Source organism: Schistocerca piceifrons, chromosome 7 (genome assembly GCF_021461385.2).
Source record: "Schistocerca piceifrons isolate TAMUIC-IGC-003096 chromosome 7, iqSchPice1.1, whole genome shotgun sequence".
NCBI lineage: Eukaryota > Metazoa > Arthropoda > Insecta > Orthoptera > Acrididae > Schistocerca > Schistocerca piceifrons.
This window is the reverse complement of record NC_060144.1, coordinates 60,921,227-60,993,315: the sequence shown is the minus strand read 5'-3', so window position 1 is coordinate 60,993,315 and position 72,089 is coordinate 60,921,227. Positions and strand designations below refer to the sequence as shown.

The following is a 72,089-nucleotide window of genomic DNA, read 5'->3' as shown; positions in this document are numbered from 1 at the left end:
GTGAAACAAGTGTGGCAGTGGAAGAAAGTCGTGGACTAGAGTAAGAGACAACATTATGGTCAAATCTTTCAACAATTGCAGCATAAGTAATGCTCTGGCAGGCAGTGAACACCATCTCTTATATGAAGAAGACGTTGGTCATGAAGGAGAAGAAGAAGTTAAATTTTCATATTCAGGGGTCTTTAGGTCATTTTCGTTTTATACATTAAGAATTTTTTTGTAGCCTGGCTTTACAATCTAATATTAAAAATTGTAAAAATGTTACTTTTTAAAAAGTGGTAAAAAAAATGAAAGTGTGCCTTATAGCTCGCAGCATCTTATAGTCTGCAAAATATACTGAGGGTCTCACTGAAGCCTTCACCGATTATAAGTATCCTCCCAATCTTGTACAAAAACAAATCTCTCTTGCTTTATCTTTCCAGTCTCCCATTGTCTGGCCACAGAGGAGCATTCCACATGTAACTCAGTACCACCCAGGACTGGAGCAGCTGAATTACATTCTCCACCAGGGTTTTGACTACCTCTTGTTGTGCCCTGAAGTGAGAGATGTTCTGCCCACTGTCCTTCCCACACCTCCCACAGTGGTATTCCACTATCCAAAAAGCTTCACAATCTACTTGTCCATCCCTACACAACCCCAGGTCCCAACCCCTTACCTCATGGCTCATACCCTTGCAATAGACCTAGATACGAGACCTGTCCCATACATCCTCCCACCACAATCACAAACATCACCTCTCCCACCAAAGACAGGGATACCTGTGAAACCAGTCATGTGATCTACAAGCTAAGCTGCAACCACTGTACTGCATTCTATGTGGGTGCGACAACCAAAAAGCCATCTCTTCGCATGAATGGTCACCGAGAAAAGTATGCCACCTGGTTGCTGAGAGTGCTGCCAAACATGACATCCTTCATTTCAATGACTGCTTCACAGTCTGTGCCATATGAATACTTCCCACTAACATCAGCTTTTCCGAATTGTGACGGTGGGAACTTTCCCTTCAATCATGTAACCCTCCTGGCCTCAACCTACATTAGTCATTGTCTTCACCCATCCAGCTTCCTGTTACATTCCAGCACCATACAGCCCTCATTCCACGATCACACCCAGTCTTTTTACTTCTCTCCTTTTCTGGTACCCCCCTCCCCACCTCTCCCCTGTGCACTACCTAACCACCTGATAGCACGTAGCTGCCCTACCCTCTTCCCACCTCAGCACGTAGCTGCCCTACCCTCTTTCCACCTCATCCTTGCATGCTCGCCAGCAGCACTGTACTGTATGTCACCACCACCGTACTATCCCTCCCCATCTGAGCCTCCTCACTAATGCTGTCCAGTCACCACTCCCACCATGCAAGTGGTGCTGCTGCTTACAGTGTGTGTACAGTTGCCTGAGACTGCAGTCGTGTGTGTGTGTGTGTGTGTTCTATTTTTGATGAAAGACTTATGGGCCAAAAGTTTCTTTTGTGACACTCTTTTTGTTGCGCCTATCTGTGTTTTAGCATCTCCGCAATATGGTGAGTCTCAATTTTGTTTCTCTCTGCTGGTCTGGGGGTTAGAATAGGCTTGAGGTGTCCCTGTCTGCTGTAAGAGCTGACTAAAAGGAGTCTCTCCCTTTTCAGACCTATAACATAAGGGACCCCGACCCCGACCCCGACCCCGACCCCGACCCCGACCCCGACCCCGACCCCGACCCCGACCCCGACGACTCCCAGCTCTAGGGAGATGTTCAAAAGGCTCAAGACTGGATACTGAACAGTGGCACCCAGTTCTCTTCAAAAACCCACACCACCAATGTGGAGACTGGTCGCCTTGCCTCGTACTTTCATCCTGTGAGTGGAAGGGTGGCTACTCCTCTGCATCTTCAGTAGGGTCCAAGCAGGCACACGGTGTGGAGGGGGGGGATTACTGGTTATCAGGAGCTCCAACACTAGGCGCGTTATGGGGCCCCTTAGGCGCAGAGGATTCAGGGCTGGAAAGAAAGCCAATGTGCAACCAATACATCTGTCGGTGGGCTTCATCCGAGATGTTGAGGCGGCCTTGCCTGTGGCTATCGAGCATGCAGGGTGCAGTCATCTGCAAGTTGTGCCTCATATTGGCACCAACAACGCCTTTCACTTGGGGCCTGAAGCCATCCTCAGCTCATTCCAGTGACTGGCAGAGGTAGTGAAGACTGCTGGCCTCGCGTGTGGGGTACAAGCAGAGGTCGCACTTTGCAGTATTGTTTCCAGAGTTGATCAGGATCCTTTGCTTTGCAGCCAACTGGGAGGTCTCAACCAGGTCTTGGTCGACTCTGTGATGGTCTTGGCTGCAGATTTGTAGACCTTCATTATCTTGTGAGGATTTGTAGAACTCCCCTTGATGGGTCAGGTGTGAACTATACAAAATAAGCAGCTACTCAGGTAGCAGATTACTTGTGGAGTGTGAATACACTAAGCAGATTCAGAAGGATGTAGGTTGCAGTAGGTACTGGGAGATGATGAAGCTTGCACAGGGTGGAGTAGAATGGAGAGCTGCATCAAACCAGTCTCAGGACTGAAGACCACAACAGCAACAGCAACAGCAACAGCAACAGCAACAGCAACAGCAACAGCAACAGCAACAGCAACAGCAACAGCAACAGCAACAGCAACAGCAACAGCAACAGCAACAGGGTATCTTTGCTGAAATGAATTTTGACTCCAGTATTGGGTGGGCAATGGTCAAGTTGTGTAATTAATTTTTCTATTGTTTGACCTCCTTAGACTCATTTGTATCATTCCATTTCTTTGTGGTATATTAGTTAAATTTATCTACACCAGAATAGTTGCTCAAATGAAATTCAACCTAAACCAACTTTATTGTTGGTTTATCATTATTTCGTTACCTTTAGCTTAGCTTGTTTTGCCTCTTGTTTAGCTGAAACTAGGCCTTGTCATCAATTACAAGGAATGACTGTTTCTGTCAGTTTTATCAAATTGAGACTATGAGTACTTACATCACCTTTTTGCACTTTGAAATCCTTTCCCTATGGTGAGTTGTGAAATTATGCTCAAACGCTAGCAATGTAGTCAGCCATTCAGTTGATAAATATGTGGAACCATTAGAAATCACAGTAATTCATTCTTCATTTGAGATTTCTTTGCAGGAGACAAACAATTTACTCTTTTACCACCCACTGAACTGTCAACCTTCTTGCATTTGAAGGCAAGGCCAGGTACTGTGTGCCACATCTTCACTGAGACATGACGAAGCATTGAAATCAATATTAAGGGCATAGTTCTCATTGCTCCTACTTTTGCAATTATTACTGATTAATTGGTGCCTAGTTTTACACATAACCTGAAGTAAAATATTTGTAATCTGCTTTGGACTTTCTGCTAAGAAACTTACATTAAGGGCAGTTTCTCCAATGTACACAATTGTTTGAGGAGACGGAAGTATCCTTGGCTCTGCCCTTTGCCTCAGCAACATGAGTGTAGTGAATGGAATGATCTTCATTAGAACTGGAGCACATTCATTTCAAACTTTCACTGAGGTATCTGTTCTTACTTTCAATAAATTGAATTTTTATAGTCAAATAAGCTACATTTGCTTACAAAATACTTTACTTGATGATTGCCCTCAGCTTAAGTGTGACAGAAAAGCACCCAGTATATTACAATAACTAGTAAGCTCTTAGGGAGTAATACGCACTTCGAAAAAAAGGTGTCACGAAATTTTAACCAAAAAGAACTAATGTTGTTTAGGTCAACAGTGCACCATTTATAAACTATGGAAACTTGCTGCCATGCACTTTGATTGATTGCGGGATTGCCCCGTTGCCGATGGTCTGGAGAATGCATAACTTTGAATGCTTTGCCTGCCAGAGATCACAACGTATCCAAGGCATCCCACACACTCGATGGTACTGTGCCAGCTTTCCATTCTGGGGGCCTCGGGGCAAATCCACCAAGGTCACGACACGTCCATTGCAGTTTCATGATAAGACGTTCTGGGAACAAACCCATCAACAGCTGTTATTTCAAGTACAGAAAGCCCTTTACAAATTGTGTCGGCACTGGAAAGAGCCTTTTTTGTAGCTAGGACACTGTTTACTAAAGCAGGTGCTCAAACTGGCGACCTTCTGAAGTGACACAAGCTTGTTAATGTCGAACGGTGTTTTGCCGAACTCTTTGAAAGATTCCTGGCATTGCCCTGATGTGATTGGTGGCATGCTGAATGTCATACATTAATTCCTCTTCATTTGTAGGTGGTTCACATCCAGGTGGGTGAAATAGAACCTTGAAGAATCCCCATAGGAAAAAGTCCGGTGGCGTGAGATCTGGTCGCCAGGGCCATATCCTACAAGCACCTCTGCCATTGAACTGGCCGTCGAAGAGTTCATTTAAATATATGCGCACAGCACAACTGTTATGTGCGGATGCCCCATCATGCTGCAACCACATGCATAGTCAGATGTCCAGGGGAACGTCTTCCAGCAGGCTGGGTAGAGTTTCTTACTAAAAATCAAGGCAATTGGCCCCAGTAAGTTGAGGAAGTAGATGGACCAGCCAAATCAGATGGTCGCCCACAATGACTACCTAAATGTTAAATGAAAATCGTTCCTGGCTTCCCTGCACGCATGTGACATGATGATTTCCCCTTGCCCAGTAATGAACGTTTTGAGTGTTGTAAAGGCCATCTTGACAGATGGTGCACTCGTTGGTAAACAACACAATGGGGGGAAGTCAGGACCTCGTGCAACACTTCACAGAAACCACCGGAAAAACCCTGGCCTGTGGTCATATTCCGCCACAGGATTTAGGTCTTTGACAGGGTGGCAACTAAATGGATGCTGGCCGTAGTTACTCAGAACCTCCCAGACTATCTGATGAGTGACCCCCAAGTTCTGTCCAACCACTCGAGGACTTGTCGTAGGTGATTCCTTGAACTGCTTGAGAACAGTCTCTTCAAATGCAGCACCCTATCATGTTCGACGTCTTCCAGCATAATCACGATATCCCACTAATGAGCATGTTTCACTAAGTTGCTGGTTAATTGCTGTAAACGTCTGGGGGTGTGGGTGGCATCTTGCTGCATACTGTTCCTCATACAACTGTCGAGCTTCATGCGCATTACCACTGGCTAGTCCATAGACAAAACTCGTATCTCATTGTTCCTCAAATCAATACTGTGCTGCCATGCTTACTGCATGACTAAATCACAGGTGATGTTTGTGTGCTCTGAAGCGAAGCTTATGTGTGAATGCCTCTGATGTGAGGTGGAGACAAACAAGCCAATTCGACGTGTGTGTATCACATAGTGGCACTGACGGGGCGAGGGATGTTTGTATGTGTGGACCGACAACCATAGCACTGCCCGTCAACCGATGAACAGCAACAGGGCAATCCCACAGCCAACTGGAGCACGTGGTGCGAAGTTTCCATAGTTTAAAAAGGGCATGTTGTCGACCTACACAACATTAGTAATTTTGGTTCCTATTGGCATCAGCTATCTAGGGTTAAAATTTTGTGACAATTTTTCTCCATCCTGCTGAAATTATCAAGAAACTGCTTACTAGACAATGGACTTATTTTGCGAGTCATGATCATGGCAAAGAAGTCAAAACAAGATCTGAGGGATCATCATATGGACCATCTTCTGGGAGAGTATGCCAAACAGTGAGAATAGCTGCATAGTTACTTTTACATGGCACTGTGAAATATATGCTGAAGAAAATGAAGGTTTTTTAGTGAACTAATGACGTACATTAAACTCAAGATATCCCAGAGATGAGAAGATTAACCTGAAATGTGTGTGCAGAATCATTTTGAAAACCAGGTTAATATTTTAAGAAGATTATATGCTAAAAAATCAAATTTTTCAGATGTAATATCAATATCAATGCTCCACCACCACCACCACCACCACCACCACCACCACCACCACCACCACCAATGTCTGAGGTGTATTTGTTGTTCTCATGACACCCGATTGCTTCTTATTTCCATACTATCATTGATTTTTGCCTCTTGACAATGTGTGTCCAAGTCAGCAATGCCATTATCTTCTTCACTATCACTAATAACATCAAACAAGCAAATCTGTAAAACTAAAACTCTTAACTGGTAACTAAGTCAGTTAAATGAGTTTAAAATGAACTAACACAACACAAAATCTGGCAGAAAAAGAAAGCAAGCTTTCTCAGAATCTACATAAAGATAACCACTAACCATATAGGTAAGGTACTGAATAGACAACATACACATACGAGACTGGAAATGTTGTTGTTGTTTTTGGACAATGTTCTTCTTAGCTTTCAATGTTCTCCTTCTAAGCTGATGAAAAAAACAGACCCACTGACTCAAAGATGCACAGCTACGTTGACCCAATTGATTACATAGCCCTAGGGCAGCAGCCCAATCGTGTGAGGAGTTCTGTTGGATGGAGAGTGTGAGAGGAGCAGTGAGGGTGAAAGGCAGTGGGAGGAAAAGGCAACAATGGAAAGAGATAGGTATGCAGAAACAGAAGACCCACCCATGAGCAGACGCGACAGGTTGTGCAATAACCAAGAAGTCAAGCCTGTTGTGCTCAGCAACATATTCTGCTACTGGATAGTCAATTTTGCTCTTTGTTGCAGTTTTAGATTGGTTATTACTCAAGTGTCAAGTTTACATAAAAATCTGTACCAAAGTCACAGCTGAGTTGGTATACAATATGACTGCTTTCACAGATGACCCTGTCTCTGGTAGGGTAGGATATGACTGTTGGGGTGGGATACTCTACAGCTACACTCTGTGGACCACTGTTAAGAGCACTGTACCATATATACATGAGCTTTTTCCTATTCCATTCCCACATGGAGCACAGGAAGAATGATTGTTCACAAGCATCTGTGTGTGCTGCAATAGGTTTAATCTTGTCATCACAAAACCTATGGAAGCAATCTGTAGGAGTTTGTAGTATATTTGAAAGAGTCAAAATTGATAGCAATTCTTGAAACTTTGTTAGAAGACTTTCTCAGGACTCTAAGGTTGCCAGTTCAGTTCTTTCAAAATCCATGACACTCTTCTGTGGATCGAACAAACCTGTGACCATTCATAAAACAAGCCAGTGACCATTCATACTGTATGCATTCAATATCCCCTACTAGTCCTAATTGGTAAGGGTCCCACACAAGCAACTCCGAGAGCAGCAAGGGGCGGGGGGAGAGGGCATGGGACTCCGACAGCAGCAAAGGGGGGGGCATGGGACTCCGAGAGCAGCAAGGGGGGGGATGGGACCCCGAGAGCAGCAAGGGGGGGGGGGGGGATGGGACTCCGAGCAGGAACGGGGGCGAAACCGAGACGCGTAATCGTGCACCCTGATCAGGGGAGACATTCCAGAAGATGGACGACTGACTGAGGGAATAGGAGATGATAATTGCGTTGCCCGGGAAAGATAGAAACGCATGTAGCATAAGCAGCCAGTAATCGTTGGCGCCAGAACCGCAATGGAGGGACATCTGCCTCCAAGAGTATGCTGTTGACAGGGCTTGTCCGGAAAGCTACAGTGGCGAGTCAGTTCCCGAGGTGTAGGATGGGGTCCAGCAACCGCAATGTGGAACTGGATGCCAAACTGTAAGCTAGGCTCCCATAATCAAGACATTATTGAATTAATGCCTGGTACAGCCATAGAAGGGTAGACCGATAGGCACCCCAGCTTGTGTGATTCAAGCAACAAATAGCGTTAAGATGCCACCAGCTCGTTTGTTTCATTTTCTTTTTTTTTGTGGTTTTAGGGCGCACAACTTCAATGGTCATTAGCGCCCTGACTACGTTAAGAATGCACCGCGAGGCACAAGTTTAAAAACAACTAAAAGGGAAAACACGATAAAAGACAGACTGACAGGCATAGGATTAAAAAACAGCATCATCAAATGTCCTTAGAGAGGTTTGTCAAATTGATAAAACGAAGAACACAAGCAGCCGCTCGTGGGTCATCCGCTAAAATGGCATCTAAAGTACATGGCAGGTTAAGATCTAGACGCAGTGTGTTAAAATCCGGACAGGACATTAAAATGTGGCGGACCATCAGCAATTGCCCACATGGGCAGAACGGCTCCGGCGCAGCCGTCAGCAGATGGCGATGGCTGAACCGGCAGTGTCCAATGCGTAACCGGGTCAAAACGACCTCCTCCCGCCGAGAAGGGCGGGAGGAGGACGTCCAAGCCGCGGGAAGAGGTTTCAAGGCCCGAAGCTTGTTGTCTGTAAGTGCAGCCCAATCGGCATGCCACAGCGATAAAATGCGCCGACAAATGACCCTGCTACAGTCTGATGAAGGGACACAACAAGAAGCTGTCCGAGGCTGGAGGACCGCAGCCTTGGCTGCGGCATCTGCAGCTTCGTTCCCAGGGATACCGACATGGCCAGGGACCCACATAAAACTAACCGGAGAACCGACGTCCACCAGCTGCTGAAGAGAGCGTTGGATCCGGTGCACGAAAGGGTGAACCGGATACGGATCACTGAGGCTCTGGATGGCGCTCAGGGAATCGGAGCAGATGACATAAGCAGAATGGCGGTGGCGGCAGATGTAAAGAACAGCCTGGTAGAGGGCAAAGAGCTCAGCTGTGAAGACCGAACAATGGCCATGGAGCCGGTATTTGAAACTTTGTGCCCCGACAATAAAAGAACACCCGACCCCGTCATTGGTCTTTGAGCCATCTGTATAAATGAAGGTCATATTGATGAACTTTGAACGAAGTTCAATAAAACGGGAGTGGTAGACCGAACCGGGGGTAACCTCTTTTGGGAGCGAGCTGAGGTCAAGGTGAACGCGGACCTGAGCCTGGAGCCAAGGTGGCGTGTGGCTCTCGCCCACTCGAAAGGTTGCAGGGAGTGAAAAATTAAGGTGTTGAAGGAGGCGACGAAAGCGAACTCCAGGGGGTAGCAGGGCAGAGACATACAACCCGTATTGACGGTCGAGAGAGTCGTCAAAAAAGGAACAATAAGACGGGTGGTCGGGCATTGACAGTAGCCGACAAGCATACCGACAAAGCAGTATATCGCGCCGGTAGGTGAGTGGCAATTCGCCAGCGTCAGCATGAAGACTCTCTACGGGACTAGTATAAAACGCTCCAATCGCAAGTCGTAAACCTCGATGTTGTATGGAGTTGAGGCGGCGTAAGATGGATGGCCGTGCAGAGGAGTATACGAAGCTCCCATAATCCAGCTTGGAGCGGACGATCGACCGATATAGACGAAGCAGGACGGTTCGATCCGCTCCCCACGACATACCACTGAGAACGCGGAGAACATTTAAAGAACGGGTACAACGGGCAGCCAAATATGACACATGTGGAGACCAGCTAAGTTTCCTGTCAAATGTAAGACCTAAAAATTTTGTTGTCTCCACGATTGGGAGAGCAACGGGACCGAGTCATAAGGACGGTGGGAGAAACTCTTTGTAGCGCCAGAAGTTAATGCAGACCGTCTTCTCGGCAGAAAAACGGAAACCATTGGCGACACTCCAGGAGTAAAGACGGTCAAGAGAACGCTGAAGACAGCGCTCCAGGACACGTGTACACTGCGCGCTGCAATAGATGGTAAAATCGTCCACGAAAACGGAGCCTGATGCATCAGCTGGGAGGCAATCCATTATTGGATTGATCGCTATGGCGAAGAGAGCGACGCTCAAAACTGAGCCCTGTGGCACCCCATTCTCCTGGCGAAAGGTGTCTGACAGGACAGAACCCACACGTACCCTGAACTGTCGATCCATTAAAAAAGAACGAATAAAAAGAGGGAGGCGACCGCGAAGGCCCCATGTATGCATGGTGCGGAGAATGCCCGCCCTCCAACAGGTGTCGTAAGCCTTCTCCAAATCGAAGAACACAGCCGCGGTCGGGCGCTTCCGCAAGAAGTTATTCATAATGAAGGTCGACAAGGTAACCAGATGGTCAACAGCAGAGCGGCGCCTACGAAATTCACATTGTACATTGGTAAGTAGGCGTCGAGACTCGAGCAGCCAAACCAAACGAGAGTTAACCATTCGCTCCATCACTTTACAGACACAGCTGGTAAGCGAGATGGGTCGATAACTGGAAGGCAAGTGCTTGTCCTTCCCCGGCTTAGGAATCGGGACAACAATAGACTCGCGCCAGCATGCGGGAACATGTCCCTCAATCCAGATGCGATTGTAAGTACGAAGAAGAAAACCTTTACCCGCAGGAGAAAGGTTCTTCAGCATCTGAATATGAATAGAATCAGGCCCTGGAGCGGAGGACCGTGATCGGCCAAGTGCGTTTTCGATTTCCCGCATGGTGAATGGGGCATTATAACTTTCTCGATTCGAGGAGCGGAAGTTAGGTGGCCTAGCCTCCTCTGCCTGTTTGCGGGGGAGGAAGGCAGGGTGGTAATGAGCGGAGCTCGAAACTTCGGCGAAAAAGCGGCCGAAGGCATTGGAGACATCCTCAGGGGCCACAAGGACGTCATTCGCGACCGTCAAGCCAGAAACTGGTGAGTGGACCTTAGTGCCAGATAGCCGGCGCAGGCTACCCCAGACAACAGAAGGAGTAAAACTGTTGAAGGTGCTTGTGAAAGCAGCCCAGCTTGCTTTCTTGCTTTCTTTAATAATACGACGACACTGTGCACGTAATCGTTTATAAGTGATACAATTCGCCACTGTAGGGTGGCGTTTAAAGGTGGGTAAAGCACGTTGACAAGCACGTAAAGCGTCTCTACATGCTGCGGTCCACCAGGGGACCGGTACGCGATGTGGAGAAGTAGGGTGAAGGATGGAAGGATGGAATATTCAGCAGCAGTGAGAATGACTTCCGTGAGGTGGGCGACCTGACGATCGCAGCTTGTGAAGGTTTGATCCTGAAAGGTCGCCCTGGAAGAGAAGAGCCCCCAGTCTGCTTTGGAGATGTTCCAACTAGATGAGCATGGGGAGGGGGTATGCTGCAGGAGATGGATAACACATGGGAAGTGGTCGCTCGAATATGTATCAGAAAGTGCAAACCACTCAAACCGGCGTGCAAGTTGGGTGGTACATATAGAGAGGTCTAAATGGGAATAAGTGTGAGATGTGTCCGAAAGAAAAGTAGGGGCGCCAGTATTGAGGCAGACAAGATTGAGCTGGTTGAAAAGGTCTGCTAACAGGGAGCCCCTCGGGCAGGATGCTGGAGAGCCCCAAAGGGGATGGTGGGTATTGAAGTCTCCAGTTAACAAAAATGGTGCAGGTAGCTGAGCAATAAGTTGCATCATGTCTGCCCTGGTAACGGCAGATGACGATGGAGTGTAAACGGTACAAATGGAAAATGTAAAAGTGGGGAGAGTAATGGAGATGGCAACTGCCTGCAGGCCGGTGTGCAACGTGATGGGATCGTAGTAAATATCATCCCGGACCAGCAACATAACCCCTCCATGAGCCGGGATACCTACCACAGCGGGTAGGTAAAAACGCACAGAGGTGTAGTGTGCCAAGGCAATTTGATCGCATGGGCGTAGCTTCGTTTCCTGGAGGGCTATGACGAGTGGACGGTGCAAGCGGAGCAGCAACTTCAAGTCCTCTCGGTTGGAGCGAATGCTGCGAATATTCCAGCGAATAAGTGCCATCGTAAGAAGAAAAGGAAGATGAAAGAAGGGGTCACCTCGAAGGCCGCTGAGGGCCTGGCTTCGAGCGAGCACTGCCGCCGCTATCAGTAGGCGGACAGTCATCGTCCATTGGGTCTATAGGTTGATCGGCCATCTTGGGAAGATGGCCGGGAGGGGGAGCTTCCTCCGCCGGTGAACGGCCAGATGTTCGGCTACCAGCGGTGCGGCCAGGCGAAACGGATGACGGCCTGGGGCGGCAACCGCTGGGTGGCGCAGGAGAAGAAATGCGCCGTGGCGGAGAAGGAGAACTGTGCTTCCTATGAGCCTTCTTGGAAGGACGTTTGGTGGAAGTACCGGTCGAAGGCTGGGAGGTCGAGGTACGTAGGAAGTCTGCACGGGACGGTTCCTTCTTGAAGGCCTGTGCATCTGACTTCTGGGTTTTCGTCTTGGCAGAAGCTGATGAAGGTGCTTGTGTCTGAGGGGTGACGGGAGGAAGAGGAGACGTCGACCGGGCGATCTTAGCACTGGCCGAACGGACGACCGTGGTGCTGAAGGTCAGATCGCATGTCTGGGTTGCCACCTCCCTGGTAGTCCGATGAGAGGCGAGGACAGTACTGTATTTCCCCGCTGGGAGCAGCGTGGGCTTCCTACTAGCCAATAGCTTGCGAGCAGCCGAGGTGGACACTTTCTCTTTGACCCGAATTTCTTGGATACAGCGTTCTTCCTTATAGACAGGACAGTCGCGGGAGGATGCGGCATGGTCACCCTGACAGTTCACACAATGAGGAGACGGAGGTGGACAGTCACCCTCATGGGCATCCCTGCCACAAGTGACACATTTAGCCGCATTGGAACAAGACTGTCGAGTGTGATTGAAACGCTGACACTGGTAGCAGCGCGTAGGGGTCGGGACATAGGGGCGTACAGAAATAACCTCGTAGCCCGCCTTGATGCGCGATGGCAGCTTAACACTATCGAAGGTCAAGAAAAGTGTCCGGGTCGGTACAAGGTCATTGTTGACCTTTTTCATGACCCTATGGACAGCCGTCACGCCCTGCTCAGCGAGGAATGATTGAATCTCCTCGTCAGTCAATCCGTCAAGGGAGCTAGTATAGACCACACCACGAGACGAATTCAAAGTTCGGTGAGCCTCCACCCGCACAGGGAACGTGTACAGGAGTGTGGCCCGAAGCAGTTTTTGCGCCTGAAAGGCGCTCTCAGTTTCTAGTAATAAGGTACCGTTACGCAACCTGGTACAAGATTTGACAGATGCGGCTATGGCATCTACACCCTTCTGGATAACGAAAGGGTTGACAGAGGAAAAATCCTTTCCGTCCTCAGATCGAGAAACGACGAGGAACTGTGGGGCAGGCGGTAGTACTTGTGTCACTGGTGGCTGGTCACGTTTCCGTTTTTGGGCAGAAGTCGAGACAGATGGAGTGAAATCCATTGCGGAGTAATCCCCCATGATTGCCAGCGTCTCCGATGGCGCGCTCCTTCCTTGTGGGGACCCTCTCAGAGGGCACTCCCGCCTTAGGTGAATGTTTACACCTCAGGTCACACCTCCCGAGAAACAGACGGAGGGACCAATCGGCATGGTCAGAAGGTATCAGCTCAGGCAATCACCCCTCCCTGGGCCTGGCCTTTACCAGGGGGTTCGTGCGTGCCTTACATGTCTACCCAGGGCGGGGAATTACGCGTTACCCCGTCACCGGCTACGCGTGCAAACGCGTGGGTCGGCCTTCAGGCACGCACAGGGAGGAAGGAAGAAGAGGAAAAAGAAGAGAGAGAGGGAGAGAGAGGACAGACTGTCTCAAACGCCGAGGCGGAGATCAGAGAAGGCAAGGAGAAGAAGGTAATGAGAAGGCAAGGAGAAGAAGGCAAGGAGAAGAAGGCAATGAGAAGAAGGCAATGAGAAGAAGGCAATGAGAAGAAGGCAATGAGAAGAAGGCAATGAGAAGAAGGCAATGAGAAGAAGGCAATGAGAAGAAGGCAATGAGAAGGCAAGGAGAAGAAGACAAGGGAAAGAGTAAGGAAGACAGTGAGGTGGAAAAGAGCAAAGAAAGGAACCAACCAAAGGAAGGAAGAAACGAGAAGTGAAAAAGCAAAATGACCGCAAATAGAGGTCATGGAACCGTCCGTCTCCGGACGCAGGTGCTAACGACCCCCTTGAGGAGGTGGGACTCCTTTTAGTCGCCTCTTACGACAGGCAGGAATACCTCGGGCCTATTCTAATCCCCGGACCCGCAGGGGGGTCGTTTGTTTCAGCTACCTAATATTACGGAGCCAAATCAACCGAGTATCAAAAACCAATCCCAAAAACCGATGCGTCTCCACCACAGCAAGAGGTTCACCATCAAGATAAAGCAGGGTGAACAGTGCATTGCTGGCAGAAATGCGTAACGCAGGTCTTGGCAGCCAAAAGCTGGATGCCATGTGCTACAGTCCAAAACTGTGCCTTTTGGATAGTGCACTGCAGCTGCCGTTCAGCAGCTGCAATGCCAGTGGAGCTATAGGCAGAAGTCGTTAGCATACAAGGAAGATGAGACAGACGTTCCCACCGCTGCAGCGAGTCCATTAATTGCAATCAATCAGAAAGAGGCAGACACTTAAGACAGATCCTTGTGGTACCCCATTCTCCTGAACTCGAGAGGAATTATGGGAGGCTGCAACTTACACACGGAAGGAACGAAGTGACAAAGTTTTGTATGAAAATAGGGAGCAGACCCCGAAGACCCCAACCATGAAGCTTAGAGGGGATGTGATGTCGCCATGTCATATCGTATGTCTTCCGCATGTTAAAAAAGACGGCGACCAGATGCTGACAGTGGGAAAAGGCTGTACGGATGGCAGACTCCAGGCACACCAGATTATCGGCGGCAGAGCGGCCCTTATGGAACCCACCCCGAGACAAGTACGAAACTCAACCTCTGACTCACCATGCGTTCGAGCAACTTGCATAGAACTTTGTTGAGGTTAATGGGGCGGTAGCTGTCCACCTCCAGTGGGTTCTTACCAGGTTTCAACACGGAGATTACGATACATTCCCGCCATTGCGACGGGAACTCACCCTCAACCCAGATATGGTTAAAGTCTAGGAGACGTCTCTGGCAGTCCACCAAGAGGTGTTTCAGCATCTGACAGTGGATACGATCTAGCCCGGAAACCATATCAGGGCAAGCAGCTGTGGCACTTCGGAATTCCTACTCACTGAATGGAACATTGTATGAGTCAGGGTGGATCGTGTGAAATGAAAGGCTCCGACGTTCAAACTGCTCTTTCAGGGAGCAGAAGGCCTGTGGGTAATTCGCAGAAGCTGAACTCTGAGAAAAATGCTCCACTAAGCGGTTTACAATTGTGTCCGTGTCAGTACAGACTGCTCCATTCACTGAAAGCGCAGATACACTAATGGGGGTCTGATAGCCATAGAGTAGCCTAATCTTGGCCAAAACCTGCAATGGAGATGTATGGGGGCCAATGGTGGTGACATACCTTTCCCAGTACTCCTGCTTGCATTGGCGAATGAGGTGGTGGACTGGCACGGAGCCATTTGAAGGCAATGAGAGATGCCACTTGTGATGCTGGAGTGCCCGTATGCGATCTTTAATCGCCTCAGCGATCTCGGGCGACCACCAAGGCACAGTCCTCCACCAAGGGGACCCATAAGAACTGGGAATGGCAGATTCTGCGGCAGTAACGATGCTGGTGGTGACCGAGTGAACCACCGCATGAATGGTGTCATTGGAAAGAGGCTCAATAGTGGCGATGGAGGTGAACAAGTCCCAGTCAGCCTTATTCATAGCCCATGTGCAGGGGACCCAGAAGAGTGACGCTGTGGCAGTGCGAAAAAGATTGGAAAGTGGTCACTAGCACACAAGTTGTCACGCACACTCCATTGGACAGATGGTAATAGGCTAGGGCTGCAGACCATAAAGCTGATGGCTGAGTACGCATCATGTGCCACACTTAAATGTGTGAAGGTACCATTATTTAAAACAGAAACGTCGAGCTGTGCCAATGCTTGCTCAACGATGCTGCCTTGGTCTGTTCCCACTGATCCACCCCACAGAGGGTTATGGGCGTTGAAGTCACCCAGTTAACAGAAAAGGTGGCGGCAATTGAGTTATCAGTGCAGCTAGGGCATGCTGCGGGACATCACCACCCAGTGGAAGATAGAACTGCAGACAGCAACAGCCTGAGGCGTCCACACCTGAATAGCGACAGCATCTAAAGGTGTTTGTAGAGGGACAGACACTCTGTAAAACGAATGAAGGACATAGATGCAGATGCCACCAGATACTCTCTCATAAGCTGCCCAGTTCCTATAACAACCGCAATAGCAATGTAGGGCGGGGGTTCGCATTGTCGGAAACCAAGTTTCCTGAAGAGCAATACAGAGGAAAGGGTGAAGGCTGAGAAGTTGTCAGAGCTCAGCAAGATGATGGAAAAAACCGCTGCAGTTCCATGAGAGGATGACATTGTCCATGGCGGAGAAAGGTGTGAATGGACCGAGGAGGCAGATTACGCCACAGGGTCGCCTGCTGCCACCGATTGAGCACCTGTGCGAGTGACATCCATTGTCTGTGACAGTCGAGCGAGATCTAGGTCCTCAGCGGAATGCAGAATCTCTACCTCGCCCTCAGATGCAGAGCTTGTAGGTTGTGGTGGGGTGGGTGCCAACACAAGTTCCTTCTTCTTAGAGGTCGTGTTCTTGGACTTTTCTCGCTGCTCCTTGGGTTTCACTGGCTGGGAGGGCTTCACTGATTCAGTCTCCGGGACGGGGGGATCGTGAAGCCCTACGACCAGCTGCTTGTGGGCACTTATGCCAGTGCCAGGCGTCATCCTTCCCACTTGTGGAAACCTGGGAAGGGAGGGACCCAAGGGCCCAAGGGACCCCTTGCAAGCGAGATGAGCCACATAAGATTGACGCTTCTCCGGCTTAGAAGCGGCGACAAATGTCTCCAAGGGGTGGGTTGGGGGGGGGGGGCTGCTTCCAAGGTAGGAGGCGCAGGAGCAACAGGGTGGTAGTGTCCCCATGGGCAAGGGGGCATGTGGAGTTGTATGACTGTGAGCCGACGAATTCACTGAACTGATGGGGCTATGACGCTTGTCGTAGCGGCGGCATGTGAGGAAGTGATTCACACAGGATGGAGTCTTTCATATTTCCTCTTAGCTTCCGTATAGGTCAGTAGGTCCAGGGTCTTATATTCCTGGATTTTCCGCTCTTTCTGTAAGATCCTGCAGTCTGGCAAGAAAGGTGAATGATGTAATTTCTTAGACTTTCCCGGCGATTTCGAAATCGGAGATAATATGTTTCCAACACCAACAACGAGCCTCAGACATCCGCACACTGCGGGCACGAACCAAGAAGGGACCACCAGGAAGCCTCAGCCGTAGTTGGAGACGGCCAGAGCGGGCGCGAACGGAATAGGGAACGTCCAGAGTGGCAGGGGAGCGCCACTCACGGGCGCGGACCGAGAAGGCAACACCAAGAGGCCACGACCGCACTTGGAGGCGGCTGGAGTGGGCGCGGACGGAATAGGAAACACCTAGAGCGACAGGATAGCGCGACTCGCGGGCGCGGACCGACTAGGGAACGGCAAACAGAACACCAGGCACCAGGCAGGCATAAATATGCGACCTGGTCCAGCAAGCAGCCAGTCTCAGGGAACACCTGATGGGCAGCATAGACAGCAAGTGGCCGCTGTACCAGGTAACACTCCCTGACATACCCCAAAACAAGAGGGAGGTTAAGATGGTCCGGGCAGTGCCTGTCACCACGGAGCCGCTGCGCCGTAAAAACAAGACGGTGCAGTGCTTCAGGTATCAGGGCCTGAACCACATTGCTGCACACTGCCAGTGAGATGCAGGAAGTGCGCCGAGGCCCACGACACTAGGACATGCACACTAAAACACACAGACCCACAAATAAGGTGCGCGCTGTGTGGCAAAAACCACACAGCGGGTTACAAAGGTTGTGAGGTCCACAAAAGACTCACAGCAGGCAAAGGGCGCAAAGGCCGCCCTAAACACACGTAAACAAAGCACGACAAACCCAAGCAGTCACACAAGAAAACAAAATACAACAACACACACAGACAAGGCCTGGGTAAAACTAAGACTGGACACACCCAGGGCAACATATGCAGAAGTGGTTTCTCCTCCGAGAAACCATGAAAGTGTGGCCCTGTCACCACAACACCAATCAGTCACAAGAACAACACCGGGAAACACACAAAGACGACCAGGTCCACCAAGTCAGAGGAACACCACACACAGTCTCCCCCCCCCCCCCCCCCCTACAGACCAATTGTTAGGCGTTATGGTGCAGACCATGCACCTCGTCATGGAAATGATGAAGGAATTCAGGGAAGCCCAGAAGCAGAACACACAGATCCTCGTTGCCCTTCAGGCAACAGTCCAGCAGTCGCTCCCCTCTGCGACTTCCTCAGTAGTTTCAAAACCCCATCATGGATAGACGACCAAACATCCAAGGCCTGACAATGTGCGTCTTTAACGCAGACGGCATTGTTAATCAAGAGGTAGAGTTCAGAGAACTCATGAAGGAGATCTCCATTGACATATGCATGATGGGGGAAACCCACCTAAATCCGGGAATAAAAGCGACAGTTCCCAACTACGTTAGCTACCGCAAAGACAGGCCAACCCAAGGCGGAGGAGTGGCCATACACATATAAAGAGGGATCCCCCACCACCAGGTATTCTTACCAGCTTCCAATAAAATCGAAGCAGTGGCGGTGGAAGTAGCCACTGCCACTGGACTCCTAACAATCGTTGCAATCTACCGACCCCCACAAGACCAGATAGAAGAGGGAGACATAGCTACTCTAGGGCAAATTGAAGGCAAACTCATAATAGGGGGCGACTTCAATGTCAAACATCCTGATTGGAATTCTAGAGTAACCTCCAGAGCAGGCGCCAGATTGCAACAACTAGCGCGCAACCACCATTTCGGAACATGGGGTCCAGTCGAGCCCACACATTTTCCAAAAAATGGAGGCAGGCCCGACGTGTTAGACATAGCTCTCACCAGGAGGATTACGGGATTTGTGACCGCGAGGACAATCAACGGAATGTCCTCCGACCACAACCCAGTGTTTCTAGAGGTCGACGTGGGAGAATGGGTAGCACTCCCACGGTACCAGACGTCTTACAAACGTACAAACTGGGAGCGATACCGAAAAAACTGTCGCCTCTGATATCGCTCGCGCTCCGTCACCTACTGCCGAAACAGTAGAACAACCGCTACAAGACCTAACAGGTACCATCCTGCAAGCAGCAGAAGAGGCCACCCCTCCACAAAGGGATGGCCCGCCGCCGCAAATACAGCTCCCGGAACACTTGATAGCTCAAATTCGACATAACAGAATGGCAAAAAGAGTTGAAGATAACCAGAAACCAGACCACAAGGAGGCTGCTCAATCGTCTACAGAGAGAATTGAAGGTAGCGCTCAATGAGCACAGAAACCAGCAATGGCAAAACCGCCTCACAACCCTCAAAGTAGACGATCACACACATTGGCAAGCAACCAAACAATTCACAAAAAGACGCTCTAGGATGCCGCCACTGCACGGCGAGCGGGGTCTGGCCTACAGCCATGCTGAAAAGGCCAACGCCCTCGCCGACACTTTCGAGAAGCAGTTCCAAGCGGCAGAACCCCAGGATGATGAGCATGAAAGAGTGGTCCGTCGTCAACTGGCTGTCTTCCTCAATGCTGAGGAGGACCCAGAAGACGAACCAACAGTTTTTGCCCCTGAAGATGTGGCAAAAGTAATTAGGTCTCTCCCCTCCAAAAAGGCGCCAGGACATAAATGTCACCAATCAGTTGGTCAAAAACCTTCCTCTCACGGCGATCGAACACCTCGCGAACGTCTTCAGCTTGCTGGAAACACGCGGAAGTGGTCGCAATACACAAACCAGGGAAAGATCCTCTATTCCCACAGCACTACAGGCCGATTAGCCTCTTGCCAACTCTCAGCATGATCTATGAGCGCCTCCTGCTAAGACCCATATGGGAACATACTACCAGAGAGCAACTTCTGCCGGATTTCCAATTCGGATTTCGGCAGAACCACTCTGCCCCACAACAGATCATGAGAGTGGTTGAAGCTTCAACCACAGAGGCTACTGCGGGATAGTGCTACTAGACGTAGCCAAAGCCTTTGACTCAGTATGGCATAGAGGGCTACTCTACAAGTTTTACACACAAGGGTTCCCCGGGAGCATAGTTAAGCAGATCAAAAGCTTTCTCTCGAACAGAACTTTCTCTGTCAAAGTAGAAACAGCCACCTCCACCAAGAGGCGTATTCGTGCTGGGGTGCCACAGGCATCGGTCCTGGGGCCCGTTTCGTACAGTCTGTACATTGCGGACACACCAATGGCCCCCCTGGTGCACACCACTCAGTACGCTGACGATACAGCCTTCTACACAAGAAACGCGAACAAGGACCTGGTCATCCGTAGGCTACAAAGGGTTTTAGATGACACAGAAACTTGGGCCCGTTGCTGGCGAATCACCATCAACTCCGAAAAGGCGCAGGCTATGCTGATTACCCGGAGACTCTGAAGGCGCGAACCTCCTCAATGCCCCCCCCCCCCCCCTCTCCACCTTCACCCAAACGGAACCCAACTCCCCTGGCGCAGAACCGCCAACTATCTTGGCGTAACCTTGGACTCTCGTCTTACATGGAAACCCCACATAGATAAGGTCCATAGGAAAGTCTGCGCCAGAATGTCCATCCTGTACCCAATCCTCAACTCATCCAGCTCCCTTCCCTGCTCAGTAGGAGTGAACGTATACCAGGCCCTGATCCGCCCAGTCATGGAATACGCGTGTCCTGTCTGGGGATATGTGGCGAAGCAGCACCTGGACAAACTCCAGAGGCTGCAGAACCGCGCCCTCAGGAGGGCACTGCTTTTACCTCTCGGATTCCCCATTGACGATTTGCATGCCGCTGCTGAAATCCCCCTACTGAGAGAGCGTTTTCAAGACCCGGCAAGGATCTTCTATGAAGGTTCTTCCAGATCGGGAAACGCCCTCATCCACTCCCTAGGTCGGTATGACATGTCCCGCGATAAGCACAATCGCCCCATGACGATCTTCGACGACTAAGAAGAAGAGAAAATCCCAATATCCATTCCCAAATCCTGCTCCTACCCAAATTACTACAATTATCTCGCCAAACCTCAGGCAAGTACCAGACACACACAGGACAATCCTCACATTTCACAGACACCAAAAAATACAGAAATAATCACACACCCAAGTACACAGGGGAGTAAAAGCCTAAAGGCTACGAACTCCCCCTCACACTTCCCCAAAGAGGGGAAAGTAATAGATGAGAGCAAGCAAGGGAACACCTGATTAAGACGTCAAGTAATGACGTCGAAATATCGTGTTTGGAAGACGCCGATATCCGGCAGAAAATCCGATTTCCACGAGATGTCATCAAATCGCTGGGAAAGTCTAAGAAATTAGATCACAAGGCTCTATGGGGAGGAAATGTGCTGCAATATGAAGACACTGGACAAGCTGCGACAACGCAAAGAGAGGATGGTGGGTTCATTCAACTTCCTCCTCGGGTACAGAGATGGAGATGTGGTGCCTGTATTCGCCAAAATCAAACATCATATTACGTCTAGGGCGGCCAACAGGATCAAGCACCGAGCCAGCATCGCTCTGGAGAGAGGAAGAGTCCGTGGCATCCGCCATAAAATTGATGTCACGTCCAGGGAGCTGTTACATCTACATCTATACATGGCTGCCAAACTAGCACAAGAGGATTGGGACAGAACTGATGGAGTGTCTTGGTCACTAGCAGCATGCATGAAGAACAATGCTACAGCCCGACAATTGGCAAAATTTGAATGCCTGAACAGCAGAGTGCAACAAAATCATGACATTCGCCAGGTTGTAAATTTGAGCGACAGAACACTGGATGTAGCTACCCTGAAGGTTCTTGGCAGGAGCCTAAATTTCGCTGTCACTCCTAGAGATCTATTGGTAGCCAATTTCAGCAGCTCTGTGAAACAAGTCATCAACACACTACCCTCAAGTATGGCTGAAATTCGGAGAGACATGCAGAGCCCTTACCAGAACCAGGCCGCCTAACATCTCAAGAGACGAGAGGATGGCCCTCAGGAGATTACGAGAAGATGACGACATAGTGGTATTACCAGCAGACAAAGGGAACTCCACAGTCATACTGCAGAAAGGTGACTGACCTGAAGATCCGGTGACTTCTGGAGGACCCGGCTTACAAGCCACTAGAGCAGGATCCAACTGACAGGGTGGACAGAAAAACCAAGTCTCTGCTGAAGGAAACTGGCTGGCCTGAGAAAGTTAACTGAAATCCAAGGCACCAGTACCACCCAGACTATGGACTACCTAAAACCCACAAAGAGGGTGTACCACTACGACCCATTGTGAGCAATATTGGGGCAGCCACCTACCCAGCTGCTACATATCTCAAGAAAATGTTGGCACCATATGTGGGGAAGTGTGCACACCACATCTGCAACTCACAGGACTTGGTGGAACGTCTTAAAAATCAACGTTTTCAGATACAGATTTAATGGTCAGTTTTGACATGGTGTCCCTGTTCAGCAGAGAGCCCATTAAGGACACACTTGACTTAATCAGTGAGAAGTTTGATGGAGCTGTGCTGGATCTGTTTAAGCATATTCTAACATCGACTTACTTCCTATGTGGAGGTCAATTCTATAAACAGACTGAAGAGGTGGTGATGGGTAGTCCCTTGTCACCAGTAGTGGCCAACCTGTTTATGGAGAAGTTCGAGGACGAGGCTCTTACAACTGCCACTTACCAGCCAACATGCTTCCCGAGATACGTTTATGACATTTGTCATTTGGCCTCACGGTCGCGAAAAACTAATACTTCCTGGACCACCTGAACGCAAGGCATCTGAATATTAAATTCACCCTGGAGCTAGAAAAGGACGGTCGGCTTCCGTTTCTGGATGTCCTGGTGAAAAAGAAGGCAGATGGCACCTTTAGCTACAGTGTGTACCGAAAGCCAACACACACAGACTTATACCTACAGACCGACAGCTGCCACCACCCAGCACAGAAGACCAGGGTGCTTAGAACACTCTTACACCGAGCCAAGACACTGACTGACAGCCTGGCAGGGGAACTTCAACATCAAAAAGTGTTTGTTAACAACGGATTCTCGTCCAGGGACATCCGCAGAGCTCTACATCCCACCAGACGTCAGGATACACTGGAGAACGAGCAAGAAGAAGAAATCAAGAAGCTGGCACTTTTACAGTATGCCGGGCCTGTTTCTGCCAAAATCAGCAGAATACTAATGAAACATATCAAGAGTGTTTTCTGCCCACCTAGCAAAATCAGGGCTTTACTTGAAACAGTCAAAGATGACCTGGGCTTAAGGAAGCCTGGCATTTACAATATCCCTTGTGAATGCAGTATGTCCTACATTGGCCAAACGACTAGAACGGTGGAAATCGGATGTAAGGAACACCAACGACATTCCAGGCTAAGGCAGGCCACAAAATCAGCAATAGCAGAACACTGCATAGAGTTGAAACATTCCATGGATTATGAGGTGGTCATGGTCCAGACCACCAGGTTCTGGGATAGTGTCATCACTGAATCTATAGAGATAAAGATGGCACAAAACCTGATAACCGGGAAGCAGGATACCAGCTAAGCACTGCATGGAACCTGGCATTTCAACTGCTGAAACAATACCGGAGAAAATATGTTTCCAAAACCAACAACGAGCCTCAGACATCCGCACACTTCGGGCACGAACCAAGAAGGGAACACCAGGAAGAATCAGCCGCAGTCGGAGGCGGCCAGAGCGGGCGCGGACGGAATAGGGAACGTCCAGAGGGGCAGGGGAGAGCCACTCGCGGGCGCGGACCGAGAAGGGAACACCAGGAGGCCACGACCGCAGTTGGAAGCTGCCAGAGCGGGCGCGAACGGAATAGGGAACGTCCAGAGCGGCAGAGGAGCGCCACTCACGGGCGCGGACCGAGAAGGGAACACCACGAGGCCACCACCGCAGTTGGAGGCGGCCGGAGTGGGCGCGGACGGAATAGGGAACACCTAGAGCGGCAGGATAGCGCGACTCACGGGCGCGGACCGACTAGGAAACGGCAAACAGAACACCAGGCACCGGGCAGTCATAAATATGCGACCTGGTCCAGCAAGCAGCCAGTCTCAGGGAACACCTGATGAAGACGTCAAGTAATGACATCGAAATATCGTGTTTGGAAGACGCTGATATCCGGCAGAAAACCCAATTTCCACAAGAAGGTGATTGATGCTCTCCACAGTTGACAGAGATGGGAGGCTTTTTTTGTGGGGTTTAAGGGCGCTCAACTACTGAGGTCATTAGCGCCCAGTCCTGTTGTTAGAGCACATGGAATCTAGTAAAACTCAACGGGATGGGGGGACACCAGAAAGACCTGAGAAAGATTCAGATAAAATAAGTAAAAAGGTTAGATGTCTTTGGACAAGCCAGTCAGAGTTATAAAACGCAGAACACTAGCAGCTGCTCGAGCGTCATCAGCTAAACTATCTGGTAAAGTAGATGGTAGGGACAGGACAACACGGGATTGACTAAAGCGGGGACACGACAATAAAACATGGCGCACTGTTAATGCCTGACCACAAGGGCACTGCGGGGCTGGGTCACCGGAGAGCAGGTAGCGGTGGCTAAACCGGCAATGCCCAATCCGCAACCTGGTCAGAAGGACCTCCTCTCGCCGAGATGGTCGGGAGGAGGTTGTCCAAGCTGTTGGGAGCAGTTTTACTGCCCGGAGCTTGTTTCCTTGGAGGGATGACCAAGCATCCCACCACAACGACACAAGCCTCTTACAAACATCCCCACGAACGTCAGATGACGGGACACAATGGGAGCCTGGCCGAGGCAGGAGGACTGCAGCCTTGGCTGCAGCATCTGCAGCCTAATTCCCAGGCACTCCTACATGTCCGGGAACTGACAGGAGAACCATTATCAGCGAAAGAATGGAGGGACTGCTGTATCCGTTGAGCCAAGGGATGGACCGGATAGGGAGCTCCAAGGCTCTGAAGAGCACTGAGTGAGTCGGAGCAGAGTACATACGATGAATGGCGGTGGCAGCGGGCATACTAAACGGCCTGATGGAGAGCAAAAAGCTCGGCCGTAAAGCTCAAACATTGGTCGAGGAGCCGGTATTTAAAGGTGGTGGCCCCGACGACAAAGGCACAGCCGACACCATCGTCAGTTTTGGAGCCATCGGTGTAAATAAAGGTGTGACCGGCAAGTCGAGCACGAAGTTCGACAAACCATGGGCAATATACTGCAGCCGGAGTACCCTCCTTCGGGAGTGAGCTGAGGTCGAGATAAATATGAACCGGAGTCTGGAGCCAAGGTGGTGTCGGGCTCTCACCCTCTCTGAAGGTGGTAGGGAGGGCAAAATCCAATTGTCGAAGCAGGCGACGGAAGTGGACTCCGGTGGGCAGCAGGGCAGACACATACAACCCGTACTGACGGTCGAGAGAATCGGCAAAGAAGGACTGGTAAGAGGGGTGCTCGGGCATAGACAACAGCCGGCAGGCATACCGACACAGCAGTATGTCGCGCCGGTAGGTCAATGGTAATTTGGCAGCTTCAGCATAAAGACTCTCGACAGGACTAGTGTAGAAGGCTCCGGTCGCAAGATGTAACCCCCGATGGTGGATGGAGTTGAGACGGCGTAAGAGGGATGGCCAAGCAGACGAGTAGACGAAGCTCCCATAATCCAGCTTCGATCGGACTTTGGACCGATACAAGTGAAGCAGGACAGTGCGATCTGCTCCCCAAGATGAACCACTAAGAACTCTGAGGACATTAAGGGAATGTGTACAACGGGCCGCCAAATAAGAGACATGCAGAGACCAACACAGTTTCCTGTCCAACGTGAGCCCTAGAAACTTAGTTGTTTCCACGAATGGGAGAACAACGGGACCGAGATGTATGGATGGCGGAAGGAACGCTTTATATCGCCAAAAGTTGATACAAACGTCTTCTCTTCAGAGAAACGGAAGCCATTTGCCACGCTCCATGAGTAGAGGCTGTCTAGACAACGCTGAAGGCAGCGCTCCAGGAGGCATGTTCTCTGGGCACTGCAGTAAATCGCGAAGTCATTGACAAAGGGAGAGCCTGAGACATTAGGTGGAATGCAATTCATAATTGGATTGATCGCGATGGCAAAAAGGGCTACGCTCAAGACGGAGCCCTGAGGCACTCCGTTCTCCTGGAGGAAGACGTCGGACAATACGGAACCCACACGTACCCTAAACTTTCGATCCGTTAAAAAGGAATCAATAAAAAGGGGCAGGCGACCGCATAGGCCCCACCTGTGCATAGTGTGGAGGATACCTCCTCTCCAACAGGTATCATAAGCCTTCTCCAAATCGAAGAACACGGCTACCGTTTGGCGCCTTCGCAAAAAGTTGTTCATGATGAATGTCGACAAGGTCACAAGGTGGTCAACAACGGAGCGATGGCGACGAAAGCCGCATTGGACATTGGTAAGTAGCCATCGAGATTCAAGAATCCAGACTAACCGAGCATTAACCATGCGCTCCATCACCTTACAGACACAGCTTGCAAGAGAAATGGGTTGGTAACTAGAAGGAAGGTGTCTAACCTTCCCTGGTTTGGATATAGGAACAACGACAGCGTCACGCCAACGCATGGGGACCTGACCTTCGGTCCAGACGCGATTGTAGGTATGAAGAAGGAAGCTTTTGCCCGCCAGAGAAAGGTGTGCCAGCATCTGAACGTGAATGGCATCTGGCCCCGGAGCAGAGGACCGGGACAGTGCAAGCGCACGTTCGAGTTCCTGCATAGTAAAGGGGGCATTTAAGTTTCCAGATTCAGCGAGTGGAAGGAAGGTCGCCGAGCCTCATCTGCCTCTTTCCTGGGAAGGAAGGCAGGGTGGTAATGGGCGGAGCTTGAAACCTCCGCGAAAAAGCGGCCAAAGGCGTTGGAGACAACCACAGGATCAACGAGGACCGCATTACCTGAGGTCAGGCCAGGTACCGAGGAGTGGGCCTTAATGCCCGACAGCCGGCGCAGGCCACCCCATACGACAGAAGAGGGAGTAAAACTGTTAAAGGAGCTGGTGAAAGAGGCCCAACAAGCTTTTTTGCTGTCTTTGATGACTCTACGGCATTGCGCTCGGAGTCGTTTGTATCCAATACAATTCGCCAACGTAGGATGGCGGCGAAAGGTGCGTAGAGCACGTCGTCGAGCACGGATAGCGTCCCTACAAGCCTCGTTCCACCAGGGGACGGAAACGCAACGTGAAGAAGAGGTAGTACGAGGAATGGAACGTTCGGCAGCATTGATGATAACAGCCATGAGGTATTCGACCTGACTGTCACAACTGAGAAAATCGTGGTCCGGAAAGGTCGCCAGGGAGGAGTAAAGTCCCTAGTCAGCTTTCGGTATGTTCCAGCTCTAAGGACGTGGGGATGGGGTGTGGTGCAGGAGACGAACGACACAGGGGAAGTGGTCGCTCGAATAGGTGTCAGAAAGGACATACCACTCGAACCGGTGGGCAAGAGTGGTAGAACAGATCGAGAGGTCCAAGTGGGAGTAGGTATGAGTAGAGTCCGAGAGGAAAGTTGGGGCGCCAGTATTGAGGCAGACAAGATTGAGATGGTTGAAGACATCCGCCAAGAGTGGACCTCTTTGACAGGATGCAGGAGAGCCCCAAAGGGGATGATGGGCATTGAAGTCGCCAAACAATAAAAACGGCGGGGGAAGCTGAACGATCAGGTTCATCATGTCAGCCCGACTAACAGCAGATGACGGAGTATAGATGGTACAAACTGAAAAAGTAAAAGCAGAAAGAGTAATACGGACAGCTATTGCTTGGAGTGGGGTGGTCAATGGGATGGGATGGTAATAGACATCGTCCTGAACGAGCAACATGACCCCACCATGAGCTGGGATACCGTCCATAGGGGTGAGGTCATACCGCTCCGAGGTATAGTGGGTAAAGCAATACGGTCAGTCGGGTGCAACTTGGTTTCCTGGAGACCAAGGACGAGCGGACAGTGCAGGCGGAGGAGCAGTTGTAATTCATCGCAATTAGATCGAATACCTCTTATGTTCCAATGTAACAAGGCCATCGCTAGTCAAAAAGGGGGGGGGGGGACGAGACGGGGGAAGAGCTGGTCACCTCGACGGCAACGGAGGGCCAGGTTGCGAGGGAACAACGCTACAACCGGCGGGAGGCGGATCCGGCTCCATCGAGTCATCGCCAGCTGCGGCCGCTGTCCCTGGTAGTGTAGGAGGGGCAGCATCATTTGCCGACGAGAGGCCAGCTGAGCGCCTGGCAGCAGAGCATCCCGGCGCAACTGAGGACGGCCAGGAGCAGCGACTCACGGATGAAGCGTCAGACGAAACGCGCCGGGGTGGAGAGGGGGATAGAGACTTCTTCTTGGAGGCCTTCTTGGAAGGCCGAGGAGGCACAGGGATGGTGGGCTGGACCCGAAGAAGGTCCTCACGCGCGGGGTCCGTTTTGGAACGCCGGACCTCTGAAGCTGGGGTCCGGAACGTTTCCCCGATGGACGCCTGAGAATAGGATCGCTTCCCAGGCGACGGGGGGGGGGGGAGGAGGAGGAGAGGAGGAAGGGTGGCCCCTGGGGCAGAGGGGGCGGGGGCCACGGGGGAGGAGGATTTGGAAGGGAGGGATTTGGGAGGCGGAGGCAGAGGCAGAGACCCTGGATGGGGGGAGGAGGCAGAGGGGGGACAGGATAGGGGTGAGGATACCGCAGAAGGAGTGGACACAACTGAGGGAAACGAAGTGGCCAACGGCACGGGATGGAGGCGGTCATACTTCTTCCTGGCCTCAGAATAAGAGAGCCGATCCAAAGTTTTGAGTTCTTGTATCTTCTGCTCCTTCTGATATGCGGGGCAGTCTGAGGATCTAGGCGAGTGGATGCCAGGACAATTAACACACCGAGGTGGTGGGGTGCATGTATGTTCCTCACAAAGAGGACGTCCACAATCGCCACAAAGGGGCTCAGCCTCACACCGTGACGACATGTGCCCAAAGCGCAAACACCGAAAACAGCACATAGGTGGCGGGACGTAAGGTCGCACGTCGCACCGGTAGCACATCACCTTTACCTTCTCCGGGAGAACATCCCCCTCAAAGGCGAGGATAAAGGCCCCGGTGTCGATGCGACAGTCCTTGGGGCCGCGCTGGACTCGCCGGACGAAATGCACGCCTCGGCGCTCCAGGTTGGCCCCGAGCTCCTCATCAGACTGCAGTAGGAGGTCCCGATAAAAAATAACCCCTGCATCCTATTTAGTGCCAGATGCGGGACAATGGACACTGGGATGTCCCCTAGGCGGTCGCACGCCTGGAGCGCCGCCGACTGTGTGGCGGAGGTGGTCTTTATAAGAACGGACCCCGAACGCATCTTACTGAGAGCCTCGATTTCCCCGAAGATGTCCTCAATGTGCTGAACAAAGAACATGGGCTTGGAGGTGGCGAACGTCCCCCCATCGGTTCGAGAACAGACCAAGTAGCGGGGGAAGTACTTCGCCCCAAGCCGGCGGGCCTGTCCCTCCTCCCAGGGAGTGGCCAAGGGGGAAAGGGCAGGAGAACCAGAACTAGAAACAGTACCTTTCCTTTTGAAAGACTCGGCCGCAGAGCGACCTGATACGTGTTGACGTTTCATCTGCGAAACGTCCGCCCCGATACCACCCATTCTGACCAGGGGCTCTCCCCACGGGCGCCACCCAGCCTCAGCAAGGGCCACCTGGCAGGATGACCGTTGCCGGGAGTCCTGATGCCCTAAGGAGACGGGCATCTACTCCTTGGCCGACGTGGGGAGTGTGCAGCTCAGGTATCGGCAGTACGATCCCTGACAACCTAGAGGGTACATGACGACCCCACCACAACGGGCTGGCTACCGTGCTGGATTTATGGTGCCATGGAAAGTCCATCATGATCGTAGGTGCAGATGGGGACGCACTATGGGCGTAACTTGTACAACCCATCAGGCGTTTAGGCCCAATTTGAGGTATAGTGGGTATGGTTACAACGCCGGTACAATGCTGAGTGCCAAGGTCTTAGTGCATTGAGGACCAGTGGTACACCACGTAAGGCGTCCTTCCCCAAAAGGCTCGTACTTCTGTAGAATTTTGAAAAATGGAGGTGAAACCCCAAGGGGGACCATCACATGGAAGGCCAAAACGGTTGAAACTCCTTTTAGTCGCCTCTTACGACAGGCAGGAATACCTCGGGCCTATTCTTACCCCGGACCCACAGGGCGGATGGGAGGCTGGGCACATGGAGTATTGGAATGTGATGGACGTCCACAATCTCGACATGTGAGGCTGGAAGTACAGCAGGAAGACATACAGCCAAACTTGCAGCACTTAAATCAGCACATCGGGAAGGATATAGGGCTTGACATCACAGTGGTAGACCATCTTGAGCTTCTCTGGTAATTTATCACCCTTGAAGGCCAAGATGAGTGCACTGGTAACAATCTGATTATCCTTTGGACCCCGTTCAATGCGCCGGACGAAATGAACATCTCGTTGCTCTGAATTGGCGCACAACTCGTCATCAGACTGCAAAAGAAGGTCCCTATGAAAAATAATACCCTGGACCATATTTTATGGGGTGTGATGGTAACTGAAACATCCCTAGTTTGTCAAAAACAAGTAACCTTCGTGACTGGGCAGAGGATGCCGTTTTTATCAATACTGACCCAGAGCACATTTTGAACCAGTCCTCCACCTCCCCTAACTTGTCCTCTAAATGCTCTACGAAGCATTGAGGCTTTGTTGACATGAAAGACTCCCCATCAGCTCTCATACAAACTAGGAACCGGGGCAAAGTAGTATCACTGCCATCCTGAGCTTTACGCTCCTCCCATGGTGTGGCCAGGGAGGGGAACGATTTGGGATCTCATTTCTGAGGGTTGAATTGAGCCCAAGAATGCTTAGAGACTGCTGGCGTCTGGCCACCAGCAAGAGATGATGTACCACACTTCATTATGGGTCATCCGCCCTGATGCCACCCACCATGACCGAGTGCCCTCCCCACGACTGCCACCTAGCCTCAGCAATGGCCATCTGGCGGGATGACCATTGCCTGGAGTCCTGACGCTCCAGGGAGATAGGCATCTACTCCTTGGCATATGTTAGGAGTTAACAGCGCAGTCATCAGTAGAGTGATCCCTGTGTTGTCAGGGGTTACAACCAACAGGGTACATGGCGACCCCACGACAATGGACTGGCTACCATGCTGGATAAAAATCAACACTGCACGGTGTAGGGTGGAAATCGCACCCAGGAATGTATCCTCGCTGAAGAGATGAAGAACGAGCGGGACGCCAATGCAATGATGAGAAAGCTGGCTAAAGGTCTCAATGGACGATGGACATAATGCACCATGTAAGGCGCCCTTCCGCAATTGGTTAGCTCTTCGGAAGAATTTGGAAATATGAAGGTCAAACCTGAGAGGGGACCATCACATATAGGCCGAAACGTAGCACAGGCAGGAATACCATGGGCCTATTCTTATCCCCGAACCCTCAGTGGAGGTTGCAGTGGGCGACCAGGTTTTTGTAAAACTTCCTGCTGAGTGATCTGAATACACACGGAGTTGTGCACCCATCTGCACCAACTTAAGGTGGGTAAACCTGGGGGGAGCTTTACCTTAAGGGGGAGGTGGTTGTGTGCATATCGACCTAGCAGTTATCGATCCCATCTGGCGTAAAGTCTGCCTATACAGCACGCACCTGAGAGGAGGCACGAGAAGAGAGAGTGAACACTGAGCCGCTAAGAAGCGTGAGTCCCCCATGCACTGTGTTTGGAAGCATGCTGGGCGGCATTGTAAGCTGGCGACGCATAGAACAGACTGTTGGTACTGGCGTTGATGATTCTGACGTTCACTGGTTGATGGGACTGAGTGGACAGTCTTGTTTGTGCTCACGATGGCATTGGAACCATGGATAGTGTTTTTGGGTGAGCAAAATTTCAGTCCATGAACTGTGGTAACTATGTGATTTAATGTATTGCTGCCTCTTGTTGCCGCATTCGAAATTCTCTCAGCTACTTCAATCTGTGCTATGGGTACTGCCAACTGCCAGTCCTGAACGATTTCCTTAGTAGTGAAATGCCCGTGTTTTGATGGTGTATCAAGTATGGTTAAATTATTTTATTTACTGGATCAAATTGGCCATAGCTTAATTTGTCATGACTGACTGGCCTATATTCCTTGAAGCACGTATTAACATGTTTTGAGGCTTGTTGAATTAACACCATCTGTTTGTGTGTTTATGAAGATTGTCTTGTTACTTTGCGTCCTGTGTGTGCAAAGACCTGCCTGAGGAGACAGTCGATCTGGGCCTGTTGATTGCTGGAGAGTAAAAGGGCTCATACCAAGAGTGGTAGTTCATGTGTAATGAAGGGAAAGCTGTGTAATCCTGCTTTGAGTATATGCCTCCAGTTATAACCATTATCTCTTGATGCATTTGTAGTTGTGTGAGTGGTGGCTTAATTTTAAAACTAAGAGTTTGTTTAATGATCCTGTGTTGAACTATTGCAGAAGTTAGCTCTGAAGTCCTTTACTTGTCAGCTTGACGGTTTTTGAGATTTCTGTAATTAGAGCAATGTTTTTGAGAAACTTTGTCCTAATTTTATGCCTTTTTTTAGTAAGTACCAAGGAATGAAACTTACTCAGAGAGTTATATTGTAATAAAGTCCATCATGTTTGAGAATTGTGGCCTAGTCTTTTCATTAACTGAACCTTTCCTGTGCTAGCATAAAGTTGCGCCACCAAATGAGCGTTTCCATACAGAAGGGTGCTGGCAGTGTCTCAATGTATCAGCTATCAAAAATATTCAGTCGATTTTTCTTCACTCTATTTCCTAGTGAGACAGAGCCATATTTATCAAAACCAATAGTACTACTACTAATGGTAGCTGAGACATCATACATCCAAACATCAGGGCTGGAACCGATGGAAAACCTCCCTCACCTGAACAGAGGGCAGACCTGTTAAAGAAGTGGGAATGGTTACTAGGGAGTTGAAAGATATTCAGATCAAAGACTTGTCTGGGGCTCAGAGAAGGAAACTTCCTAGAGAACAAAAGCTAAAGGAAAGAAAATAACAAAAGTGGAGGTAATTAAAAGAGCTCGATCCCAACACCGCTAAGAAAAGACTGCCCCAGGGTGAATGGGCGTAGAAACCCCTTCTACATCAAGGGCAGGAAGTAAGAGAACAAGGGAGAAATCAGACTCCCACTTCTCAGGATAAGCGTATCCAGAAAAAGCCGAGGCAAGAAATAGAGAAACATACCTATAGTACTGCAGTCTGCGTTTTTAGGATAGAGGTTACCCAGAAAGGCTATCCACTGGTCAAGATCACCTGAACGCAGGAGGAACTCATGCAGATGGCTCTCTGAGAAGACTGGGAGGGGGGGAGGGGGGGGGGGGCGTGGACAATGTTCCAGGACCCAAATTCAGGAGTGAGTATCTGGATCACATTCCTCTTATCTTTGTCAATAAGGGGATGGATGCAGTGGGCTGGCTTAAGGAAAAGGTGCCCCTAATCTCACCATAGGAGGATGTGAAGCTGCTGGTGAAGACAGCATCTGAGCTCTTCAAGACTGCAAAGGTATAATCTGGGTGCCAAAACTCCTTAAAGTTACCTCTCAAGAGACTCTGAGAAAATAGATTCTCAAGACCCAGAGGTCTCGACAGAGGATTGGAAAGTAATCAGCTGGAAGGTTGCACCAAATAGCCAAACCCTTTTGGTGGAAGTCTAAGAGAAGTCCGTGAAGGCAATGGAGGAACATGACTTAAGACTATTCATGGGGTTCTCACAGGTTGTCAGAGTAATCAAAGACATCAGAAGCGACAATGGTGGGAAGATGGAGACAATGAGCTGCAGATAAATGTGCAACACAGTTAAGGGGGCCACTGCTGCCCTGAGTCATCTTCTGGGCAGACAAGAAGTGGACATGGCCCTGATTCAGGAACCCATTTATATAGAGGGGGTATATCGGACCTTAGTGGCACTGGAGGTAAGCTGGTTTATGCAAGAAATTTAAGGAACTCCAGAACGTGCATTTATGTAAAAAATGGAATCCCGTTCATGCTAATGGCGGACTTTTGTTCTAGGGACCTAGTGACATCAGGATTCAGCAATATGAGGAAGGTATCACAAGGGAGTTTGTAATGGCCAGGGCATACCTTCCTTACAAGGACAGTGCTGCTGCTGCTCCAGCTGCTGCTGCTGCTCCTCCTCCTCCTCCTCCCCCCCCCAGGAGGCGAGGGGGCTGACGTAAGCCTGTGCACAGTAGGGCGACCAACTATTGGTTGGATGCGATGCTAATGTCCACAACTTTATGTGGGGCAGCACTGACACCAACAGTAGAGGTGAGAACCTTCTAGAATTTCTTCTAGCTAGTAAGTTATAGATCCTTAATAGGGGGCAAGGAGCATACATTTACGATTATAAGAAGGGATATGGTAACTGACATAACTTTCGGTTCCACTTTGATGGGTAGTTACGTCAAACAATCACATGTGGCTTTAGAGCCAACCTCATCGTGTATATTAAGTTGAAGGATGAAAAGGGCATTAACTTCCACATACACTAACAGTCAGTCGTCTGGTAACTTCTCAGTTCCTTCCTTAACCGAATACGAGAAAAAATTTCAGTTGTGGAACTGTGATGTGTTACACATAACGAGTCGACCAACAGCAGAAACCACGAAGCCAACTGAGAGCGACATTCATCTTATTTCATACCGTGACGGTGTGTGTCCCGCCAGCGATCGGCAGTGACGTGCGCCAAAGTTCTGCGCATTAGGTGCAGCAACGTCCGGCAGCTTAACCCTAGAACCCGAACGTTGATAATTATTACGACTGCCGATTCTTTATAGTTGCTTGAAAAGCGCGGGAAGGTCACAACGGCTTCCATCACGTAAGTACCTTCCTTGCTTTAGCTACTGATTGATGTGCTTATGACTGCCAAGAAGAAACTCTTGGAACTACTTAGAAAACAGTGGCAGCTTTGAAGGTCATTTTTACGATCATTTGTAACTTCGTTACGGTCAGCAATGCTCACAATATATATTTATGATTACTTTTATGCATGTTTCGAGCTTTCTTTACTGAGATAATAGGAGTTATAAGTTCAGTCTATTACTATCTCATATTTAATTTCCAGATGTCAGATTTAATGAAGGCAGACTACCCAAATCTGGGAGATAAAAATAAGGAAGTTACGTGAGGTGAAGCAAGAGGAGAATGACAGCAACTTTTACGACTCGACAAGTTAAGATGAACCCAATAACGTTGAAGAGGACGATATTGACCCTACAGATGACTAGAGTGGAGAACGCCAAATTACAATCGTTGGTGCAGACCCTCGAAATTCTGGAGAAAAATGGACCGATGCTGTATTCCTATTAAGAAAACGACCCAGGATAGTTTCTTCATCTTCTACGTCATCACTGTCACCTGCATTTCAAATTCAGGTAAACGTGTTTCTTCATCTTTCGATGGTAAGGACTGCATCATTCGGCAAGAAAGATCTCTCTGCAGGGTTAGTATGGACGTCGCTGTTCATCTGTAGCTCTTAAAAAAGACAGCGCGTACACCTCAAAGAAATATTAGTCATAATATTCGATCCCATATCAATGGGGCTAGAAATGCCGTTACGCCGCTAGAAAGTTTTTATTTTTCGCAGATGTCATGTTACAAGTAATAGTAGATCACACTAATGAGGAAGCAATGAGGCAAAGATCAAAATATCAAATTCAAAGAGCTAGTAAAACTTCCACTGAAGAATTAAAAGCTTTAATTAGTACCCTGATCTTGACAGCAGCTTTGAAGAATAACCATTTATCAAATCGTGAATTATTTGACAGTAATTTATGTAGCCATGAGTTTCAAGCGATTTGACTTTTTAATTTCTTGTCTGAGGTTTGGTAAGTTGACTCACGAGGAACGAAAGCAGTCCGATCGATTTGCAGCTATCAGGGAATTATAGGATGAATTTTTTTATCAACTGCCATAGCTATTACGAATCAGGCTCATTCATTACAGTGGACAATCAACTTTCTGCTTTTCATGGTAAATGTCCGTTTCTTATGTTCATAGCCAACAATCCCACTAAATATGGGATTAAAATTGCCATGGGATATTAACAGTCCGCCACTTGGAGAATACTACGTGGAGTAGTTCTCAAAACAAGTGAGAGGATCTAACCGAAATACTACAGTTTATAACTGATTCACGACTGTCAAGTTAGCCGACAATCTGCTAAAGGAGAAATTCACTCTCGTTGGTACTTTGAGACAATAAGCGAGAAATACCTCCAGAACTACTTATAACCCAAAAGAGATAGGAACATCCATGTTCATCTTTGATAAGGAAATGTCTTCTCATATAAACCTAAGGCAAATAAAACAGTAGTCCTGTTATCGACGATGCACGACCATGCTGAAACAAATGAAGTAACTGAGAAACCTAAGACGATTCATGGCTATAACGACACAAAAGGTGGCGTTGATTCATTAGACCAGAAGTCTCGCAACATTTCTTGCAGCCGGAAGACTAAAAGGCTAGCCTTTGTGCGTCTTTCACGAAATTTTGAACATTATGTGTGTTAATGTGTGGGTAATGCACCCATGAAAAGGAGAATTCACCGATGAAAAGGAGAATGTGCTAAAGAGAAAACACTAATACGCCTGAGTGAAGAGCTACTCTTACCATGCATGCGAAGCAGACGACACATACCAAGAATATCAAATGACCTGCGCCTCACTACAGTCTGTCCTTGGAATCGAACCTTATCGTGAGAACATTGGGGGGAAATGCTGGAATATCACGTTTTGTTTTGTTCGTTGTACGGCACTTTGCAAAGAGCATTGAGCGCAATTATACACTAATTGTTCGAAATAAATGTTCTCATCGTTAAAAACTATTGTTTCTGTGATTATAGACTAGCCTGTGTTGTTTATTAGTGATAATAAATAAAATTTGTTATAAAATTTTGCTTACAAAAAGTATGTCGTAAAAATTACGAACTTTTGTAACATTAGATAACTGAGGAAAGTTTGTGTTCTAGGGTTAGATGCCTTGTTATTTCTCGTGACAAATCCCTTAACTTGGCTCTACATCAGTTCTGTTTGGTTAAAATTTATCATTTGAATGCGTTCTAAATGCTGCGAAAATGATTGTTCTCTAAGTTTCCACGACACTTGTCACTCTGGCACGTGTGATACCACATGTGTGCTATAAAATGTTGCACACTCCACATAAAAGTTAATTCTCTTTCTTGTTCTAAACATTTAATATGTAATGTTCTCTTAATCTGGAATGTCTTTATTAACAATCATTTGTAAATTATCGTAACTAAGAATTGATATTTGCAAAGAAAACTAATTTTGCGAGCAATATATAACTAGAAACTTTAATATCACAACTCCCTTGGGACCCTCCATCTTATTCCAAGCTCGTCGCCACTCTCCTGAAGAGGGCATGTATATAAAATTAGTAATTTACACAAATTTAAGCTGTAGTTTTGACATTGTTTACATTGTGTCTCACCAGTAAATGGAATGCAGGAAACCTGTTGGATTAAAAAACTAATATACGATCGTAATTTACACACAATATAATCTTCAGGCACATGGTAGGAATGATTTTCCTATTGTAATGATGGAGTAATTAACGATTAAAGTTCCGATATTTCAAAGCCATAGACAGCTATTTTTATGTTTTGAAGCAAGATGGTTTGAATCCATAATAAAAATATGACAATTTTTCAGTCAGAATCATACTCATGTTTTAGTTGGTGTTAGTAGTAACTAGAACTGTAATTACGACCAAACTTTACTCGTACAAAAATTAATAAGTTGCATCTAGGTCTTTCATTCGATGAAACTAATCACTTTGTACACCTGAAAATATTGGCATGATTTTTCTTTGAGTCAATTACTATATGAAAATTAACGAAATATGTTGTTGCAATGATAGAACATGTAATTTATAGTCTGTATGGAATTATTCTTTTATTATTTATTTACACGAATTGGCCAACTAGGACCCATTACAAATTCTAGTTCATGTTCACTTTTTTCTGTTCGCTCGGGCTGCTCTTCTATCTGCTGCCATTTTTGCCATATGTTCAGCTGTTAGTTTCCAGTTGGTCTTCGGTTTTGGAGTCTCCTGAAAATCCTAAAATTCAGTTATTGGCTTTCTGTACTTGTCCCTATTCGTTGCATCCCTTGCTGTAAGCTCAAGTTCACCAAGGTCTTTCTTCCCTGCAACCAAGGTTTGGGTTTTTTCCTGTGTTGAATTATATTTAAGATTTTCTTCATTACTCAGCCATCTTCCATTCTCACCATATGACAAAAGACCATCAGACTTCTCTTTCTCATTTCCATTTTGACTGGTTTAATAAATTGGTAGATCTGATCATTGGTTATCTTTACCAATTTTTCACCAATTTTTTTGGTGTCCAAGAATCTTCCTCAGAATTACTCTTTCCTCTATCTCGAGCTCATTTATTAGTCCTCTGCTCCTGAGGGAGAGAGTTGCTGCTGCATCCTGAACTTCTGTTCTCGTCACTGTATTGTAGTGTAATAACCTTGCATTTCGAGATAGGCATTTTTGTTGTACAGATTCTGTGTTAAAATGTGTGCCCTCCTAAGCTTAGCTACGCTAAGTTTGACAGCTTTTCCTATGCCAGTATCCTTTATTGTTTCTCCCAAATATTTAAAGTGTTTGACCCTTTCGATACATCAAATAATTGTGTTCAATTCTTTGATTTCCTTATATTTGTTAGCATGAATTTAGTTTTTTATTGTGATATCTATAAAACAAATTTAGCTGCATGCTTTGCTAAGATTTCTATTTGTTTCATTGCCTCTCCTATATTTGTGGATTGGAGAACTGCCATCTGCAAAAGCTAGTACATGTATCAGTGCCTTTAACTGAGCCTCCAAAAGAAATTCCCTTTACTTTTTGTGGTGTCTATTCCTCCAATGTCTCCCTCAATCTTTTCTAAAGTGATGTTGAATGGAATTGGGGAGAGTCAATCCCCTTTTCTCAAACCGGTTTGGGTTTTAAAAGATTCAGAAATCTTGCCTCGAAACTTTATTTTGGACACATGTCAGTCTTTGCTTTAATATCTCTAATATTTCTGCCAATTCCAAATTCCTCCAGAGTCCTAATGAGGCTTTTCTGTCTATGGAGTCATACACTTTTCTAATATCAATAAATGTAACATGTGGTTGACCAGCATGTGTTCTAATTATGTTTTTAAGGTCAATAATTTTCTCCAAACAGCTCCTCCCTTTGCTAAATACACCTTGGTATTCTATCTTTTTTTGTGGTTTTTAGGGTGCACAACTTCAATGGTCATTAGCGCCCTGACTACGTTAAGAATGCACCGTGAGGCACAAGTTTAAAACAAAAACTAAAAGGGAAAACACGATAAAAGACAGACTGACAGGCATAGTATTAAAAAACAGCATCATCAAATGTCCTTAGAGAGGTTTGTCAAATTGATAAAACGGAGAACGCGAGCAGCTGCTCGTGGGTCATCCGCTAAAATGGCATCTAGAGTACATGGCAGGCCTAGATCAAGACGCAGTGTGTTAAAATCCGGACAGGACATTAAAATGTGGCGGACTGTCAGCAATTGCCCACATGGGCAGAACGGCGCCGGCGCAGCCGTCAGCAGATGGCGATGGCTGAACCGGCAGTGTCCAATGCGTAACCGGGCCAAAACGACCTCCTCCGGCCGAGAAGGGCGGGAGGAGGACGTCCAAGCCGCGGGAAGAGGTTTCAAGGCCCGAAGCTTGTTGTCTGTAAGTGCAGCACAATCGGCATGCCACAGCGATAAAATGCGCCGACAAATTAACCTGATACAATCCGATGAAGGGACACAACAAGAAGCTGTCCGAGGCTGGAGGACCGCAGCCTTGGCCGCGGCATCTGCAGCTTCGTTCCCAGGGATACCAATATGGCCAGGAACCCACATAAAGCTGTAAGTAGCACTGGCTGTACTGTGTGCAGTCTGTGGCTAGTTTGCATTGTTGTCTGCCATTGTAGAGGGGCAGCTGGATGTTAACAGCGCGTAGCGTTGCGCAGTTGGAGGTGAGCCGCCAGCTGTGGTGGATGTGGGGAGAGAGATGGCGGAGTTTTGAAATTTGTCATGAACTGCTATATTTATATATGATGATATCAAGGTAAATACATTGTTTGTTCTCTATTAATATCTTTTATTTGCTAACTATCCCTATCAGTAGTTAGTGCCTTCCATAGTTTGAATCTTTTATTTAGCTGGCAGTAGTGGCGCTCGCTGTATTGCAGTAGCTTGAGCAGCGAAGATTTTTGTGAGGTAAGTGATTTGTGAAAGGTATAGTTTAATGTTAGTCAGGGCCATTCTTTTGTAGGGAATTTTGAAAGTCCGATTGCGTTGCGCTAACAAAATATTGTGTGTCAGTTTAAGGACAGTCGTGGATAATTGTTCAAAGGGGACGTTTGATATGGCAACCCTGCCAGGATACGAACCTGGAGTTACATAACATTGAATCGAAATGTCAAAAAGTCTGTAATGACGTAAAAACACAAATTTGTGAGCATTTTCAACCTATTTTTTCGCGGCATGAAAATGCATTACAAAATCACGAAGCAGCCATAAAAGAACTGCAAACCATTGTTCATGAAAATCATGAGACCTTGTGGGCTAAAATTGACTCAGTTGCATCTACCGATTCGGTTAAGCAACTTGCAAAAACTCAGGAAAACTTAAAGGACACAGTAGATTCGATTTCAACACAAACGGACACTCTGAAACTTGGTTCAGAAAAACACACTGAGGAAATGTGTTCACTATCGGAGAAAGTAGCCGAACTTTCGGATCAGGTTACTAACTTATCTACAAAGGTAGATGATGATCTGAATGACACAAGACCTGTAGCCTTCACTGACACAGAAGAGTATGAACAAATTAGAAAATTCATACAGAATCAAAATCAAATAAATACACAGTACAAAAGAGAAATCCGGGAAGTACAAGATCAGCTGACACAGGTAATACAAGAATTATGTATTTCAGAGGATACTCGCGCCCCAATACGGGAAGAGGGACACAGAAATACGGAACAGCCACAAAATAATATCACAGGGCATTTCGGAAGTTATGAAAGAAATTGGCAATGTGCACCGAATTTTGAGATGGAACGGCCGACACGACCTAACAATGACCGATATGCGACTCGCCGACATGATGATTTTGACTATAAGCTGTTCATTACTACACGTAAATTCAAAACATTTAAGAATTCTGGCAACGACATTCATCCACAAGCATGGCTCCATCAATTCTCGCATTGTTTTCCTCCCAACTGGTCGTTAGAACACAGATTAGAATTTATGTGTGGCTACTTGGAGAATGAACCAGCTGTAAGAATGCGATCGGTAATTCACGATTGCCACAGTGAAGGAGAGTTTTACCATGCCTTCCTCTCAGCATATTGGTCTCAAGCTACACAAGACCGTGTAAAACATAGCATCATGATGATGAAACACTTTGAACAATCTGAATTTTCCAGTCTTGTCAAATATTTTGAAGACATGTTGCATAAGAATCAATATCTTTCAAACCCATACAGCCCCTTAGAACTCATCCGCATTTGCTTACTCAAATTGCCTGAACATTTACGACATATTATTTTAGCAGGACGTTGCAAAGACGACATTGAAGCATTTCAGGAACTCTTACAAGAATTAGAAATTGACACTGACAATCGCGGAACGCGAAACCAGGAACACAACAATTACAGGTCACATCCGTCGCAATTCCGCGATGAAAGAAGTAATAACTTGACACGACAAGGCTATTCTCACAACACAAATCGTGACCAAAACAGACACCACCCGTATGACAACCGTTGGCAGAGTAATACTAGTTACAGAGAAAGATCGCATTTCCGTAGTAAAGAATATGACAGAGCTTACCTTAGAAACGGACAATATGGGAACCAAAATAATTATTATCAAGGGAGACAGAATAACTTTATACGCAACGGTCCAGCGCGCAGTTACGACTCAGGGAGAAATTCTGCACCACATGACCGACAAACAAGAAACTATGTAAACTACCGACAAAACGACAGACGTGAATTTCATCAGAACTGGCGGGACTCTAACAGAGCAGGGCCCTCTCGGCAAGGCGAATTTGTAGAAGTTAGCTCTCATAATCCCAATAACGACGTGCGCCAACAAAGAGACAGACAATGACTCGCACAGCAGGCAGCCGCGTGCGCCCGCTGGCTCCGAGAAAAATAACATAAGACACTAGCCTTGAGAAAAATTTTAGCATTCTTTACCGATGTATACAACTTGATATTTGCTTTGAAGTTGAAACTCTGTGCACTAGGAAGAGTAAAGGTTTACACCACATTTCACATGTAAAACCGTTTATTGAAAGATAATCTGCTTTTTAACTTTTTCTTTATTATATAACTTTTCCCTTTACATTACTAGTATGCTGTGTTAGACTTAAGAAACTGTTAACATACAACAATGTTTGAAGTTAAATATCCAGTCTAGAACCTAGGGAACATTTTTAAACAGAAATTATGAATGGATTGTTATAGTGAACAGACGACACAGTGTTGTATTTGTACATTCTTGCTTGTTAGTTGCACGATTATGTAACGACTATCAGGCTTACATACTTAGGACACATACTGGTACTGCTAGTGAGATTTTAATGCAACATTTTGGTTTACTTGAATATACATTCTGGGTTTAATGTACTTTCTGTGAGATACCAGACGACACAGTGGTTAGTTTAAGTGACAACTACACGGTTTTATCACGACGCTACTAATGAGTGACAATTTACAATGTTGCTTTTGTAGTGTTTCTGTTTTATTTCTGCACAGTTTTTCTGTTTTATTCTGCAAAGTAAAACATGTTTTAGTAGTAACTTTTGTGGTATAGCTACAATGAGATTGCCTTTTCCGTAGCACAACAATACGTTACAGCACAGTACTTTCTTCATCATGGCAATAAGCGTAATAACTAAGATATCTATACATAAAGCATTTCACTTTTGTTTATCATGAGGTAAGTACACTGACTTCTGCAGAACTTAGCTTTCGGAGGACGATAAGTACGACACTTCCACAGAATTATCTTACAGCAAGACGCACATTTAGCGCTACAGGACACGCATTTGAGTGATTAATTTTGTACTTAAAACATTTATTTTTAAAGATATTTGAAGTACAATGATACAAAGGTTTTCAGTGATACATTACATTTCATTTCATTGCTGTAATCTGTAACACCTGAGGGCATAATTACATTAATCCTCAGGGGGGTACACACTTACTTTGTGTACCATGTGTGTGGCAACCACAAGGAACCCTAGCTAATATGGTATTTGCTTATACAACTTTACACATCGGTACCATATTTCTCTAACACACAAATTACACAGCTATCTGATCATGTAACTGAGAGATAAACTTTTTTTATTACATCAGTGACATATGTTTACGCAATTACACAGTTGGGTAACTTCACACTTACGAAATGGTATTTTGTCTGTACTTTGTGAACTGTTCATATTTTTTCAGAACCATTGTGAGACTATGAGAGCTTTGAATGATGTATTTGGTATGAGATCATGATTTTTAAAGTACGTTTGAGGTAGAAGACACTATTGAAATGAGCAGAGAATTTTTTTTGTGTTTTGAAATTATTGGAGGAAGCTACGACGATTTTGAGAATTGACTGAGATGTTACGATATTTTTTTTACGACGACGATGTGTATTATGCTGTAAGATTTTGTTTCTACACATTTGCAACGCTAATATTTTTATATGAGACTGTCACTGTAGCGGAAACTGCTGTCGTAAATATTTCCGTAAGAAAGTTAAGTGACCACCTGCACGTAATGCGTCGCGGGCACCCACCTGGGCGACAGCCGCCCGAAAAAAAGCCATTAGCCTTTCAGCGGCACAGGTAGAAAAAAAAAGGGGAGGCCATTATCCTCGCGTTTTTATGCTTTTGTTTGCGTAATTGCTTATTTCATTTGACATCTGTTTTCCAGCTGTGTTGCAGCATTGGTTTCATAAAATAAAATTAAATGCATTTGCTAATGTGAACACTTTCTGTCAACAGATCTATTAAATAATAATTTTGTGATCCACATTCTTCAAAAAAGGAGAACTTGGAAAGGATAGAACAATAAGAAGGGACTAGTAACAGTAACTGCATACATAATATTCTTTTCAAGTACATGGTAATATTTTTTTTACAATAAGTTGTTGTGGTGCACCACTTTAATTACATAGACATTAAGATGTGAATATACATTTCCCTTATCTGCATTGTTGTTTTTACTGTAATATTTTTTATGCTTGAGCTTTGTCATGCTTAAGTATACGTCATAGCATTTACTGCTGCTGTTTGCCAGGCATAGTGTTACTGAATTTGACTTTGTATTACTCTGTTAAGCTTTTCTTGTTGCTGCACATTGGCTCATATTAGTTGTAATTTTGCATTTTTTCTGTTAATTTAGATTTACTGTAGCTTGCTTTGCGATTTTCCATTTTTTTTCATTGCTGTTTATATTAATTGTTTTATGTGCTGCTGCATTGCCTCGTCCCTTAGTTTAATATCTGAGCTCAGTAGATTTAAGTTAGCTTAAGAGGGGGTAGACTATATAAGAACCTTACTATGGAGAATAGGGAAAGAATGCTTTGAAAGTTATATGAAAACGATTTGGGCCTAAATGAGTATTGTACAATGAGCCATATTTCTTTTGAAAGAAATATGGTTAGAATACAGAAAAGAGGTACAGATAGGACTTTTTGGGAATAATGATGAACGAAGGGAGATCTCCAAGAACAAAAAAGGTTTTGTTCGCAAAATACTGCAGTACCAAAAGTTACACTGAAAACGAACCCTGTCCTTTCCATTGTGTTATCCCCCTATATGTTTGTGTACCCTTGTGTATTTGTTTTCTTCCTGTCTCTGTGTAGTTTCATAGAATTTTTTTTCTTTTAATATTAAGCTACATTCACTATGATGAGCAATACTGTTATCCTCGAATATAATTGGCATTAATAATAGGTTATTTACTTTGTAAAGATGTTAGACATTATTAATTCCGTTCTGTTTAATGCTCATGTGTGAAGTTGATGTTTCAAAAGTTATTGTGATCTTTTATGTATGTACTCATGTCATAATTCCACTGATGTATATGTTAGTTCGATTCTTTTGTAAAGCCTGTACTACAAATGTTATCTGTATTATTATGTTCTTTAATGATGTATTTTGTACCTTTGTTATTGTATTTTTATGTTACCAAATTGTAATTGTTACCAGTTCTTCAAATTAAGTAACATTTCACTGCACACGTTTCTGTTGGTCATAGTACATGGACAATATGTGAGAAGTAGGGACTGATAGTGTTTGCACGTGTGTTAATGATTCAGCAAGGGACTGGATAACAGCATTGCTGGATCTAAAGACAATTCCAGAAACTTTGTGAGTGCACAAGTGGTGGTTTATGGACTTGCTATATTATCCGCAAGACTCTTTAATGGTGATTGTGCACCTGCACAGTCACAACAGATGGCTGCTGGCTATCTCTACAAGGACTACAGTGGGTCTACATCTTTGATGATCCATCAATACCATTATTTCTACAAGGACTGCAGTGGGTCTGCACCTCTGGTGGCCCACCAGCACCGTAATCTCTACCAAGACTCCAGTGGGTCTGCTCTGTGATGACCTACCTACCAATATTCTTCAAAATTTCGACTGACTCTGCTGTGGGTTTGCTCTGTTGTGGCCCATTACTTGTCTGCATGTCAAGAGTCAGCACTGTCTTTCCGTTGGAAGGACAACACTACTTCTTCAAGACTGCATGGAAATCCACTACTTCCGTGTGCATTTTCTTCTACTGCTCAGACTTTGAGAAAAACACTACTATTTTACGTAATGAACGATCAGGACTGTCTTTATGGACTGTGAAAAAATTTTAGCTTTTGACCAACATTGTATCAATAAGTGTGTGCATTTTATATCTTTGTTGCTGTAATTGTGAAAAATTTTTGGCAAATCTGTATTGGCCAGTGCCCAACACCATTTGTAAAAATTTTTTGTGGGGAGCATGGGGGCTATGTAAGTAGCACTGGCTGTGCTGTGTGCAGTCTGTGGCTAGTTTGCATTGTTGTCTGCCATTGTAGAGGGGCAGCTGGATGTTAACAGCGCGTAGCGTTGCGCAGTTGGAGGTGAGCCGCCAGCAGTGGTGGATGTGGGGAGAGAGATGGCGGAGTTTTGAAATTTGTCATGAACTGCTATATTTATATATGATGATATCAAGGTAAATACATTGTTTGTTCTCTATTAATATCTTTTATTTGCTAACTATCCCTATCAGTAGTTAGTGCCTTCCATAGTTTGAATCTTTTATTTAGCTGGCAGTAGTGGCGCTCGCTGTATTGCAGTAGCTTGAGCAGCGAAGATTTTTGTGAGGTAAGTGATTTGTGAAAGGTATAGTTTAATGTTAGTCAGGGCCATTCTTTTGTAGGGAATTTTGAAAGTCAGATTGCGTTGCGCTAACAAAATGTTGTGTTTCAGTTTAAGGACAGTCGTGGATAATTGTTCAAAGGGGACGTTTCAAAGCTAACCGGAGAACCGACGTCCACCAGCTGCTGAAGAGAGCGTTGGATCCGGTGCACGAATGGGTGAACTGGATACAGATCACTGAGGCACTGGATGGCGCTCAGGGAATCGGAGCAGATGACATAAGCAGAATGTCGGTGGCGGCGGATGTAAAGAACAGTGTGGTAGAGGGCAAAGAGAGCTCAGCTGTGAAGACCGAACAATGGTCATGGAGCCGGTATTTGAAACTTTGTGCCCCGACAATAAAGGAACACCTGACCCCGTCATTGGTCTTTGAGCCATCTGTATAAATGAAGGTCATATTAATGAACTTCGAACGAAGTTCAACAAAACGGGAGTGGTAGACCGAACATGGGTAACCTCTTTTGGGAGCGAGCTGAGGTCAAGGTGAACGCAGACATGAGCCTGGAGCCAAGGTGGCGTGTGGCTCTCGCCCACTCGAAAGGTTGCAGGGAGTGAAAAATTGAGGCATACCGACAAAGCAGTATATCGCGCCAGTAGGTGAGTGGCAATTCGCCAGCGTCAGCATGAAGACTCTCTACGGGACTAGTATAAAACGCTCCGATCGCAAGTCGTAACCCCCAATGTTGGATAGAGTTAAGGCGGCGTAAGATGGACGGCCGTGCAGAGGAGTATACAAAGCTTCCATAATCCAGCATTGGGCGGACGATCGACCGATATAGGCGAAGTAGGACGGTTCGATCCGCTCCCCACGACGTACCGCTGAGAACACGGAGGACATTTAAGGAACGGGTACAACGGGCAGCCAAATATGACATGCGGAGACCAACTAGCTTTCCTGTCAAATGTAAGACCTAAAAATTTTGTTGTCTCCACGAATGGGAGAGCAACGGGACCGAGATGTAAGGACGGTGGGAGAAACTCTTTGTAGCGCCAGAAGTTAATACAGATAGTCTTCTCGGCAGAAAAATGGAAGCCATTGGCGACACTCCAGGAGTAAAGACGGTCAAGAGAACGCTGAAGACAGCGCTCCAGGACACGTGTACACTGTGCACTGCAATAGATGGTAAAATCGTCCACGAAAAGGGAGCCTGATACATCAGCTGGGAGGCAATCCATTATTGGATTGATCGCTATGGCGAAGAGACCGACGCTCAAAACTGAGCCCTGTGGCACCCCATTCTCCTGGCGAAAGGTGTCTGACAGGACAGAACCCACACGTACCCTGAACTGTCGATCCATTAAAAAGGAACGAATAAAAAGAGGGAGGCGACCGCGAAGGCCCCATGTATGCATGGTGCGGAGAATGCCCGCCCTCCAACAGGTGTCTTAAACCTTCTCCAAATCAAAGAACACAGCGCTTCCGCAAGAAGTTATTCATAATAAAGGTCGACAAGGTAACCAGATGGTCAACAGCAGAGCGGCGCCTACGAAATCCACATTGTACATTGGTAAGTAGGCGTCGAGACTCGAGCAGCCAAACCAAACGAGAGTTAACCATTCGCTCCATCACTTTACAGACACAGCTGGTAAGCGAGATGGGTCGATAACTGGAAGGCAAGTGCTTGTCCTTCCCCGGTTTAGGAATCGGGACAACAGTAGACTCACGCCAGCATGCGGGAACATGTCCCTCAATCCAGATGCGATTGTAAGTACGAAGAAGAAAACCTTTACCCGCAGGAGAAAGGTTCTTCAGCATCTGAATATGAATAGAATCAGGCCCTGGAGCGGAGGACCGTGATCGGCCAAGTGCGTATTCGAGTTCCCGTATAGTGAATGGGGCATTATAACTTCCACGATTCGAAGAGCGGAAGTTAGGTGGCCTAGCCTCCTCTGCCTGTTTGCGGGGGAGGAAGGCAGGGTGGTAATGAGCGGAGCTCGAAACCTCTGCGAAAAAGCGGCCGAAGGCATTGAAGACATCCTCCGGGGCCACAAGGACGTCATTCGCGACTATCAAGCCAGAAACTGGTGAGTGGACCTTAGTGCCAGATAGCCGGCGCAGACTACCCCAGACAACAGAAGGAGTAAAACTGTTGAAGGTGCTTGTGAAAGCAGCCCAGCTTGCTTTCTTGCTTTCTTTAATAATACGACGACACTGTGCACGTAATCGTTTATAAGTGATACAATTCGCCACTGTAGGGTGGCGTTTAAAGGTGGGTAAAGCACGTTGACAAGCACGTAAAGCGTCTCTACATGCTGCGGTCCACCAGGGGACCGGTACGCGACGTGGAGAAGTAGGGTGAAGGATGGAAGGATGGAATATTCAGCAGCAGTGAGAATGACTTCCGTGAGGTGGGCGACCTGACGATCGCAGCTTGTGAAGGTTTGATCCTGAAAGGTCGCCCTGGAAGAGAAGAGCCCCCAGTCTGCTTTGGAGATGTTCCAACTAGATGAGCATGGGGAGGGGGTATGCTGCAGGAGATGGATAACACATGGGAAGTGGTCGCTCGAATATGTATCAGAAAGTGCAAACCACTCAAACCGGCGTGCAAGTTGGGTGGTACATATAGAGAGGTCTAAATGGGAATAAGTGTGAGATGTGTCCGAAAGAAAAGTAGGGGCGCCAGTATTGAGGCAGACAAGATTGAGCTGGTTGAAAAGGTCTGCTAACAGGGAGCCCCTCAGGCAGGATGCCGGAGAGCCCCAAAGGGGATGGTGGGCATTGAAGTCTCCAGTTAACAAAAATGGGGCAGGTAGCTGAGCAATAAGCTGCATCATGTCTGCCCTGGTAACGGCAGATGACGATGGAGTGTACACGGTACAAATGGAAAATGTAAAAGCGGGGAGAGTAATGCGGATGGCAACTGCCTGCAGGCCCGTGTGCAATGTGATGGGATCGTAGTAAATATCATCCCGGACCAGCAACATAACCCTTCCATAATCCGGAATACCTACCACAGGGGGTAGGTCAAAACGCACAGAGGTGTAGTGTGCCAAGGCAATTTGATCGCATGGGCGTAGCTTCGTTTCCTGGAGGGCTACGACGAGCGGACAGTGCAAGCGGAGCAGCAACTTCAAGTCCTCTCGGTTGGAGCAAATGCTGCGAATAATCCAGTGAATAAGTGCCATCGTAAGAAGAAAAGGAAGATGAAAGAAGGGGTCACCTCGAAGGCCGCTGAGGGCCTGGCTTCGAGCGAGCACTGCCGCCGCTATCAGTAGGCAGACAGTCATCGTCCATTGGGTCTATAGGTTCATCGGCCATCTTGGTAAGATGGCCGGGAGGGGGAGCTCCCTCCGCCGGTGAACGGCCAGATGTTCGGCTACCAGCGGTGCGGCCAGGCGAAATGGATGACGGCCTGGGGCGGCAACCGCTGGGTGGCGCAGGAGAAGAAATGCGCCGTGGCGGAGAAGGAGAACTGTGCTTCCTATGAGCCTTCTTGGAAGGACGTTTGGTGGAAGTACCGGTCGAAGGCTGGGAGGTCGAGGTACGTAGGAAGTCTGCACTGGAGGATGGTTCCTTCTTGAAGGCCTGAGCATCTGACTTCTGGGTCTTCGTCTTAGCAGAAGCTGATGAAGGGGCTGGTGTCTGTGGTGTGATGGGAGGAAGAGGAGACGTCGACCGCTCGATCTTAGCACTGGCCGAACGGACGACCATGGTGCTGAGGGTCAGATCGCATGTCTGGGTTGCCACCTCCCTGGTAGTCCGAGGAGAGGCAAGGACAGTACTGTATTTCCCCGCTGGGAGCAGCGTGGGCTTCCTACTAGCCAATAGCTTGCGAGCAGCCGAGGTGGACACTTTCTCTTTGACCCGAATTTCTTGGATACAGCGTTCGTCCTTATAGACAGGACAGTCGCTGGAGGATGCGGCATGGTCACCCTGACAGTTCACACAATGAGGAGACGGAGTTGGACAGTCACCCTCATGGGCATCCCTGCCACAAGTGACACATTTAGCCGCATTGGAACAAGACTGTCGTGTGTGATTGAAACGCTGACACTGGTAGCAGCGCGTAGGTGTCGGGACATAGGGGCGAACAGAAATAACCTCGTAGCCCGCCTTGATGCACGATGGCAGCTTAACACTATCAATGGTCAAGGAAAGTGTCCGGGTCGGTACAAGGTCATTGTTGACCTTTTTCATGACCCTATAGACAGCCGTCACGCCCTGCTCAGCGAGGAAAGATTGAATCTCCTCATCAGTCAATCCGTCGAGGGATCTAGTATAGACTACACCACGAGACGAATTCAAAGTTTGATGAGCCTCCACCCGGACAGGGAACGTGTACAGGAGTGTAGCCCGAAGCAGTTCTTGTGCCTGAAAGGCGCTCTCAGTTTCTAGTAATAAGGTACCGTTACGCAACCTGGTACAAGATTTGACAGATTCGGCTATGGCATCGACGCCCTTCTGGATCACGAAAGGGTTGACAGAGGAAAAATCCTTTCCGTCCTCAGAGCGAGATACGACGAGCAACTGTGGGGCAGGCGGTAGTACTTGTGTCACTGGTGGCTGGTCAAGTTTCCGTTTTTGGGCAGAAGTCGAGAGAGATGGAGTGAAATCCATTGCGGAGGAATCCCCCATGATTGCCAGCGTCTCTGATGGCGCGCTCCTTCCTTGTGGGGACCCTCTCAGAGGGCACTCCCGCCTTAGGTGAATGTTTACACCTCAGGTCACACCTCCCAAGAAACAGACAGAGGGACCAATCGGCATGGTCAGAAGGTATCAGCTCAGGCAATCACCCCTCCCTGGGCCTGGCCTTTACTAGGGGGTACGTGCGTGCCTTACATGTTTACCCAGGGCGGGGAATTACGCGTTTCCCCCGTCACCAGCTACGCGTGCGAACGTGTGGGTCGGCCTTCAGGCGCGCACAGGGAGGAAGGAAGAAGAGGAAAAAGAAGAGAGAGGGAGAGAGAGGACAGACTGTCTCAAACGCCGAGGCGGAGACCAGTGAAGGCAAAGAGAAGGAGGCAATGAGAAGGCAAGGAGAAGAAGACAAAGGAAAGAGTAAGGAAGACAGTGAGGTGGTAAAGAGCAAAGAAAGGAACCAACAAAAGGAAGGAAGAAACGAGAAGTGAAACAGCAAAATGACCGCAAATAGAGGTCGTGGAACCGTCCGTCTCCGGACGCAGGCGCTAACTACCCCGTTGAGGGGGAGGGACTCCTTTTAGTCGCCTCTTACGACAGGCAGGAATACCTCGGGCCTATTCTAATCCCCGGACCCGCAGGGGGGGGGGGGGGGGGGGGTACTCTATCTGTGCATCAGGAACTGGTTCAGCACTATTTACTAATATCTTGGAAAGGACCTTGTATGGAACACACAGAAGGGAAATACCCCTGTAATTGTTCACATCTGATCTGTCACCCTTTCTGTGAAGTGGATGTATAAGCTCCGTCCTCCAATCCTCTGGGATCTTCTCGGTTCTCCAAATTTCCTTAATAATTGTACCGAAGTTTGGTGTTACTTTTTCCTCACTTCGTTTCAAAAGTTCAGCCGTGATTACATCTTCACCAGAAGATTTGTTGTTCTTGAGGGATTTTATAGCTTGTCTGACTTCATTCTGCAGATATTTCTGTAATTTTGAATTCTGGTTTCTCTGGAGGCGCTTTACAGTTGTCTTCCAAATAGTATGCTAAAACGTTGCAGTTTTCTTCGTCATTGGTACCTAATTTCCCTGATTTGTCACGAAAATTTAAACTGGGTGATTCGTAACCTTTCAGGTGTCTTTCGAAGGATTGGTAATAGTCTCTGGATTTTTTTTCGGTGAAGTACACCGGTATTTGTTAATGGGATAGTCTTACGTACGTTCTCTTTTCGTTTCTGATTGTGTAGGAGGCTATTTTTCTACATTCTCTGAGCCTTTCCAGGTTGATTTGTGTCGAATTCCATTTAAATTTTCGCGAAAGTGTTTTCCAAAGCTTCATTGCACTTTTCATTCCACCAGATATTCTTCTGTTTAGTTTTGGTTGGAAGAGTTGAAAAGCCTGTTGCAAGGATGATGATTTGCAAGGATAGACGAGACGAAAAAAAAAATGGCAGACTGCGCTTCGCGTGATCCTGCAACAGGCGTACCAAGACTGCTTCCGGAAGTGGAAACGGCGTTGAGAGCTGTGTATCAACTATGGACGAGTATTTCGGAGATCATGTACGCTAAGTAAAAGGTAAGCGTAGTAAAATTTTGTGGATAAAGTTCCAGAATTTTTTGAACAAATCTCGTGCAATCTTTGTTAAACTACTCTACGTTGTACAACACACAGTACAACCATAGAGTAGGAATATCTCTGGAATGAGAGACTATTGTAAGATGGAATCTTTTGAAAGAATGCGGAATCTAGAACAGTCTACAACTGCACAAGTTTTAGCCAATTAAGATTTAAAATATGACCTGCACAGGACTAAATAAAAAAAAGGGACAATTCACTCTAGTTAGATTCGATAGCTCGTCCTTTACGTTCGTAAACCGGCAACCTATCCTTTCAGTCGTTGAAACAGAAGGGAAACGTTCTTCGATGTAATTATACCGATGTAGAGATCTTATGTCACCCATTTTTACCTGCTCAAATAATGATTTCCAAAGGCAATGTACGATATGTTAGACAGCAATGAATCTCGTCATGTTCTGTGTATTACATTGCTTGAGAAATGAAGGGAAAAGGCACTCTTTCAGGACAAAAATATGAGGAACTGGAAAAATGAAACACATGTAATAATACTCTCGTAGAATGGAACAAGTGATGGTCCAAAGGAAACTCCTGTTCAAAAAAGCGCAGAAGCAAAGCTTGTTCAGCGGACCCTCCAAGAGCGTTATTTTAAAGTTAAATTATTATTATTATTATTAAGCATTACAATCCATGAAGGCTTTTTGCTGCAGAATGGACAATGTTGAACCACTTTGCTCTGTCTTTACAAGTAATTTGCCACTGTCTGTCATGTCCTAGTTTTCTGAGATCGTCTTGAATATTGTCCAAGTATCTCATGCGTGGGCGTCCAAGAGGTCGACTTCCGGTGGGAATCTCTTCAGTCACTTTCTTGATGGTCCTGTTTGGTGGTGCTCTGATGACATGCCCTATCCATTTCAGTCTTTTGGCTTTAATTTTGGCCACTATATCGGAGTCTTTATATAATTTGTAAATTTCATTGTTATTTAGCAATCTCCATTCATCACTGATCCTATCTCTTATGGGTCCAAATATTTTTCTCAAAATTTTTCGTTCAAATACTCTTAATCTGTTTTCCTCTTTTTTTGTGAGAGTCCAGGTTTCAGATCCATAGGTGAGTACTGGTATAATCAATGATTTGTATACTTGTAGTTTGGTGTTCCTAGAAATTAACTTGCTTTTGAAAACTGTCAAGAGACTATAGTAGCATTTGTTAGCCTTCTGAATTCGTGATTCTATTTCAATTTTTATGGAGTTGTCAGAGGTTACTATTGTACCAAGGTAATTAAATTCATTTGTCTTTGTGAAAGCTGTGTTATTAATTTGCAGTACATTATTATTTGATGGATAGCGGGATAAGATAAAGTACATTGTTTTGTCTGTATTCAGCTGGAGGCCTGTGCCATTTGTGGCTTTAATTAATTGTGCTGTAAGAAGCTTCAAATCATTCTCACTGTCAGATAATAATGCAATGTCATCAGCGTATGCTACAATGTTAATTTTGCTTTCCAGTTGTGCTCGAATTTGTAGTAGCTTTACTTTTTGGATTATTCTATTGATTACTATGTTAAAAAGAACTGGTGAGAGTGAATCCCCTTGTTTGACTCCAGTTTTAACCTCAAAGTCTTCAGAAAGTTTGCTAGCTACTTTTATTTTGTATTTTGAGTTTAAAGTGCAAGATTTTATTAAATTTATCAATTTGTTAGGGATGCCAATCTGCCTCATGCACTTCCATAAATATTCCCTGTTGATACTGTCAAAAGCTTTTTTAAAATCAATGAAAAGCATATGTACATTTTGATTGAATTCATATTTCTTTTCACCCAACATCCTTAGGACATATATATTGTCAATAGTCGATCTGTTAGGTCTAAATCCACATTGGGCATCATCTAGGGAGTCTTCAGCGTAAGGGCTTATCCTTGCTAACAGTATATTTGTCAGAATTTTATATGTTGTGTTTAGTAACGCAATTCCTCTGTAGTTTGAACAATTTGTTGGGTCCCCCTTCTTGTATATAGGGCACACAACTACTTCTTTCCAATCATGTGGGACCTGTTCCTGCTTCCAGATGTTGGTGATGATTTTGTGTAAGCAGTTTACAAAAGGAAATTTACTGAGCTTCCATATATCTGTGTCTATACCATCACTTCCAGGAGCTTTATGTCTCTTCAGCTTCTTGATGCTTTCTTTAATTTCTGCTAAGCTGGGCTCTTCGTCCGATGGGTCAGCAGTAAGATATTCATTGTCATCTTCCTGAGAGACGCTTATAGTTGGAGCATTTAGTAACTCATTAAAATATTCCTTCCATCTGTTAGCAATGTCACTTCTTTCTGTTAGCAAGGAGCCATCTGGGTCTGTTATGAACTGTCCATAATTTTTTATATTCCCACTTTTAAACATATTTATGCTCTTGAAAAATCCTCTGGAGTCTGTGGTACGGTCATTCTCAGCTCTTTTTAATTTGTAATTCATAAAATCCCTTTTCTTTTTCCTAATGAGTTTCCTGGCAAGTTTCTGTTTCTCTTCAAAAATAAGTTTGTTTTGTGTTATTGGTTTTTGTAGGAATTTTTCCCTTGCTAATTTTCTATCTTCGATAGCGTTCGAGCACTCGGCATCAAACCAGGGGTTCTTAGTTGTAGTAAAATGTCCCAAAACTGAGGTAGTTGCTCGTGTGATATTTTCTTTCAGAGCGTTCCAGGCTTGATTAGTATCATCATTGTTAATTTTACTTTCCACTTCAGGTTTGTGTGTTTCTAATTCTCTAATGTACTGGTTGAGAATGTTTGGGTTTTTCAGTTTCATTGTATTAAACCTAGGAACACCATTTAATTTAGACCATTTATGTCTTGAGAGTGAGATCTTGAACTTGGCTTTTACAAGAAAGTGATCCGAATCACAGTCTGCTCCCCTTTGACTTCTGATATCATGTATGCATTTATGATGTTGTTTTTCGATTAATACATGATCAATTTGATTTTTTGTGATGCCATCTCTTGAAGCCCATGTTTGTTTATGTATATCTTTATGTGCAAAATATGTACTTTTGATCAACATGTTTTTGGAAGTGGCAAAGCTAATAAGTTTTGTTCCGTTTTCATTACTCTGCTGATGTAGACTATGAGGTCCAATTGTAGGTTTATAATGATTTTCATGTCCTAACTTGGCATTGAAATCTCCTAGAATTATTTTAATTGAATTTTTCGAGAATGTATCATATACCTGTTCCAATTTGTTGTAAAATTCTTCTTTAATATTGTCCTCTTTATCCTCTGTTGGAGCATGGCAATTTATAACATTTAAAGTCTTATATTTGCATTGAATCGTAATGTGAGATATCCTTTCATTCACTGCCTCAAATTTCCTAATAAAAGGTAACAATTTGTTGTTTATTATAAATCCTGTCCCTAGTGCATGTATTTGTGTATCATTTCCCCCATACATTATTGTATACTTATTTTTGTTTATACTTCCATTACCCGTCCATCTGGTTTCTTGTACTGCAACTAAATCCATTTTATACCTTTCAAGTTCCTGTATGACATTTATCAGTGATCCTGATCTATAGAGACTTAATACATTCCATGTTCCCATATTCATAACCTTTAAATTTTGCAAGTTCGTCATCAAGTTTGGTGGCCCAGCATTCTTGTCATTCTGATTCGTAGCAATCCATTTTCTCCTACAGGATCCTGTGATAGGGTCGCTGGCCCTAAGCACAACCCCCAACCTGGAGGACCAGGGTCTTGATTTCGGGGATGCCTACCCCTAGAGCAGTTGCTTTCACTTCAGCTAACGAACTTGCTCTGCCCGGCCTGTTGGTCCGCGGGAGGTATTTGATTTCCCTCCTACCACCCATATCTGGGAGGCGTTCCCCGATCCGCCACCTGGGGACGCGCCCTCTAGGAGTTACAGGCTCTCCCGAGGGATTTTAAAGTTAAAACAATGCAAAAATGCTTTACAACTTACAAATTTCAAGTACGTTCACATTTTCCACACTTCATGCAAATTCCTCGAAATACGAGTGTGGTCCCATAAGTACGCGGCCTGACCGAGCGATGGCAGTCGTATACGACCAATGATGCATATGTTTCAAGTTTGAACATGCCACATTGTTTAGCGTTTCTTTGGCAGCCATGAATAGTGAACGTTTGAGTGAATTTGTGAAAATGGAGAAAATTGGTCATCGTTATGTGATACTTTTTTTTTTTTTTTTTTTTTGAAAGGTCTCAGCACAACCAATATTGAATCTTACAAGGGAACTTCCCCATCGCACCCCCCTCAGATTTAGTTATAAGTTGGCTCAGTGGATAGGCCTTGAAAAACTGAACACAGATCAATCTAGAAAACAGGAAGAAGTTGTGTGGAACTATGAAAAAGTAAGCAAAATATACAAACTGAGTAGTCCATGCGCAACATATGCAACATCAAGGGCAGTCTGAGCTCAGGAGCGCCGTGGTCCGGTGGTTAGCGTGAGCAGCCGCGGAACGAGATGTCCTTAGTTCAAATCTTCCCTCGAGTGATGTGTTTAATTTTTCATTTTCAGCCAATTATCAAAGTTCAGGCACTCACACATAATCAACTTCGCTCTCCAAAATTCCAGGACATGTTCAGATTTGCTTGGACGTATGCACGATTTGACGGTCTACACACGGAAAAATTTGAAAACGTTAAAAGGGAAAACTGTGCGACTGTGAAACTGTTGCAATCATTTGTTGCAGTTTATGTGACAAACCCTTATGTTTTCATCACTTTTTTGGGAGTGATTATCACATCTACAAGAAAACCTAAATCGGGCAAGGTAGAAGAATCTTTTTACCCATTCGCCAAGTGTACAAGTTAGGTGGGTCGACAACATATTCCTGTCATGTGACTCACATGCCGTCACCAGTGTCGTATGGAATATATCAGACGTGTTTTCCTGTGGAGGAATCGGTTAATCTATGACCTTGCGATCAAATGTTTTCGGTTCCCATTGGAGAGACACGTCCTTTCGCCTACTAATCGCACGGTTTTGGGGTGCGGTCGCAAAACACAGACACTAAACTTATTACAGTGAACAGAGACGTCAATGAACGAACGGACAGATCATAACTTTGCGAAAATAAAGAGAGTAAAGTTTTCACTCGAGGGGAGACCTGATCCGAGGACCTTTCGTTCCGCAGTTGCTCAAGCTAACCACGGGACCACGGCGCTCCCGAGCTCACACTGTCTTGATGTTGCCTATCTTGCGCATGGACTACTCTGTTTGCACATTTTGCTTATTTTTTTCATAGTTCCGAACAACTTCTTCCTGTTTTCTCGATTGATCTGTGTTCAGATTTTCAAGGCCTATCCACTGTGCCAACTTATAACTAAATCTGAGGGGGGTGCGATGGGGAGGTTCCCTTGTTAGCTAGATGTCTTGGGAGTGTGTGCTCCTTCGTTAACAACAGTAAAATATTGAGTAGCTGAGTTTAAACGAAGCTGTACGAGCTGCCAAGACGAGCATCACAGTGGTCGACCAAATGAGGTGACGACTCCAGAAATGGTGAAGAAAATCCACAAAGCTGTAGTGGATGATCGTCGACGAAGTTTGCCAGCTAGCAGACATTGTAGACAATTCAAAACGATCGGGACACCGCATATTTTATCAAAATTTGGACATGAAAAAACTGCAACGTTTGTGCCGCGTTTATTCTCACTCGAGCAAAAACAGTGTCGTGAAGATATTTCAACTGAGTGTGTAGCGAAGTTTCGAAGCAACAAAGGTGATTTTTTGCGCAGTTTCATAACCGAGGATGAAACATGGGTCCACCACTTCACTCCCGAGACAAAAGAACAATCAAAACGATGGACACAAATTGGAGAACCTACTCCAAAGTAGGCTGAAATCGTTTCATCTGCAGTCAAGGCCATGGCGTCGGTTTTTTGAGATGTGCGTGTGATAATTTTCACCTACCTTGAAGAAAAAAAAACTATCAACGGCGAGTATTATGAGAACTTATTGCAACGTTTGGGCGAAGAAATCGAGCAAAAACGGCCGCATTTGACCAAGAAGAAAGTGTTGTTCCTTCGGGGCAATGCACCGACTCTTAAGTCCATTATTGCAATGGCGAAAATGAATTAAAGTTTGAATGCTACCTCATGCACCCTATCCGCCGGATTTAGCCCCATCGGATTTTCTGTTCCAAACTTAAAAAAAATGGCTCGGTGGTCGAAGATTTTCAACAAATGAAGACGTGATGTCGGCAGTTAATGGCAATTTTGAGAAGTTGCAGTTCTCATTATAAAAAGAGTAACTTATTGAATATCGCTGAAAGGAGATTGTGTTTAAAATCGCATTTTTTCTAAATTTTGTGTTTTCTTTGTTGGGTCGGGTACCTATGTGACCACCCTCTTACGATAATCGCTCACGATGGGGAACACCAACAGCGAGGAAGGAAATAACATGGGGTCTCAGCGTGCCACCACGCGATCTGAGCTAACTAAACAAGCGACCAGTGAAACGTCAGCAGAACTTTAAGGCCATTCGAAAAGGGTTTTACTTGCCTGTCAGTAGCGATAGGGCGTACACACACACACACACACACACACACACACAGAGATAGATATAGATAGGGGGAGAGGGGGAGGGGGGGGAGGGAGAGGGAGAGAGAGAGAGAGAGAGAGAGAGAGAGAGACGTACTTTTCCTTGTCGTGTAGGTGGGACCCACCAACACCACCACAACAAGTTCTGCCAGACGTAGCGCTGTTGTGCCAGACTCCTTTAACAAATGTATAAGGTTTCGTGAGGCATCAGAAAAACTCCGCTGATTTTCAGTGTTTCCTTTTTTATGTTTTATTTCCGATACTTACCGCAAATGAAATCTAAAATTCGAAACTCAAAACATGCTTGTTTCATTGTTTCAAGTTTCAAAAAGTTCAGCCTACATGTAAGACCTGTGCTACAAGTAGCAAAGTGTGGGCCTTTTTTACATTCAGACAACTGCTAAACGCTACTTTTCTGATTTATTTATTAGATGATGTATGCCACCTCCATATTTTTTTCCTCCTTCGATTTTGAAATGCGTTTCTTAAACAGATCTTTTATGCTACATGCATAAATTAGTTCCGTTTATATGAATGTTTTATTAGTTTTTCTTTATCGAGACATTTCCTCAGTCAGCTATAAATCACATTGCAGGTTTCAGGGGATACAATAGCACTGAATTTGAGGTTCCTTCAACTTCTGCCAGTGACTACGAATCGTAATGTAGTTAACAGCCTTTCCTCGCAGCTTGCAGCCTGTCTCTCATTACTATTATTTTTGTTAAGAATGGACATGCTCCGAAATGCAGGATTCATTCATTCTTAGATAATTACGACAGTCAGATTTCGTAGCTACTTAAGAATGAACGCAAGTGCAGATAAAATTTTTACAGTACCGTCTTTGTACATATTGAAAAGTCTCCTTTATACAAGAACACGCTTGAATAATAGTTTACGCATGAATTTAGATTGACATAACTGCAGGCCCGCATCTCGTGGTCGTGCGGTAGCGTTCTCGCTTCCCACGCCCGGGTTCCCGGGTTCGATTCCCGGCGGGGTCAGGGATTTTCTCTGCCTCGTGATGGCTGGGTGTTGCGTGCTGTCCTTAGGTTAGTTAGGTTTAAGTAGTTCTAAGTTCTAGGCGACTTATGACCACAGCAGTTGAGTCCCATAGTGCTCAGAGCCATTTTTTGACATAACTGCAATATATGTGTAAGCAATAATCTGCATGCAGAAAGACCTAGGGAAAAAAAGAGTTAGAAACATTTCAACCATTGTGCAATAAAGCTGTATAATGCTCCGTTAATATGCATCAAGGGAATTGGAGATGAAAAAATTTAAACCAGAATTTAAAAAAGTACCTGTTAAATGTATCTATAACATTCTGAATGCATGTACCACTAAACTTATTTTGTTCATTGTCATTCGAATGTGCTATTCTCATTCTAAATTTTATATTTTGTTTTTACATTCTTTGCACTATAAATGACGTAATAAAGGTTTCTCTGATAAATGTGTTTCTCAAAGCGTACTGCATGTATGTCAAGTCAGAGAGCACGTGTAAGACCAATGCATTAGTTCATTCCGAATTTCTTAATTTTAAAATATTAGCTTTACAATGATTTATGGAATTTTGCTGCGCGTATGCTGCCCATAGTGCCAAAAACCAACACTGAAATCGTCAAATCCGTTATGCAGACCTTCACTTACCCTATCTTGAAGTCCACTGTACAATAAACGAAAACTCTCCCACGTCTCTTATTCAGAGCTGTTAGCGTGATACAGAAAGCCGCACATGGTCTGTTGATTCTTTACTGCAACTTCAGAGTGCTATCAGCGCACATTCTTTTTAGTTTTATAAAATATAAGCGGAGCAGATAGCGTCCATATCGTGAAAACGGCTTTCTATTTCAATTGTATTAATTTCTAATACTAAATATTCTGTTTTATAGACGCTGTTTTAGCACGTTAATTGCTGACAGTAGTGTCTATACAGAACTTTAAACCCTCGATCGAACGTAATGTTCTCCCAAAGTGGCCGCAATTCACCTTCGACATTAAAAATTAAATTTTCGCTGAAGTTTATAACATTTGTGCAGCGATCAGTTAGGCTAATTTACTCTAATTTCCTTCCCTATTGCCTTTTCGGAGTCTTAATATTTATATTAGTAACGCCACTTGGAAAACGTCTTTTGTACCCAGTAGGTAACTGGACGAACGAAGGACTTTTAAGCAATAGTAGCATAATTAATTTTCACAATAATGTAGCCATCTTTATCTCCTTTTAAGGAAGGAGGACGTAATTTTGCGCTAATACGCATTTGATTCTTGTGGTAAACTGTCTTTATTAAATTTGGTCAGTATTGTAATCATGCTTTCTAACTTTCTGGTTTATAATCTATCATAAAATGGTTTGTACATAGACTCAGTTCTCTTGACGAATTTTGCCGCCCTGTCGGATAAATTCAATGTCCCCGCCCCGTACAGCTACATATGTTTTGTAAATTTCATTCGTTGAATCATTGCTACATGACTTGCTACTTTCTCATATTACACTGACAGACGAGTTTTTGATGTCATTGGCCTACGTCATTAACATCAGAATGCATATGCGAAACGAGTTCTCCGTTTTATTCACGTACTAACACGCGTAGGAAAAGAATTGACAATTTTAGTGCGATTTTCGGCCCCCAGTCGAGGAGAAATGACGTAATTTTACTGCGATTTATACCTTTCATTGGAAGATAAATGCCAAAATTTTCGTACGATACTTACTGTCTGCTGTAGCACAGTAGCACATGAACACTAGCCGCGACTGACTATAACCTCATAATGCAGCAGCGCATTCAAAGGAGAGGTGGCGTTCAAATGTGTGTGAATTCCTAACTGACCAAACTGCTGAGGTCATCGGTCCCTGCACTTAACTACTTTAACTTATGCTAAGAACAACACACACATCCATGCCCGAGGGAGGACTCGAACCTCGCGGCAGTTGAGTTCCGTAACAGACAATTAACAGAGAATCATTGTGTCGCGCTTTTTCCCTGGTTGCTTATCGTCTCAGTGTATCACCGATGATCTCATTGTTAAACCCAACCATATATGGAGGCAACGTCAGCCAAAAGCGAATCCTTGTTTTCCAACTAATTAGCTATCCTATTTACTAACGTTAAAACAGTACAGTAAGTACATTCCGTATTACATTAACATATATAAGATTGGTTTCGTATTTAGATAGATTAATTCACTCCGCCTTACTGACTTTGTTGCTAATTGTAACCTACATTAGTAAACTCTTCGTAAAAATTAAGAGACTGCATAGCGTTATCCACCACGTTCTGAATTCAACAGTCACTGACATACCGGGAAAACGAGTGTGCTAGAAGTGGAAGGAAACATACATACGCTCTAAAATACCTACAGTAAAATAAAATATTATACAACAGAAAAGTTAGAATTTCATTTATTTCTTGGTACTTGGTCGAACAAATTTACAATTTCATTAGTATCGCCAAAAACTGTTTCAGGGACCACAGAAAAGAAAAAATCTTCTGGGGCTCAGTTTCGTAATCAGAAACGATCTAAGCAAATGCAAAAAGAAAAACTGACAGGTTCTGTTACGATATTTTTGACCAAATCTGTAATCTTTGGTCAAGAAACTACCACGTGCTCGACGTCTGGGTCTGAAACTACGGAAGCAAGTGAAGACAAGACATGTTGTGCTCCTACTCCCTTTGGTAGTCACAACGAAACTTTGACACGTGTAATGTTGCTGCTGAAGAATCCTCAAGCCTTACAGCTGCAGGATGTGAGAGTTTAACACTTAGCGAAAACCCAGGGCTGTGGCCTCTTAATATTGATAGTAATCTTGTTAATATTTTTATTAAACGTGATCCTGTTTAAGTACATAATCATACGTATCCAATTAACGACGAGGGAAGAAAGTTTGCTGACTTAGTACTATAGAGATGTTGCTAATGGCGAAAACGTTAAGAGAGACTGGCTTCTTTACTCTTTATCAAAGGATTCAGTGTATTGTTTCTGTTGTGAGATGTTAAGTAAAAGTGTAAGCAGTCTGTCTGATACGAATGAATTTTCAGTTTGGCAGCATTCATCATTGGCTTTGAAAATACACGAAACAAGTGATTTCCACAATGAACATTTGAAGTCATTGTTGCAATTGAATAATATGTCACAAACAAAGAACACTGTAAATCAGATGGAACAGACTAATAGAGAAGGGGAAAAAAAGCACTGGTGTGATGTACTAGGAAGAATTATTACTGTTATTAAGTCGTCGTCGCGACAATGTCACCTTTCGCGGTTCTTCCAAAAAAATATGTCAACATGACAATGGAAATTTTTTAAAAGCAGTAGAGATGCTGGCATCTTTTGATTCAGTTGTGCTGGAACATATCAGCAGAATTTAATCAAAATCTGTCCCAAGTCGGATGAGTATAGCCCACTACTTAGATCACATTCAAAATGAAATTGATTTACTAGGCACAATGATAAACCCATTTTGAAGAAAGTAAGATACTAAATATGTTTCTATCATATCAGACTGCACATCTACATACATACTCCGCGATCCACCATACGGTGCGTGGCGGAGGGTACCTCGTACCACAACTAGCATCATCTCTCCCTGTTCCACTCCCAAACAGAACGAGGGTAAAAGGACTGCCTATATGCCTCTGTACGATCCCTAATCTCTTATTTATGTGGTCCTTCCGCGAAATGTAAGCTGGCGGCAGTAAAATTTTACTGCAATCAGCCTCAAATGATGGTTTTCTAAATTTCCTCAGTAGCAATTCACGAACAGAGCGCCTCCTTTCTTCTAGAGACTCCCACCCGAGTTCCTGAAGCATTTCCTTAACATTCGCGTGATGATCAAACCTACCAGTAATAAATCTAGCAGGCCGCCTCTGAATTGCTTCTATGTCCTCGCTCAATCCGACTTGATAGGGATCGCAAACGCTCGAGCAGTACTCAAGAATAGGTCATATTAGTGTTTTATATGCGGTCTCCTTCACAGACGAACCACATCTTCCCAAAATTCTACCAATGAACCGAAGACGACTATCCGCCTTCCCCACAACTGCCACTACATGCTTGTCCCACTTCATATCGCTATGCAATGTTACGCACAAATATTTACTCGACGAGGCTGTGTCAAGCGCTACACTACTAATGGAGTATTCGAACATTACGGGATTCTTTTTCCTATTCATCTGCATTAATTTACACTTATCTATATTTAGAGTTAGCTGCCATTCTTTACACCAGTCAAAAATCCTGTCCAAGTCATCTTGTATCCTTCTACAGTCACTCAACGACGACACCTTCCCGTACACCACAGCATCAGCAAACAGCCACCCATTGCTATCCACCCTATCCAAAAGATCATTTATGTAGATAGAAAACAGCGGACCTACCACACTTCCCTAGGGCACTTCACATGATACCCTCACTTCCGATGAACTCACCATGGCGGACATCAGATGCAAGCCATACAGAAGAAATAACATTCATATTTAGGCATGTTTATCTAAATCACAGAGACAAGAAAGTAGAGGTATGTGAACATTTCATTGGTTTCTGCTCGATTATCGGTGCAACTGGCGAGGGATTGTTAAATTTCGTTCTGAAAAGGGTTATGATAACGGCTCTAATACGCGTGGAAAACCCAACGGACTGCAGAAAACAATTTTGGATATAATAAGCGTGCATTTTACGTTCCATACTCAGCTCATAGCTTGAACTTAGTGGTAAATGATACAGCAAAATTTCTCACGAGACCCATTTCTTCGACATTATTCAAGAAATCTACGTCTTTTCAGCATCGACAATTAGGTGGTCAATCATTTGAAAACAATTACCAGAGCTAAAGCTAAAAGCTTCAAGTGCTACGAGATGGTCTAGCAGAATTGTAGCAACCAAGGCCTTACGGTCCTACACAGAAAACTTATTTGATGCCCTGTTGGAAATATCAGAATACTGTTTCAGTTGGGATTGCACAACCAGTCTCAAAGCAAGTCACTTGCTTTAAAAATTCAAAATTATAAATTCATTTGTTCTTTTGTAATTTGGTACGATGTTTTGAGCGAAATTAATTCTTTAAGTACAATGATGTAAAACCCCACGATTAATACTCAAGATATGAATCAGTTTGTTAAGGAGCTTGATTGAGGAATTCAAATAATATCACACAGTTGAAAACTTTGAAATAGCTTTAAAGGAATCTTCGAATGTGCAAACAAACTAAATGCTGAAGCAAGTTTCCCTCCAGTAAATATACTTCGCCCAAGAAGAAAACCGACTCAGTTTCAATATGAACATTGTGACGTTTTGTTAGAATAAAAAACAAATTTCAGGGTAGTTTTTTTTCCGAATTCTAGACCAGACAATATCCTCAACAGATCTGAAGAGTTAAAAAGTTTAGACGAAGTTTTTGGTTTTTTCAGTAGTACATTTAGTTACCCTAAAGAAGAACTGATGAAACTTAAATATTTGCATATGAAACTTACAGACCACTTCAGAAATGAACCCGACATTGACGGTACTGATTTTAAGGTTTCGTTTCCTAGAAAATCAGTCTTGTGGTCCATATAACATTCTTCAGTATCTTTTCAAAAATGATATCAGCGTTTGCCAACAGCAATAGAGCTAAGAATATTTTTAACTCTGGCAGTCACAGTTGCATCCGGTGAAAGAATTTTCGAAATTAATTATAAAAAATTATCTACGAGGCTTACAAATTTGGCTATGGTTTCAATATAACACGAGATCTTAGTTTATGTACTAAACAGACAATAGAAGATTTCGCAGTTATGAAAGCAAGAAAGTTCAATTCGTATGAGTATATGTAAGTGTCGAAGAAACTTTCGAGTCAGCAAAAACAAGCCCTAATTATACTTGGATTTGCCAACAGTGATTCTCATATATAAGAGCTAATGAAGTTCTATGTAAATGGATTTTCTTGCTGTAAAAATTATTATTAAAGAAATTCTATATCATGAAAATACTTTGTATGGGGAGGGGGGGCGACAGGCAAGCAGGAAATATGGTTTGCACGCGGTCGCTATGGGTCAAGCAGGGGCCCTGTTCGCTGTCCTCTTTCCGAAAATACTGAGAAAATATTATGCTATGCTGTGGTCGGTTTCCAAACTTTTCTTCTCACAGCCTTCACAAGGGAGGTTTACGAGTTGGATTGATAAGAAATCAAAAGACAAATGACAGAAATAAAACCTCTAAAGCAAAAATAAACAGCGTAACTACTGCTGATGAAACAAAAGTTTAGCCATCCAACGAATCTAAACGGGCGAAAAACATAAAACATAGATTGATTTTCCTATTTACTGTCAAAATATTCGCAATGAGCATGCGATTGTGTAAGTTCTATCAGAAAAGTTTTAATGGGGTCGACAGAAGCGTCCGATCCATCGCGTCGGCTTTGACCCGTGACGTAAGGGTGTTGTGTGTGACGTTATCACGGCGCGGAGTTTGGTTTGTGTGTGCCTGTCTCCAGTTCTGTTTTATCTTATTTTATTTACTTTTCTGATCTGTTCGTTCTATCTCGTGAGATTTTTTTAAAATTTAAAAACACTTATTACTTATTTTAATTATCTGTTTCCTCCAATTCCTGTTTTAGTTTATTATATTTATCTTTCTGATCTGTTCGTTCTATCCCGTGAGATTTTTTTTAAAAAAGACAAAAAACACTAATCAGCTACTGAAGCATCTTTATCTTCTATGGGTTGCAGGGGTAACGACCGCTGGGGAGGTGGGTGGGTATTCATGCATGGCTGTCTTCACTTACACGTTGTAGCTACGCAAGGCGTCTAAATTTGTTTATATTTAGTTTGGCCCCAACCCAAAACACCCCATTTCCCGCGCTTGTCCCGTTAGTGTCATTAGGCTTCTTGTGGAAAGTGTGTGTGTTTGTTTTTGTTTCCGCCATATTTGTGCCGTCATGGGTCAAAGCAGACGGGCGGGATCGGACGCTTTCGTATTTCCTTTTAATGAGTGAACATGAGCTATACATAACGTTCATTTAGTATGCATCACACGTTTAAAAACGAGCACGTAATACGTGCTTATTTAATAGCTTCATTTAACTGAGAACTTAATAGCGCTGCAAAATACGATTTACGAGAAACATAAGTGAGTTCACTTACCATGGATGTCGTGCTGCACGACGTGATCAGTCTTGTCTCGGTGTTCTGATTCGATTTTTTTTAGGAAAAAAAAACAACCCTCTCCATAGAGGACAAAAAAAACTCTACAACACAAAAAGCTACTCCAGATCCAAAAACTGCTCTACTTACACAGCAGCACTAACACAACTGAACTATACACCGATACACTGGACTGTATAACACGACAAGCGTCACAGGAAGCAGAGTGAGCCACGGCGCTTCGTTTCGTCGGTCGCGGCAGTGAGCCAGACCACGTGACTCGCTAAATGAATACGGCCCTACGTAGGCACCAGGCGACAGACCGACTAATTGGGCGTGTGTCGGTGTTCCGACCGACCGACAGACAGACCGACGGACTTCCACTACAGGGGACATCTGGCCAGCCGACGCCGGGCTACTAAATCCATCGCGCGTGTGTAGCGCTGTCGTACCAACTGGGCGTGTTTTGTCACGGCGCGTGGGGTTAAATACTGTTACGATACACGCGACGGGGCCGCTCCCTTCCCGCCAACAAGAACCTCTTCCTGCACACCCTTACCACCCACCGCGTGGATGCCTTCCTCCTCAATGAAACCTTCCTCCAACCCCACCACACCGTCCACACTTCGCCCTATCTCCTCCACCGTTCCGATAATCCCCTCCCGATTGCGCATGGCGGAGTAGCCATTGGTCACCACCGCCAGATCCCCGTTCGGCTCCAACCTCTCCTTCCCGACCCCACCGAACACCTGATCCTTAGTCTCTTCTTCCCCGGCCTTACCGTTACCTGCACCACCATCTATGTCCGCCCTAACGCCCCTCTTCCCTTCGGCTTCCTCTCCCACATTGACCGTACCTTCTCCTCCTACGTGATCGCCGCCGACCTCAACATCCATAGTCGTTCCGCCGCCCAGTTACGGCGGTGGCATCGGTTCCTCTCCTCCCTTCAAGGCGACCTCATCCCCATCCCCCAACACACTCGTCCCGAGTCCAACTCCACTCCCGATGTTATCCTTTCCTCCCCCAACCTCCTTGGCCGCATAACGGTGGATGTCCTGGAGCCTATTGGTAGCGACCATCTCCCTGTCCTCCTCACCGTTTCAGACGGTCGTCGCCCTGCCCCGACCCTCGTAATGACCCTCCCCCTAAGTATGTCCGTGACTATTCCCGTGCCAACTGGAATGCCTACCGGGATACCCTCTCCACCCAGTCGACAGCCACCACCTACCGCCACCCTGATGATGTCACCCATGCCGCCTCCTTTCTCCAGCAGACCTTGTCTGAGGCCGTGGAGGCCCACGTCCCTACTGTCGCCATCCAACCCCACCGACCTACCTTACCCCCACAGGCCGTCCTCCTCCTCCATGAATCCCGCCGTCTCTACCGTGCCTTCCTCCGCACGCATGACCCGGAAACACTAAGACGCCACCGGTTACTCCAGCGACACATTCGTAATTTGCTCGCGGCTAAGAAACGCCGGGACTGGCGACAGACATGCACCCGTTTAAATGCTACCCTACCTATCAACTCGTCCAAATTCTGGTCAGCCTTCCGTCGCCTTACCTGAACCAAACCCTCCCCCTACTATCCTCTTCTCCATGATGATTACCCTTTCCCTGACTCCCTTAGTAAGGCCAATCACTTTGCCTCTTACCTCTCCAATGTCTTTTCCATCCCCGATGATCCCCAGTTCGATTACTCCCTCTTCCCGGATGTCCGCAATCGAACTGACACCTCTGTCCATCCCCTCACTCGTGGTTTCCAGTACTTGGACAACATTGCACACACGGAAGTCAATGCCCCTATCACTACACAGGATCTCATTGCTACACTCCGCACGAAACGCAACGCCGCTCCTGGTCACGATCGTGTCACCTACTGTCAGCTTCGTGAAGCTCCTGTCTCTTTCCTCTCCATCCTGGCCAGGCTCTACAATGTAGTCCTGTCCACCGGTTACTACCCCGACCTGTGGAAAACCTCCCGTATCCTGATGTTCCTTAAACCTGGCAAACCGCTGTCCGCTGTCTCCTCCTACCATCCCATCAGCCTTACCTCAGTCTTCAGTAAGGTCCTGGAATCTATCCTCACCCGACGCCTCCACCAGCATCTCCAGCAGCACCGCCTCCTTCCCGTTACCCAGTGAGGCTTTTGGCCGTCCTTCTCTTCCGACGACCTTCTCCTTCACCTCACTCATCTCCTTTCCGACCAGCTTAATTCCTGTCGCTCCGCAAGCTTCCTCTCCCTGGACCTCGAACGTGCTTATGACCGCGTATGGCATTCCGGTCTACTCTTCAAGCTCCAAACCTTCGCCCTTCCCATTAACTACGTCCGTCTGATCGGCTCCTTTCTCTCCCACCGTTCTTCCTATGTCACCATCCATAACACCTACACCTTTTTCCCCTCCGCCGGTGTGCCCCAAGCCTCCGTCCTCCCCCCCTTTTGTATACGGCGGACATGCCGCCGCCGTCACCCCCCGTCCACCTTTTCCAGTTTGCCGATGACACCGCCTTCCTTGCCCTTGCCCCCCCCCCCCCTGCAGCGCTCCCAACACCTTCTCCAATCCCATCTCGACTGGCTCACCGCTTGGTGCAACCAGTGGTTGCTCAAGGTCAATCCCTCCAAAACCCAGGCGATCATTGTAGGCAAAACCACCCCTTCCTTCCACCTCCTTGATTTCTAACTCACCATCTATGGCCGTCCTATCGCCCTCTCCCACCCTTAAGTACCTTGGCGTCACCCTCGACCATCGCCTCTCCTGGACTCCCCATCTCCGGACAATCCAAGCCAAGGCACACTTCCGACTCCGTCTCCTCAAGCTCCTTTCCAGCCGTATGTGGGGTCTGGACCCCTCCACCATCCTCCACACCTACAAATCCCTCATCCGCCCTATCCTTTGTTACACCCATCCAGCCTGGATCTCCGCCCCCCCTACCTTTTATAAATCACTCCAAATCCTTGAACGCCATGCTCTCGCCTCGCCTATCGCATGTCTCCCCTCCCCCACGTGGATCCTGTATGATCTCATCCCCTTCCCCCGCCTCCTCCATTTCCTTGAAAGGGTACGGATCCTGTACACTTCTCGCAAACTCGATCCTCCTCATCTGCTTGTCTCGCCCATCCTCTCCCACCCCCACCCACTGCTGCGCCTGTATTCCCCCGTCCCACCCGGTCTCCATCTCTCCACCCTCCTTACCCTCTCCCAAGGTGGCTTCCGCCAGCTCCCCCTCCCTGATGACGTCCTCCTCCCCTCCATCTACCCCTCCTATCAATTTTGATCCTCCCCCCCACTTCCTGTGTCCTTTCCTTTAGGCACCCTCCCTCCCTTCTCTCTCCTTCTCTCTTCTCTCTCCCTTCTCTCTCCTTTTCCCCCCACCCCTCTTCCCCCGGGCTTCCCCTCCCCCTTCCTCCTTTCCTCCAATCTCCTCTGCCCATGCCATCTCTGCTCTCCCCTCTCCCACCCCCCCTCCTCCTTTCTTGGCAGGTCCCCGGACTCGCACACGCTACGTGGACTTTCGCGCGCCGGAGATCATCGCCATCAGTGTCTCGTGTGTGCCATCGTGTTTAGTGTTCAGTGTTCACCCTCGCACTTCATTGTTCACCTGTGCCATCGCCATCTTCAGTATTTGTGCGTCATATCAACAGTTTTCCGTGTGGTTTATCGTCGAGTGTGAATGGCTCCGTGATTGTCCTTATATGTCTACTGTTTTATTGCCCACCGTTCTGTAACTTATATGTATTCTTCCTGTTTTTTCTCATTGTGTATTCTATGGCTGAAGAGAAGCATAGAAAGCTGCTGGCAGCCTGCCTGTTGTACAGGTTTTAAACCAAAAAAAAAAAAAGACCTGACAGGGTTACTCCCTCTTCCCGGATGTCCGCAATCGAACTGACACCTCTGTCCCTTCCATCGCACCTGGTTTCCAGTACTTGGACAACATTGCACACACGGAACTCAATGCCTCTATCACTACACAGGATCTCGTTGCTACACTCCGCACAAAATGCAACACCGCTCCTGGTCACGATCGTGTCACCTACCGCCACCTTCGTGAAGCTCTTGTCTCTTTCCTCTCCACTCTGGCCAGGCTCTACAATAAAGTCCTGTCCACCGGTTACTACCCCGACCTGTGGAAAACCTCCCATATCCTGATGTTCCTTAAACCTGGCAAACTGCCGTCCGCCGTCTCCTCCTACTGTCCCATCAGCCTTACCTCGGTCTTCAGCAAGGTCCTGGAATCTATCCTCACCTGACACATCCACCAGCATATCCGCCAGCATTGCCTCCTTCCCGTTACCCAGTGTGGCTTTCGGCTGTCCTTCTCTTCCGATGACCTTCTCCTTCACCTCACTCATCTCCTTTCCGACCAGCTTATTTCCCGTCGCTCCACAATCTTCCTCTCCCTGGACCTCGAACGTGCTTATGACCGTGTATGGCATTCCGGTCTCCTCTTCAAGCTCCAAACCTTCACCCTTCCCATTAACTACGCCCGTCTGATCGGCTCCTTTCTCTCCCACCATCCTTCCTATGTCACCATCCATAACACGGATTCCTATACCTTTTTCCCCTCCATTGGTGTGCCCCAAAGCTCCATCCTCTCCCCCCTTCTGTACCTTTTGTACACATCTGCCCTATCCTTTGTTACGCCCATCCACCCTGGATCTCCGCCCCCCCCCCCCTACCTTTTATAAATCCCTTCAAATCCTTGAATGCCATGCTCTCCGCCTCGCCTATCGCATCCGTCTCCCCTCCCCCACGCGGATCCTGTACGATCTCATTTCGTTCCCCCACCTCCTCCTTTTCCTTGAAAGGATATGGATCCTGTACACCTCCTGCAAACTCGATCCTCCTCACCCGCTTGTCTCGCCCATCCTCTCCCACCCCCGCCCGCTGCTGCGCCTGTATTCCCATGTCCCACCCGGTCTTCATCTATCCAGCCTCCTTACCCTCTCTCAAGGTGGCTTCCGCCAGCTCCCCCTCCCTTATGATGTCCTCCTCCCCTCCATCTACCCCTCCTATCAACTTTGATCCTGCCCCCCCCCCCCCCCACT

The 72,089-nt window shown here is 46.3% G+C and overlaps 1 protein-coding gene across 1 annotated transcript; it reads right to left on the bottom strand.

The window, feature by feature from the left end:
• Positions 1 to 37,813: 37,813 nt before the first annotated feature.
• On the bottom strand, positions 37,814 to 55,158 carry LOC124805420. Its single transcript, XM_047265982.1, has 2 exons — positions 54,471 to 55,158; positions 37,814 to 37,899 (listed from the first exon to the last, which is right to left on the bottom strand). Exons 1-2 carry the CDS (start codon positions 55,156 to 55,158, stop codon positions 37,814 to 37,816), a joined length of 774 nt encoding a protein of 257 aa, XP_047121938.1.
• Positions 55,159 to 72,089: the final 16,931 nt, after the last annotated feature.

Bases quoted from the DNA above. Each gene is read 5' to 3' on its own strand.
- LOC124805420 (XM_047265982.1), bottom strand. From the start codon at position 55,158: ATGAAACTGAAAAACCCAAACATTCTCAACCAGTACATTAGAGAATTA. The intron at 37,900-54,470 runs GTAAATTTCCTT...CCTTGGTTGCAG, and splicing joins CACAGATATATGGAAGCTCA to GGAAGAAAGACCTTGGTGAA.